Here is a 51,578-nt window from a genome sequence, read left to right as displayed (position 1 = left end):
GAAGTACCTTCCCATATCATTATTCATAACGATAAATCTTGAATACGTTATGCTAAGTGAAAAAGACAGACTCAAAGGCTACATACTGTATGATTCCATTTAAATGACAAAGAAGACAGACTCAAAAGGCTACATACTGTGTGGACAAGATGAAACTATAGAGACAAAAAAACAGATCAGTACCTGACAGGAGGAGTTGGCTACAAAAGGGTGCAAAAAAATCTGGGGGGTGATGAAAATGTTCTATATCTTGATTGTGTTGGTGGTTATATGACAGTAGGTGTTTGTCAAAACTTGTAAAACTGCACGAAAAAGGGTGAATTTTCCCATAACCAAAATTACATCAGTAACCATAACCAAAGATAGAAAAATGCCTTAAAGAGACAAAACTATCCAATGACTTCCTGTTACAGTTAGAATAAAACTAGACCCCCTAGTCTGGCCTCCTCAGTGCCTGACCAGTCCCCCCTTGCTCCTGTCCTCCCGCCACCCTGACCTACTTTTCCTTAAACACACCCATTTTGTTTCTGTCTGGAATGTTCTTCCCAACTTCAGATCTTTGTGTGGCTGGCTCCTTTGCCTCCTTCAGGTCTCCCCAAATGACACTGTTTCAAAGAGGCCTCTCTGACCACCTCTACCAAAGCAGGCCCCATCCAGTTGCCTCCCTGTCACTTCACCCTGTTTTATGTCATTTGCTTATCTTCTGCGTCTCTGACCTGGACATGTGAGCTCCGTGAAAGCAGAAACGTTTTCTGTCCTATTCTTGACTATGTCCCCAAGTCTTCAATAGTATCTGGCACTGTGTGGTCCTCAGCATTTGTTAAATACTTGACTAACTGAATGAATGAATGCATAAATGAGTGAAAGTGAATCACTGGAGTGAGGAGAAAGGTCTTTGAGGAAAGGCCATGCATTCTATTTCTTGTCCCTTTCCCTCCCCCTGCACTCCCATGATTCTGTCCTGGCTGCAATTCCCAGTTTAGAACTAACCATGTGCTGGTTAGTTCTGGGCTTGTGTGCTCTCAGTGGGCCACTGGGAGTTCCCCCTGCTCTCCTTTACACTTAGGTGAACTGGTGTGTAGAAGCTCCCAACTCTGTTCCTAAAGACAAGCAGTCAGCTGCGTGATCTTGCACAGGTTACTTAACGGGTAGGTGACTCAGATTCTTCAACCTTAAAAAATGAGAGCGTAATACCTGATAGGGTTGCTGTGAGAATTAAATGATCTGTGATGGGCAGTTTGGGGCAGACAGACCACACTCAGTACCCACTATAGTGGGCACAGCTCCAAGGGAGCACCGAGAAGGGAGTCAGAGCCTCCTTTCTTAGTTTTGAATTTTTAAGGCTTTATTCAGGATGATCGATGTTTGATAAACTGCACATATTTCAGATGTGCATTTGGATACGTTTTGATGCACGTATACATCCATGAAACCATCACCCCAATCAAGATAGCAAATACATCACCCCAACATTTTCTTTTGCTCCCCTTTTTGTAATCCCTCCCTTCTGCTCCTCCTCCCTGCCGTTCCCCCATCCCCAGGCAACCATCGTTCTGCTTTTTGTCGCTATAGATTTGCAATTTCTAGAGTTTTATATGAATGGAATCATACAATATATGCTCCTTTTCGTCTGGCTTCTTTCACTCAGCATACTTATTTTCAGATTCATCAGTGTTGTAGCATGTATCCATAATTCATTTCTTTTTATTGATGAGTAGTATATCCATTGTGCAGACATGCCACAATTTATTTACCCATCACCTGCTGGACATTTCCAATTTGGGGCTATTAAAAATAAAGCTGGTATGAATATTCATGTACAAATCCTTGTATGCTTTCTTTTCTCTTGAGTAAATACCTAAGAATGGCATGTCAGAGTCATAAGGCAAGTGAATGTTTAATGTTTTCTTTCTTTTTAAATAAACTTTTCATTTCAGAATAGTTTTAGATTTATAAAGTTGCAAAGATAGTATGGAGAGTTCCCAGCCTCCATCTGTCCATTCTCCCCCCAGTTTATCCTATTGCTAACATTTGTATAATCCAGTTATCACAATGAATGAACCAATATTGTTATTGATACATTATTAACTAAAGTCCATAGTTTATTCAGATTTCCTTACTTTTTACCTAGTGTCCTTTTTCTGTCCCAGGATTCTATTCAGGACACTGCATTACATTTAGTCATCACCACAAAGATGACTATTTAGAAATATACAATATAATATAATCAGTATAATGTAGTACAATATAATATGATATAATACAATACAATATTTAGAAATATACAATATAATACTATTAGCTGTGGTCAGCTTAGAACACCAGAATTTATCCTTCCTATCCACCTGTAGCTTCATACCTATTAATTCCTTTCTCCCCTGCTCATCTCGCTTCCTTTTCTAGCTTCTGGTAACCATTATTGTACTCTCCTTCTATGAGAATCACTTTTTTCTTTTTTTCACATTCCACATATGAGAGATATCATGCAGTATGTTTCTTTCTCTGCCTGGCTTACTTCCCTTAACATGATTGTCTCCAGTTGTATCTATATTGCTACAAGTGACAGGGTTCCATTTTTTAAAAATATAGCTGAATAGTATTCCATTGTGTATATATACCAAAGGCTTTTTTATCCATCTGTCCATTGATGGACATTTAGGTTATTCCATTTCTTGGCTGTTGTGAATAGTGCTGCAAAGAGCACTTAGCATATTTTTGACATTCATTCATGTTGCACCATCTATCAGTACCTTATTTCTTTTTATGATTGAGTAATATTCCATTGTATAGACATACCACAATTTGTTCATCCATTCATCGTTGATGGACATTTGGGCTGTTTTCAACTTTTGGCTACTGTGAATAATGCTGCTATGAACATTCGTGGACAAGTATTTGTTTAAATACCTGTTTTTCAGCTTTTTAATATATACCTAGGAGTGGAATTACTGGATCATATGGTAATTCTACGTTTAACTTGTTAAGGAACTGCCAAACTGTTTTCCATTGCATCTGCACCATCTTATATTCCTATGAGCAATGTATCAGGGTTCCAGTTTCCCCACATCCTCATCAACATACCATCTTCTGGTTTTTTGTTTTGTTTAGTTTTACTATAGCCATCTTTGTGGGTGTGAAGTGGTATCTCACTGTGGTTTTGATTTGCACTTCCCTGTTGACTAATTATGTTGAACATCTCTTCATGTATTTGTTTACCATTTGTATATTTTCTTTGGAGAAATGTCTATTCAAGCTCTTTGCCCATTTTAAAATTGGGTTGTATGTCTTTTTGTTGATGAGCTATAGTTCTTTTATATTCTGCATACGAGATCCTTATCAGATATACGATTTGCAAATATTGCCTCCCATTCCACAAGTTGTCTTTTCACTTCTTGATAGTATCTCTTGCAGCACAAAAGTTTTTAATTTAATTTTTTTAGCTGGCTGATACAGGAATAGAACCCTGGGCCTTGCTGTTATCAGCAGCATGCTCTAACCAACTGAACTAAGTGGCCAGCCCTACAATTTATCTTTTCTTTTCTTTTTTTTTTTTTTTTGGTGTCATATCCAAGAATCTATTACCAAATCTAAGATTTAACCCTATGTTTTCTTCTAGGAAGAGTTTTATAGTTTTAGTTCTTACATTTAGGTCTTTGGTAGATTCTGAGTTTTTTCATACATGGTATGAGGTAGGGGTTCAACTTTATTCTTTTGCATGTGGCTATCCAGTTGTCCCAGCACCATTTGTTGCAGAGACTATTGTTTCCTGCATTGAGTGGTCTTGACCTTGTCAAAATCAATTGACTGTAGATGTATGGGCTTATTTCTGGGCTCTCTATTCTATTCCATTTTTCTAGATGTCTATCCTTATGTCAGTTCAATGCTGTTTTGACTACTGTAGTTTTGTAGTAAGTTTTGAAATCAGGAATGTGAGTTCTCAAACTTTGTTTTCCTGTTTCAAGATTGATGTGGTTATTTGTGCTCCTTTGTAATTCCACATGAATTTTAGGATTAGCTTTTCCATTTCTGCCTGTGATGGTTAATTGCATGTGTCAACTTGACTGGGCCAAGGGGTGCCCAAATAGCTGGTAAGTCATTATTTCTGGGTGTGTCCTTGAGGGTGTTTCCAGGAGAAATTTGAATTGGTAAAGACTGAGTAAAGTAGGTTGCCTTCCCCAATGTGGTGGGCATCATACAATAAGTTGGAGGCCTAATTATAACAAAAAGGTGGAGGAAGAGTGAATTCATTCTCTCTTCTAAAGCTGGCACATCCATCTTCTCCTGATCTTGGACACTGGACTCCTGGTGCTTGGGCCTCCAGGACTTACACCAGCCATCACCCCACCCCAGTTCTCAGGCCTTCAGACTCACATGGAATCACACTACCGGCTTTCCTGGTTCTCCAGCTTGCCAGTGGCACATTTTGAGACTTCTTAGCCTCCATAATTGAATGAGTCAATTCCCCTAATAAATCTTCTCTTACATATCTGTATATAGCCTACTGATTCTGTTTCTCTGGAGAACCCAAATACACTGCCTATAGGCCATTGTGATTTTGATAAGGATTACATTGAATACTTTGGGGAGTATTGCCATCTTAACAATAGTGTCTTCAGTCCATGAACGTGGGATGTTTTCCCATTTGTTTAAGTCTTCTTTACATCCTCTCATCCTCTCAGCAATGGTTTTTTTTTTTTTAAAAAAAGACCAGTAAGAGGATCTTAACCCTTGACTTGGTGTTGTGAGCACCAGGCTCTCCCGAGTGAGCTAACCAGCCATCCCTACATAGGGATTCAAACCCTTGGCTTTGGTGTTATCAGCACCACACTCTCCCAAGTGAGCCACGGGCTGGCCCTTCACTTAACTTTTCTGTCTATTTTTCTTTAAGTTACCAGGTATTTTGTGGATCATACCAATTGTTTGTAAGGATGTGGAGGAACTGCATTCTCATATGCTGCTGGTGGAAATGTAAAATAGTACAACCACTTTGGAAAACAGTTCGGCAGTTTTTTAAAAAACTAAACATTCAATTTTTTCTATTCACATATGACATGATCTTGGATATAGGAAAAAACTAAAAAACCACACACACACACAAACTAATAGTGCTTAGAAAGTCAGCAAAGTCTCAGGATATAAGATCAACACACAAAAATTAGTTGTATTTCTATACACTAGCAAAGAGCAAAAAGAACAAAATAGGAATAAAATTAACCACAGAGGTGCAAGACTTAACACTGACTACTACAAGGGCCGGCCCGTGGCTCACTTGGGAGAGTGTGGTGCTGATAACACCAAAGCCAAGGGTTTGAATCCCTATGTAGGGATGGCTGGTTAGCTCACTCGGGAGAGCCTGGTGCTCACAACACCAAGTCAAGGGTTAAGATCCTCTTACTGGTCTTCGGATCCCTATATAGGGATGGCTGGTTAGCTCACTCGGGAGAGCGTGGTGCTGACAACCACCAAATGAAGGGTTAAGATCCCCTTACCGGCCATCTTTAAAAATAAATAAATAAAAAGTTAAGTGACTTGCTCAGTCACCCAAAACTACCTTCTCAGCATGTTCAAAGAACTGATCCAGTCCTTACCAGGTCTGTACCTGTTAATCCTTTCCCACGCACAGATGAGGAAGCTGAAGGCCCCAGAGGTCACCCAAGAGAGCAGCTCTCCAGCCTGCCAGGACTGAGTCTATTTTGTGTAGCCTGTCTCAAGCCAGTGACCAGGGACTTCTTTTGGAGTTCTGGTCCCTTCCCTTGCCCCCCTTCCACCCTACACCTGCCCTGGGTGGGCATCACCCTCCCCTAGCCTGGGGGATCCAGAAAGGCTGGGCATCTTCCCTGTGACATCATAAGAGCCGGTTGCTGTGGAGACCTGCAGCCCCACCCCTGAGGAAGGGGAGAGCGGGCCCCTGCTGCACATAGGTCTGGTCACTCCTCCCCACCACACTGGCCCTTCATGGAAGCCTTGGTCTGTGCATTCTCTGAGCTGCGCATAAGAGAAGGTGCTGGGCTGGGGGGAGGAGTGGCAGAAGGAAAGATGCCCTCCTGTCACCATCTGGGCCCAAAGCCACTGGGATGGCCTCAGGGAAATGCATGCTTGGTAGAGTGGAGTGGCCCCTCGTCCAGGCCAAGTGACCCTTGGCTGGTCACTCCCTCCTTGACCCTCTGTGCAATTTCTATGCTGGGACCAGAATACTCTTTCTAGGGTAGGGCGCACAAAGGGGTGGCAGAAAGGGCTTGAAGTCCTGAAGGAGATCTCAGAACCAAGGCCTGTGGCTACTTAGACCTCCCTGTTGTTGGGAGAGGGAAGAGGAGTAACACATTGTTGGGTGGCGGGCAGGGGAGGCAGGGGACTGAGCCCACTTGACAGATAAGCCGAGGCTGGGCAGACTGGGGGTGGGGCCCATCATGAATTGGTCTTAGTGGCATGTGACTGTGTCGTCCCCTTATGGCTGCTGCGGCTGGCTGGCCATCACCTTCCTGTTCTCCCCTCTGCAGATGCAGTGAGCTGGGTCCAAGGACACCCCAGCCACCCCGACACACTGCCCAACATCTATGAGGGGGGGTTGGGGGCCCAGCAGCAGCAGTGCCCCAGTGTCCAGGGAAGCAAGCCCAAGAACTTCCGGCTGCGCCACCTCCAAGGCCTGGCTCTCTACTTACCGAGCCACATGCAGCCTGCTGGCCAGTGTGAGAGCCACTGGCTGGGCCAGCTCATGGCTGGGGGCTGCCTGCCACAGCCTGAGGGCACAGCCTGGCCCCTGGACCTGCTGCAGGGGACTCTGGGTCCAGGTAATGGCCACTACTCAGCCCTTCTGGAAGCCCAACTGCCCAGGGACAGCCTGGGAAACACAGGTGAGCTCTGTCAAGGCAGGATTGGGAACGGAGGGGAAGACCTGGGAAAGGGATGGGTTAGGGACTCAGATGGACCCTTCTCCATTCCCAAGCCTCTTGGGGAGGGGACCTGGTGGTGACTAGGAAGGGACATAGTAGCAGGACACCCTCACAGTGACGTCATGCCCCAGGGAGCAAGATCTTGATGAATCTGTCCCCATCCCTGTTGGATTCAGACCATGAGTGTCCCCAGGTCATAAAACCCCATGGCCCCTTGGGTCTCAAAGGTGGCAGCCCACACTTGGGTGGGGGCTGGAGAGTCTGTCAGGGGCCATGGGGTGTGAGGGAAAGGGGTGGCTCTGGGACCGAGAGTTTTGGGTTCCAGTCCCAGCTCTGCACTTGAGGGAACTTGGACTACTTTTTTCCCTGGCTGGGCCTGTTTTCCCATTTGTAAAATGAGGGGTTCAGGTTAGATTAGGGTCCTTCCAGCTTGAACCATTCACTTCCCTCCTCCTCTCCCACCCCCAGGGCTCTCACAAGGGAAAAAGGGCTGCCCCCTTCCCTTCTGTTTCAGGTTCCTGGGACCACAGGGTGGGCTGCCAGCCTTCCCTCCAACCTCCCCTGGGGTCCCTCTGAGTGACTCCTCTTCCCTCTTTCCTCAGCTTCCAGTTCCAGCATGGACCCAGTCAAGGGTGCCCCCTCCCAGCCTGGCCCCCCTGAGGGCCTGAGGTTCAGGTCCAAGAGGTCCTGGGGGCTCTGGGAGGAGGCCTTGTGTCCCTTGTGCAAGAGAACCCGCTCTGAGGCCCTGGAGAGGCCATAGGGATCCCGAGTGCCAGGGCTGGGGACAGGAGGATGCAGGATGGCGGAGGAGGAGGCAGGCCCCAGGAGGATGGGGGGCTGAGCTCAGCCGCCACCAGGAGCGCTCCCTCATTGAGATGGCCCAGGCAACTGCCCAGCACGAGAACCTGGGCCAGTCTTGGAAAGTGTGAGGGGGCGGGAAGAGGTCCCGTGGGAGCGGCAGAAATGGAAGCATGACCATACCCTTGTAGCCTACTCAAACTCAAGTCAGCCACTTGCACTTGAGAGGCCAGGCCAAGTGGAGAATTGGGTTCCTGAGAGGCCAGGGAGCCCTCAGGTCTAATCTCAATAAAAGCCAAGGCCTGCATCTTCTTGTCTATCATCAACCCTTTATTGACCCGTTGTTGATCCCAGGGATGGGTCTGTGGTGCTCCAGCCCTTTTTGGGGGTGGGTACACCAGAGTCATGAGCCAGGGCGAGAGGCTGATGGAAGAGTGAGGAGAGTCTGGGAGGGCTTCCTGGATGAGGTGCTGCTGGGCTTCATTCTAGAGGGTGGGCAGGGTCTCAACAGGCCGAGACGCAGGGTATGGCAGACAGAGGAAGGTGGGCCTGGTTTAGGGATGGCACCAGGGAGGAGGATGAAGCAAAATGCTGGCCTGGACCCTGTGCTGGCCCCACCAAGAGTATGGTTAGGTTTACTGCTTCACGGACCCCAGCTCCTGTCTCTCCAGGCAGGATGGGCACAGCCCTTCTCCTCCCAGATGGCCTAGACTCCAGGTACCCAGGCATAGGCTTCCTCTATAGGAGGAACAGTGTCTCAACCTCGGTTCTGCTGACATTCGGGCCAGATCATTCTGTGGTGGGGGTTGTCCCGTGTCTTGCAGGATACTGAGCAGCATCCCCAGCTGCTACCCACTAGATGCCAGTAGTACCCTCCTCCCATTTGTAACAACCCAGTGTCTCCAGACATTGTCCAATGTCCCCTGGGGGCCACAGACATCAGGACTCAGTCCTGTGGGGAGATGGGAACAGCTGGGCTTGCTTGCCTCAGGGACCTTCATCTGTCTGGCTGACTTCCAGTCCAGGCAGCCAGGTCAGGCTAGGGCTGAGCACTGCCCCTCCCATGGGCTCCTGCCAGACCACATGTGACAGGTCAAGGACAGCCGGGCTCCTTCCCTGAGCCCCCTTCCCTCCCCCTGCACCCTGGCTCCACCCCTGGACATCTCCCAGGTCCTTTGCCCAGCAGATCCTGAGGATGTCAGTCCTTGGTCGCTTTCTGAGTTGTTCTAAGGAAGTGGGAGTGGCCCTGGTGGTGAGGTGGTGGCAGCAACAGCAGCCCCCAGGAAGAGCAGCAGAGACAGCAGGCTTTTGGACGCTCCTCCCAAGAGCAGCTGTGGCCAGACAGGTTTGGGAAGGATGCAGCTGCCCAGCAGACCACCAGATGAGTTGCCCGGGGTGATGGGAAGGCAGCTCTTTTCTCCCTCTCCCACAACACTCAGCCATGGCGTGCTGCAGACAGGGAGTTGACACGGAAGAGCATCCCATGGTCTGAACGAGCAGACACTTGTGAAAATGTGCACTGCTGGCCCCGGGACACTCTCCCCTGGGATTCCCTGAATGCCAACCAGGAGTTGTCTCAGCCCTTGCGGAGACTGTCTGAGGGACCCATCCCCAGGCCCCTGTGTAGACTGCTGAGAAGTCCTACATGCCCCGGCCCTGTAGGGGAGTCCTGGGTGGTGTGTGCAGGGACCAAGGAGACCCCACAGGGAGACAGTAGGCATCCGTGGGCTCTTGAAAAATCCCCCTCAGCCTCCATCCCAGAGTAGGCCTGGAGCAGAGCCACATCCCAACAGCCAGAGCATCCTGCTTCTCCCTGCAGTGTGGGTGGGGCTTAGGTGAGAGTCCTGGAGCTGCCGGCCCTGCTGTCTTCACCAAAGCAGGGAGGCCAGACTGGAGGAGCCGGCTACCTAGGGCAGGGCTCAGGGCCCAGCCGGATCCCCACCTGGGCACATTGATACTTGGTCATGCAATTGACCAAAGGCCCCAATGAGTCACCCCTGCATCCTGAAGTTACCCCAGCAGCAGAGGGGAAAACCATACTCACCTAAGCAGCCGGGCTGTGCCTCACCAGCAGGATGTGCCTGTGGGGGAAACCCAGCAGGTCCATCTGCTTCCACATGCCCTGTGGCCTCTGGGTGTCCAGCTGCCCTACCTCCCGGGGCTGTCAGGGCCTCCGCTCCATGCAGTGGCACTAGCCCACATACTAACCCTGCTTTGCAAGTGCCTCAGGCCCTGTCCCTGGGGAGGACCCTCACTGCAGGTCTCCATCCGGCTGAGATGTGAGACAGCAGCACACCCAGCACACAGGGGCCCACCACTCACAAACCCTGTGCTGGTGGGTAACTCCCTGGCCCCTGGGCCACTTTTCCTCATCTGTGTCATGGCGGCAGTAAACACAGCTCCTTTCCCAAGGGTGGCGAGAGGCCAGTGGAAACAGCTGGCCCCATGCTTGGCTGGCATCCACCTCAGGCTCCTATTGTGGGGTGCTCTAGCCCAGGGCCCTCCCACCCAGACCAAGCCCCAGCTCCAGGCCGAGCACCAGGGGGTTGCCTGATGGCTGCTGGGAGCCCTTCAGTTATAAAAAACCCAACTGTGCCTTTGCACTCTCTAGAACCTCTCCGCCAGGTCTACATTCTATCTTTGGGGCCTGACCATGACAGCTCCCAGCCCCACCCACAGTGCTGGAAACAGGATGTGACCATTAAAGTCTGTTTATCTGTTTGTAATGAGACAAAACACGACAATCTGTTCAACACTGGGCTGGACACTCAGTGACTGGGGGCGGGAGAGCAAGGCCTCTGAGCTCAACTATGAATGTCCAAGGCAGAACTTTCCAGAGGACTCTTCCCTTACCCCATGTAGGCAGAAATAAAAATCACATGATCACCCTTGATTCCAAGCAGAGAATACTGAGTGGCGGCCTCAGCACAGAGGTTTGGCCCAGTCAAGGCAACATGGCCCCTCCCACTGGCCAGCACCATCCAGGGAGAATGCTGTCCTGCCCGGGGGCTCACCTTCACTCTGAGACTCCCTCCCCTTGCCGCAGGCCAGGCAGAGGCCCCAGGCTGGGAAAATCTTGAGGGACTCAGGTCACTAGGCCTGTTGGCCAAGCGGCTCCTCCTCACCTCAGGCTGGCGCAGCATGGTGCTGCAAGGACCTTCTGTGACAACTCTCGTGACACTGCAGCAATGCTGGGTGGGACTCTGTCCACCCTCCCCTGCCTTGGAGGGGTGGGCAGGCAGCAAGCGGTGTTTGGGGGATACAGGAGGGTGAAGGGGCTGCTGGAAGCCTGCTCCAAGCCCAGCTCCCAGTGGTGCTGACACAGTTTTCCACCCACCCTCCAAGGCTGAGGGACCAACAAGCCAAGTGACTGCCCTGGGTGCCAAACCCCCCAGGCCAGGACCTGCAGAGACCTGTGGTAGCCGTGCAGCCCGACATGGAGCTCAGCTTCCTCCTGTTTGTGCCAGGCCTTGGGGCTGTGCTCACAGGAGGACAAGGCCCCGGGAAGCTTGCTGGTGCCTGTCTCAGCCCAGTTCCTGGTTGGGAGGTCAGGTCAACGGTACATTCTATGATCCAACAGGCAGCATGACTTCTCCAGGACTACAGGACGCGCGCAGTAGGGGGCCACAGAGGAGCAGGAGCCGTGCACCATCAGAGCCCCATGCCTGCCCCGCGCTGCCCACCCCTTGCCAGCCCCTCGTGGAGGGCAGAGGCCACCCCCACTGCCGCAGGCTTCCTCGGGCTGGCTCTGCACAAAGGCCTGGAACTCCCTCTATTGCACCCCCTGGTTGTAGGTTCCTGTCTTTAGGGTCCAGTGTGTCCACACATGTGCGTTCCTCCCTCCCAGCAGAAAGTTCATTCCGGCTTTGCAGGAAGGATCTGAAGGGACGGGCAGCGGAGCGGGGGAGGCAGGAGAGGCCTGGTGAGAGCGGTCCCTGCCCGGTGGATGCAGCCATACCCCAGCCAGCCCCTGTAGGGATGGCGCAGGTGCGTGGAGACCCAGGGCACCGGTGGAGGAGAGCCTGTGGGAAGAGAGAATAAGGGGAGGGTGAAGGCGCCACGGAGATGCTCTGTCCCACCCCTGCTGCCCGGCCTACAACTGGGCATGGGCGTCCCTGAAGCACAAGCCCCTCTCCGGGCCCACAGTTGCTGCCAGTGGCCTCCAGGTGCCCCTCAGTCCCAGCACAAATAAAGGCACCGATGACTCCAAACTCGGTACACAGCAGAGGTGGCGGTGGAGCCCGCTGTATGAGCTTGGCTCAAGTCACTCAACTGCTCTGGGTGCTGCTGGTGCATAAGGGGGCAGACTCGAGTCCACAGGACCCGTTCCAGCTCTGCTCTCTGAAAACCAGGAGAGACCAGCTGCCTGCAGCACTCATGGTGACCAGAGGCAGCTGCATCTGAGCAGAGCCCTCGCCTACCAGGTGCTTTGGTTTGAGCATGCCCCGTGGAGATGAGGGGGCGGTGGTGCTGGTGCTAAGGCTCATGTCCATGTAGAATTCCTGGAAACACACCCAAGACACAGGCACACTGGATGCCTCTCTCAAGAGGAAGCGGAGTGACTGGCAGACAGGGATAGGAGGGACTTGATCTTTTTGTACCTTTTCAGTTTTGAACTATGTGATTGCATTATTTTAACAACAAAGAAAAAGCCGTTCAGGAAGTAAAAAGATAAAAGTTCTGGCCAGGGGCTCCGGGCATCTCTGGTCACCTGCTTTCTGTCACGAAGTTTCTGTGAGTTGCTCAGGAAGTACCCCAGACCTTGGCTTTCCAACCTGCCTGCTCAAGCCTTCTGTTTTTGTTGCTGGAAGTGCTGGGCTCCCCATGTCTCACCGTCTGCTCTGGGGTTACCTGTAGAATATATTCTGCTCCGGAGCCCGCGTAGCACCGGGCCTGCAGTGGGCAGACCAACGGGCCCAGCAGGTGGCTGCCAGTACCTTTGCAAAAGACAGCCGAGGTCAGATGGACAGGAGGGCGGGCACCGCGGGGTGCCAAGGGGCGGGCATCACATGGTCCGGCTGTACTCGATGCTGCCCTTGGTGGAGATGCTCGACCACGGCAGGAAGCTGCAGAGCAGGCTGTGAGCCTGGCGGTAGAGCCTATGCGGGATGGAGCAGGGGCTCAAGTTGGCTAGTGCAGAGCCCAAGTGCTGGATGTAGTCCGTGGGGCTCTGTTAAGGAAGACTCTGAGCTGCCCTTGCCTGCCCATGCTTGCCTGGGCGCACTGTTGGCAGGGCCTGCATAATGACCCGCAGAACTGCGTGCAGATAGCACGCCACGCTCGACGGAGGCCAAGAGACTGCTAAGGCTCTACAGAGGCTGGAAAGGCTTGCTAGAGGAAGGGGCTTCCTCTGAGCAAACTAATAGGTGAGGCCTCAGGCATGCAGACCCTGCACAAAGGTGACAGACAGGGAGTGGGGCCTGCGGGGAGGGGGCTGGCAGAAGAGCAAGTGTTCCTGGTAATCCCCCAGATTCTAGCCTCAGAGCAGCAGGAGGGAAAGAGCTCTGTTAACAAGGGCTGGGGGGTGGGGGGGTGCAGGGCGGCCAACAGTGCTGACCCTTGGAGGCCCACGGGCGCATCTTCATGTGAGATAGGAGGTCTGTGGGGCTGTGAGTCACCTCTCTTTCCCATTTCCCTATGAAATGAGTAAATACTAGACTCACTCATTTAAAAACATACGCATATGCACAGTATTTTTTGGGCCACACTCTGACTGTCATGTCGTCTCCTGTTCTTCCTCCCACCTGTCAAGGGCAAAAGAGACTTAAGGAGGTGGCGGCAGGGCCACACCTCTGGGTCACGCACCCCCATAAGAAGGGTTTGACCCCCAGTGTTTGAACAAAGTAAAAGACTCATTCCACCTCACTTGTTTCCTCCCCTGCTAGCACGCAGGCTCCTTGAGGGCAGGGACTTTTGTCTGTTTTGTGCACCGTCGATCCTAGCGCACCTATGACAGGAGGCTCTCAATCAATATTTGTTGAATGGATGGATGATGGATGGCTCTTGGACCAAGAGGGTTAAAATCCATCCCTCATGCCAGGCTGAGGTCTGGGGAACACTGGGTGCCAGATTTACCCACAACATGATCTGGTCAGGGAAGGACGAACCAGTAAACTTGGCTGCAGAATGTTACCTGGAAGTGACCACAGCTCCAACTAGCTCACTGGCTTTGCCACCTGTATGGTTAGGAAGCCACGATCCCTCACCACCCAGAAGTAAAGGATATAAGATTGTCCAGGGAGGGTGGCCGCCATTGATGTAGAGCACGTAGGTGAAGCCATCCTTGAGGACCCCTCGGATGGAGTAGTAATAGGGGAGATAGTGATGCTGCTTAAAGTCTCTGTTTTCGTAGAAGTTTATCGCTGTGTTGTTGGTGGTGAGGACATGCAGGTAGATGGCTTTGCAGTGATCCTGCGCAGTGGTTGATATGTGATCCTTTAAACTTTCAAGTAAAAGTGAACCTTGGGGAGAAGAGGTGATGGTTAGCATGGCAGAGCAGTCAGAAAGGAAATGTGATGTGGAGAACGTGAGCTTTGCATAAGTCTCCTAGCAGATGATCTCTCTGCCTATCGTATCAGAGACTAGCCCTAACCATTCACTGTCCAAGTCCCTCAAATCTCATAGCCAAATAGAGCTGGTTAGCTGCAGACCATTGGGTGAGACCACAGATGCGGCCTGGCAGTGCCCTCCCGTGGGCTGGACCCACAGTGGGACTCACTCAACCTTCCAGACAACAAATAGTATAAACGAGCCCAGGAAAACACCAAACAGACAGGGCTAAATATTAAGACTCTGCCACTCCCTGGCTGCGTGGCCGAGTGGGACTGGATCTGATGACATGGGCATCTGATAAACAGTGGCAAGTCCTGTGTCTTCATTTGTTTTCTACTCTGAAAAAAGAACAACTTGCAAGCAGACACGAGCTGTGTGTGTGGTGGCAGGAGTGGGGACAGGGGTCTGTCCCATCATGAGGATGTTCCAGAGCTGCTGCTAATCTGATTATGTCAGATTTGGGAGACTACTGCAGAAAGGCCTGGCCATGTGTGGAAAAAGGATGGTCGAAGGCCGACAAGGTGGGGAGAAGTGTTGCGGGGAGGCATGAGGAAGGTCTGACCCTAGGCAGGGACAAGGACAAAGGAAGAGACTGAGTGGTACCTATGAACTCCAATCATCAGGATGAGGAAGTGGCTGGACATGGGGGTGGGGGGGTGCCAAACACCACACACTCCATTGCCCCTTACCTATGCCGTGCTTTCTGAATTCTTTCACTACTCCCAGACTTAGGATATATGCAACTTGTGTGTCCACAGAGAAGCTAGAGGCTAGAATATCTCCATCCTAAAAAAAAGTTAGAGATAGTCAGGTTAACACTGGAGGCTCATGGGCTCACTCTAGGGCACAGCCTGTGAGGTCTACGCACTGACTCCCTTGGACCCGGTACCTGGGGACACAGGGCAGGAAGGGGTAGGACAAAGAGGATAATGGAGAGTCACCCCCACCTCCCCCATGGAAATGAGAAGGTTTGGGCCCTTCTGGTGAAAAACTGCTAAAATAAGCACACACACGAAAAAGGAGCTTCTCTTGGGGATAGGTAGGTAGACCATCCAAAAACCGAAGAGACACTCCAAAGCCAGAACAAGCGAAAGTTCTGGCAGGTAAAAAGGAAATGACTACCCTGTGTGGGTACTTCATGGGTACATGTCAAATGACACACCGAGAGGCAAGCCAGCCAGACATGTGCAGTTTTAAAGGTTTAGTTAAAGAATCACATGTTGCCCCCAGTGGCCCCAGAGAAGGGGGAGTTTGGGTGGCCTGTCCACCACCCTCTGCTGCCCATGTCAGGCAGAGCGGCATGCTGCAACCTGCCCCAGAACGCCACTCCATCTGTATCTCTTGGTTCCAGAGGTAGAATTCTGGGTGGCCGAGTCCTGAATCTGACCACCATCAGGTTATGTTCTTCCAACTCATAAAGACCAAGAAGGATCTGCTGTGTGTAGGGTTTTTATCCCCCAAGAAGAGAATGCTGGGGGACTTGGATTTCTGCTCTGTGTCCACTGTCCGCCAAGTGGCTCCCATGTGCCAGGAGTGGAGTCGGCCCGTCCCTGTTCCCTGCACCACAGTTAACCTAGACATGCCAGTTTCAGGGAGGAGGTCATCCTCTTGTTACTCTAAGCTCATGAGAAGGGTGTTCACTCCTCAGCTGGCGTACTGAATTCACCCAGCCTCTTAGCAAGGTGTGGACGCTCTGACACTCCCTCCTTGAGAGGTGGGGAGCAGAAGCAAAAGGGCCCCATGTCTGCCTTGAGGGAAAACAAACACATTCAGAATAAGCACACAGATCTAGTCACCATGCATGGGTGCAGCTGGACAAGCACTCAGGAAAATATATACAGACAGGGTTTCGGGGAACACATCACAGGGTGGGAGTCAGGTGAGACAGTTTGTCCCATGCGAGAGGAAAGATCAAAAGTATATTGACACTTGCTTTCTTTCTGATATATCTTAGCATTAATAAAAGGAAGTAAAAATCTCAGGAGGAAGCTTGGATAGAAAAGGTATTCTTAAAAGAAACCAGCTGTGCTGGAATATAATTATGGGCAAAATGGGGTGGGCTTCAGTGGATCTGGGTCCTTAAAAGAGAGAGATGTCTCCTCTTCTTAAAGAAATCACCTCAAGCCACCAAACAGTAGAACAATTTGCCAGTTGTTGGTGAGTTTTTCCTGCTCCTCAGAGTAAATACCTGTGTGGTAAACCCTACTCATTTGCCAAGATGACCAAAATTATTAGGCAGAATCTTGACAAATGTTAACCACATGGAACAAGACATTTGTGGTCACGGCGTTAGGGTTTACATTTAGGGCAGGGTTTGCTAACCTGGGGGGTCGACAGATCCCCAAAGCATTCTTAGATAGACAGACCTTGGAGGGGTCCATGAAGTTGGATTAAAAAAGAATTGTGTTTGCATTTTCACTTCTAACTGAAACCTAGTATGTCCTTCAACAAACCATAGCAGCATCAGCAGTTCCTATGACACTGCCACCAGTGCAAATCACAGATACCTTCCTATCACATCACAACTGTGCTCATTCCTACTTCAGAGTGACAGTGGTTATGGAGCCTGCTGTTGGGTCTTGTTATTTAGCCCATGAATAAAGGCACAGGTGTTACCATGTCACACACACAGAGAAAGAAACCAACCGGGGGTGTGTCACACTCTCTGCTCTGGATTCTGCAGGTCATGGTTCCTAAGACAAAAGGCCATGGAGCGGGCAGCACAATTCTGCCACAGCCCTGTCCAGCAATAATATAGCCAGGTTATCGCTGCACGCACGTACCTCTTTATGTATCTTGGTCCTGCTTTTGATTTCAGCTACTATCATTCCCACGATGGCGCCTCTGTAGGTTGCAGCGAGGGAGAAGAACTTCTTGTTGGATGTGATATCACGATACCATGAGTCTGGGTACCTGAGAAAGAGAACACACGCAGGTGAACCTGCCAAAGGTCAAGTCCAACTAACATCATGCTCCATACACTAGAACCACACAGGGCTCCAGGCTGCTCCTGCTCACTGCTCCGAGGCTGAGGAGGAGTTTGCCCATCACTTAATTTCTACCTATCACAGTTGTCTTCCTAAAGAAGTGATCTGGTCAGACAGGATGGGGAATTTCTGATGTGAAAATGTTTTTTACCAGACATGAGATATGAAAGGGGGAAAAACCTCAATTAAACTGTCTCCACAAGAGCAGCTCACACAAGGCCAGTGAAAGGTGGCTGGTTCCTCAGCTGGGTGATTTAAGATTTTAGGCCCTAGGTAGCCCACAGACCCTTGGAAGATATCCTATAAGAATTAAGTGAGACTTCTTGACACTGAAGATTACAGGAAGCAGTTCAAAGAGCCAAGTTCACAGCTGAGTGGCATCTGGGTTTACAACACCGCCCTGGGCAGGAGTGGGGACCTGACCTCAAGGGCAACTTGTGGCCAGGGGTGCTAGGGAGACTGCTCACCACCAAGAATGAGGCAAAGACCCATCTGAGAGGGGCAGGGAAGAGAACACTTAGTGCAAAGGCCCTGGATGCCGTCATTAACAGGCAGATCTAGCCCCAGCCCCCGCGAGACATGGTCAGGAGGGCAGAGAACTTTGGGTTTTACGGGTAAACTTGGGAGAGACCTAACGGTCAGCCTAAGATGACTTTACTCAGACTAGTAGCTGGAGGTGGTGAAAGCGGAGAGGTGCTCTGCTCAGTTCTGCAGAGGCCGTTGACCACCCACCATGAGGTATGCCCCCAGAGCCCAGCATCGTCCACACTCCATCCCTGCTCCTGGGTCCTCCTCTAACCCCAGGAGTGCTTGGCTGGTCCTGCAGTTAGAACATGGTGCTACCACTTCCTGGCCCAGCGGAATCACAGTTCACTCTATCTCCTTGGGAACCCGTGGACTCAGGACCACAGAGCTCCAAGGAGAGGCAGGCAAGCCGGGTGCCTCAGGACACTCAGAGGCCACAGGCTGGTGCAGCTCTGCTTGTCCCAGCCAGCCCTCAGCAGGGTCTTATGTACATGCTAATCGTGCTATTGTTTCTCTGGATTACTTTCTGGCAGTGGGATTGCTGGGCTGAAGAACAGTTTATTTTTTAATTTATAAAGACACTGCTAGTCCACATGGCCAGGAGGCTGTGACAAGATATGTAGGTGCCATGCCTTTCCCTGCCTTCCTGCCCACAGCGTAAACAAGCCTGAGATCAAGGCATGTGGAAATGCGAAAGCCCTGCTTGCTACATTGGCTCTTCCTTGCTTGGCCCTCTGACCCAAATATTCACAGTAATTCTAGTTCTAATCCCAACTTTTCCTTGTCGTGTTCAGAAAAAAACATTCTCAGGGTTTTATCCTGGAAACAAACTGTGGCACATGGGGGTGGAGGGGATATAGCAGGCCCTGCTGCTCCAAGTCAGGTTTTCTGATAACTGTCACAATGATGCACACAGGCTCTTCTCTTTTTTATTTGTTGACAATGAACTCGGGGTTTCCTTCAGAAAATGTTCTTACCCTTGAAATAGCATCGAAGCGACTTTCTTCAGTTTGTGTTTTGGGTACAATTTCTCTACCATGTTTCTCTGCTAATCTGCTCCTATAAATGTTCTATTTTCCGAGAATTCCTCAAATGTTTGATCTGCTGCTTACGGCTCTTCTAGCTTTCTAGTGTCATTATGAATGGCTGCTTTTAAAACACCTTTCCTGACGTTCAAGAGGCATATGCCACAGGAAGGGAAGACATCGTTTGTGATTAGCATTATCATCTCAATCCCAACACACTTACTGACATTTTTAATCTCATTGCCTGGCACTTGTGGGCATCAGTGACACCAAAATGCTTGAGTTCTCAACACAGACGTGCACTGCTATGTCCTACTTCTGTGTCTTCTGTTTTCTCTTTCTCATTCAGCAGTCCAAAGGCCTCTGAACCAGGGAAGCTGATGGTGCCATTGATATAAATCCTGGATGCAGGATCTTGTTTAATTTTAATTTTAAAAAGTTTGTGCCTATTTTTCTCATTACAAAAGCTAGAGGTGCATATTACAGAAAAAATATATATGTAGGAAATATAGACAAGCAAAAACAGAAAATCGTAGACACTAATAATCTACCCACCTTAAATTACTGAACACACTGTTAAATGGAACATATCCTTGTAAGCTTTGACCTTGTGCATGTTTTTAAGTAAAAGTGAGATCATGGTACATACCTGTTTCCTAGTCTACTTTTTTTGGGTGGGCAGCTGGCCAGTACAGGGATGGAACCATTCTCTAACTGAGCTAGCCAGCCAGCCTCTTGTCTGTTTTGGTTTAGTATCTTGTAAAAAAACTTTCTGTTGACAAACATACCTCTTTGACAGATTTTTTTTTTCCTGGCTGACTAATGCTATATTTTTGTAAGCACACACTCTAATGTTTGTAACCAATTCCTTACTGTTCAGATACTTACGTTGCTTCTAAATTTTCTCGATTATAAACAGCACTGTAACTAAAATTTCTGAGCAGAGCCCTTCTGGGGACTCTTCAAAGGAGGAATGCTGTGAAGAGGAAAGAGTCCCAGTACAGACAGAAGCAGGTGCCCGGGGTCCACCGACAAGCTGTGTGCTCTGGCCACCCCGGCACCCGTCCTCGCCTTTGTGGCATGGTGACATAGCCCTGGGGGTCAGAAGGTCTCCTCCAGCTTCAGTGCCTGCATTCTCCCCCACCCCGCAATCTGCAGCTGGGCACTCGGGTGCCCCTCACTTACTCAATGGGGAACCAGTCGCCACACAGCTGCTTCACGGTGCCTATGTCATCGTGGCAGAGGAGGCGCAGGCTGACCTCGCTGACGGCGCTGGATGGCACCACCTCTGTCATTCACACCTGCAGGGAGAGGGAGGCAGCACCACCTCACGACCCATCCACCTGTTCCTCTTCCTCCTGCCACTTTGCAAGGCAGGCAAGATGGGAGGGCAGACAGCATCTCCTGAGGCTGGAGTGTCTTCCCAGCACCACACAGAGCGCTTCTGTCTTCACAAAAGCCCTGGGAACTAGGTGTTATGGTCACCTCTGCTTGGCAGAAGAGGAAACCGAGGTGCAGGAAGGCTGGAAGGATGAGGACCCAGGCTCCCGCAATGCCCAGCCCTGGCCGAGGGAAGCCCTGCCTCTGGCCTGGTTCTCCTTTCCCTCTCCCCATGTGAGCTGCCCCCGAGCTTCCCACAGCAGCCCCAGCTCCTCCCTGGCTGCTCTCATGGCAGCGGTTCCTCCACTGCAGAAAGCACAATGGCCCCGGCAAGCCCAACCCCTCTCAACCCTGGGACCAGTGGCTGTTAAAGACAGTAGGACTGCTTTGTTCTCCTTTGGAGTGGCCTAGCAGACCTCAGGGGTAGGAGCAGTGAACAGCTGGATTTCCAGAGAAGTGGCGCTGGTAAACGGGTGGGTCTGTGCCGGGTGGGTCATGCCTGATTTCCCCTCCCCTATCCAGCAGATGAAGACTCATGGGCAGAAAGAAAGAGACTTTGAGAAACACCAAAACAGAAAATCAGGGGTCACCAGTTGTCAATGACTCTTAAATCAGGAAAGGACAATCAATCTGGGTTGCTGATGGAGCAGCAGTGTCCTTTGTTTTATTAGAACGGAAGGAGGAAGAGAGGAATACAGGCCTAGAGTTGGGCTCTGACAAAGGGAAAGCAGAAGCCTTTTTCAACTTGAAAATTGGCAATTAAAAGGGAAAGAATTACACAGTTAGCCTGTCTTTTTAGGAGGAATTGTGTAGTTCATCCCCAATAGTTGAGAAGAAGTTGCTTTTTTTTCCGGTAGACAAATGACAGCCAATAAAAGTAGAAATAATGATAGAACCAGAAAGTCACCGTTTTGGAACCACTGATGGAAATAACTGAGTCAAGCAAGAAACATCAAAGGCTGCTAAGCTACAGTCGAGAGGAGGGAGAAGGGCTGAGGCAGGAGGTGCCTGGGACTCAGAGTGACAAGGGAAGACCTTCTCTCTCCAGCTCGAGACTCAGGGTCATCACTGTACCTCAGTGACCATGCCCAGCCTCTCCCACCTCATGTGCCTCTGGCTGTGATGGGCGGGAAATGCACGAAGTCCCTGGGAGTTCCTTTCTAAAATGTTGGGCCTGAACCGAATTGAGCCTTCAGACCTCACTTCACGATCACAGGTAACATTCAGCATGCAGGAATGTATAAGTTATCGGGCGGCTTGATAGCCAACAAATTCCAAATGTGACATTCCACAAGACAACTGGGCTGGTCTATTCAAAAAGCCAGTGTCACTGAAAGCACAAAAATGGATGAAAAGAGGCAAGGAGACCTACAACCAAACTAATGTGTAAACCCCTACCAGGAAAAATCAAGAGCTGAAACAATGTTTTGGGGAAATTTACACGTGGGCTGGCAATACATGATGTTATGAAATTGTGATTACTTTCTTAGATATGATAAGGTATAATGGTTATGTTATAGAAAGTCTTTCTTAGGAGATGCATGCTGAAATATTTTGGAGTGAAGCATCATGATGTCTATAACTAACTTTAAATGGTTCAGCGCAAAAAAAAAAAAAAAAAAAATTAATGAAGCAGATGCAATAAAATGCTGTTAACTATTGAATCTAGGTGGCAGGTAGGTATAATTATTGTCCTACACATTCAATTTTTCTCTATGTTTGAAATTTGTCATAATAAATGTTGGGTATGTGGGGACGACAGTCATTACTTGCCATAGACCACATGACGCCCAGAGACCTAAGGGACCTGGACACTTAGCCCTCACAGCTCATGAGCCTAAGTGTAGCACCTGCGGCAACTGCTTAGGTCACCTGTGCATGTTGCTGTGACCATGGTTCATGCCTGGTTTCTTCGAAACTTCAGGCACTCCCTTAAGAGTCCCCAGGAAGGGCGTGGAAGGTCTGGCCATTTTCCAACCTGCCAGCTGCCAAGGGCTGAGAACCAATCTGAGGCCTGACCACAGGGTAGGCCAGGGTGGGGGGGGTGGGCAGTGGGGAGGCAGGAGCAGCAGCTTATCCTCTGAGCCCTGGACAGGACCCCAGCATGCTCTGCTCAGCAGGCAGAAGGGCTCTGCGAGGGCTGGCCATGACTGCTTGAGGTGGGTCCAGTGCCTGATGGGCTGGTGGCTCTCCAGGACTGGGTGCTACTGGGCAGTCAGGTGAGGGCTGACCCAGGGCAGGAGACCCTTGGGCTGGGTAATGACAGGTCTGTGACTGTGTCCCCTTTCCCCTTCACAATACCAGCCAGCTTGGGAGACCAGCTGGGGGAGAGGCTTTAGAGGCCAGGTCTGCAGGGCTGGAAGCATCACCATGACCTTGGAACAGAAATATGGGGTGGGCAGGGAAACGGGAGGTGGTGGAGGTACTGCAGGAGCTCTGAGGTTTGATGGCCACACTGGGTTACCATTTTTCCAGCACACGCCAGGCTCTAAGGGGTGGGCACTGCACCACCTTGATGTCCATACATATCCCTCTAAATAGCACTGGCTCAAAAGCTGAAATGAGAGGGATGGACTTTCTCTTCCTTCCTCCATATTTTTCATCGGCACCTCCACACCGCCCATGTCATGTATACAGGGTGGGGACCCCGCCTGTGACACTCCTGGCAGCAGCAGGTGCCCTGTCTGGCCTGCCACACTGGGGTCACACCAGCTGGGGGCTTTAAGGGTGTGAAATGGAACGCTCCTCAAGATGAGAACCTGGGGACTGGCCCATGGCTCACCTGGGAGAGTGTGGTGCTGATAACACCAAGGCCAAAGGTTCAGATCCCTGTATGGGGATGGCCGGTTAGCTTACTTGGGAGAGCGTCGTACTGACAACACCAAGTCAAGGGGTTAAGATCCCCTTACTGGTCATCTTTTAAAAAAAGACAGGAACCTGGTGGCTCTTCCCTGAAGCCTGGTGCGTCCAGACAGGCTCTGGGCCAGAATGCTGCTGACTTATCACCAGCACCCTAGGGACGAGTGACATCCACTGCAGGCACCCTGCTAGACCAGTCGTTTGGGGGAGGGGCCATAGTCCAGAGCTGGATTCTGGATGCCGGGCCTTGGTGGGACCTCTGAGAGCTAAGCTGACCCAGACATAGGTGTCTCTCCTGGGACATGCCAGAGACAGCTGTCAACGTCTTTACTTTTAGATGACAAAATGGGAGACACAAGCCATCACAAAAGTTAATGCAAGAGGCCACCAGCTGCTGTGCTTGTTTGAATTCCCAGTTCCAGTCACAAAACAAAACCAACAGAGCAACAATAAAAAATACCCTCAGATGTGGCAAGTTTGACTTTCCCAAGTTGCTCAGGTTTTTCTTTTCACTGGGCTGCGCCTTCAGAGGTGAAGACCCTGCCTGGCCCAATCTCTTCATAAACAGTTTGAGTATCAGTTCCAATGTCACTCAGCCCCCACTTCCCGGGCCGCCTGGTCTGGCCTCCCTGCTCCTTGATGGCATCAGCCTTTTCAGGGATGGCTCCTAAGATGAGGGGCCCATGCACACGGCCCTCTGCTCCCTACTGCAGCCACGTGCATGTTGCCAGCAGGGGTGAAGTAACTGTCACCATGTCACCCTGCACAGAGAGGGCAGAGCCCCAGATGTCCCATCAGCTGAGCCCCACTGGCATCTGGGCTCCCGTGGGGCCAGCTGGCTCTGCACAGGGCATCACTGGCTTGGCTCTCACTAGAGTGGGCAGGATGAGCGCAGATGACTGCAAGACCAGCCACTGAGCCAGTGTCCGGGTGGCCACAGATGGACCCACCTGATCTGGGAGCCACTGTGGCCCAGGATGCAGAGGAAGCACAGCCTTGACCTCTGTGGTACTTGGGGCAGGGGACTGACTGAGAAGAGGCGGGAGTGGGGGAAGCGACTTCTTAAGGGGGTGGAAATGTTCTATGTCTTGACTGTGGTGGTGGTGGTCACACATGCACACGCGCACACACACACACACACACACACACACACACACACACACACACACACACTTGTCAAGACACTTAAACGGGGTGCTTTATATTGTGTGTATGTATATTAAGCTCCAATAAGGTTGATTTTAAAAGATTTTTAAAAATCTGTATATTGAGGCTTGACAGCAAAGGGAGAGAACCATAATAAATTAGCATCTCTTATGTCCTGGGATTTACACATTTTCTCCCTAATACCCCTGGGACGAGGCTCTTTACCAAAGAGGCAACATTTGTTCCCTGTCTGACTTTCAAGAAAAACAGTGGGCCCCGAGATACACAACTATTTGTGGATTCTCTAGTCTCTTCTAATAAAGTATTTCCATGTTTCCAAAGGCCAGTTCTTTAGACGCCTTGGTTTAAAAATAGAAACACACCACATTTAACAGAGGGAAAAATGCAACACATTACAAGGCCTGATCTGTCCCAGCTCAGATGAGAGATGGCGGAGAAGGGGCAGGAGGGCTTGCGGCCCATCAGCCTCCCTTTACAGTGGGGGTTGGTGGTGATTCAGAGGCAGAGACAATCCAAAGGCAGGACGGACGGCCCCTACCCTGACTCTGCCGCTCACCACCCACAGCTCTCCTCATTGTGCCCACGCCCTGTCGTGCCCAGGGAGACGGTAGGCCCGGCTGAGGAAGGGGCTGGCCACGAGGGCCACCCTGGGCCCTCTGTGGGGTGAAGACATGAGCTGGTGAAAGACGGACCTCCTGACCCACTGAGCAACTTCATTTCTGGGCCTGAGGGGCCTGAACATCCGTGAGGACTGTTGTGTCACCCAACCTGCTCTGCCAGGAGCTCTGTGCCCCAGGAACAGGTGAGCCAAGCCCCAAAGCACCTTCGTCTGGACAGGCCACTAAGAGACCAGCATGGTCTTCTCCAGAGAAGCAGCAACTCTGGGGGCCTGGCAGGAAGCTGCTCTTCTGACTGTGCTTGGGCCAGGTGGCCATGTCGTCTGCCGTTTCGTGAGCAGTACCAGCTACTGTGGTGCAGGGACACCTGTTTCCCAGCCTGGGATCCAACTTAGAGGCATCAACAGCTGATTCTGATGTGAAACCAAACTGTGTGAGTCACCCCTGGAGTGTGTGGGGGTCTCAAAAATGGCAGCGCCAAAGCCCCGGTAGATGGCAAAGAAGTTTCCAAACATGCCCACCTATGAGCCCTCCCCCAACACTGGACATGGGACTTGGTCAAAGAACTTTCCAGGTCTCATGGCAGCTGCTGCTGCTTTCCACCCATCTGATGGAGGCCTTTCCTCAGGCAATGGCCGCTGCAGTTGAGGACACTGAGGCCCAGAAGGAGGGAGTGTCTGAGGGCTCTCGGTCAGTTAAGGACAGAGCCAGGACTGAACCCTGCCCCTCAAGTGGGATGACTTTGTTGGCCACCCATGTGAACGATGCCCTGGTGCTGGTACCTGCGGGGACCCTCACCTGCTCACTCAGAACCTGCCACTAAGTACCATCTCTTGCTGCTCTACAGGCTACCCAGGGACACAGGAACAAGAATCTCAATGACTTGGCTACAGAAAAGAGGCCAGCAAGGTAAAACCAGTGCAGAGGACCCAAGAGAGAAATGCTCTGTTTGGGGCTCTCTAAATGGGATGGGTACCCCAGCCGTGATGGGGGCCTAGGGACACTGAAGTCACAGACACCCAAACCATCTTTCTGCACATTTTCCTAAAAAGGCACAGGACACATTATGACAAAAAGCACAACGTATTGTACAGAATGCAAAGTTCACTTGAATATTTAAGTTAGAACATTCGAAGGTTCACGCTTGCAGTGAGAATTCTTCCCTGGATGTCCTGGGTCTGCCTGTAAGGAGGGGCAAACACGGCATCTTCCAAGACCCACATGGGGACCACCACGCCCACCTGTCCCCAGCCTCCTCACCTCTCACGCCTTCCTTCTCTCCTTCCCCAACCACAACCTCTTGCACTAAAATGACCTCTTGGGTCCCAGTACTGAAGGCCGCTTTTCCCTGAAGACTTGCAGTGGTTGGAAGGGACTGGTGTCTGGGCTCATCACCTGTCTCCACTGGCAGAACATGGCTGGACACTCCCTCACGAATACCATGTACCCCCATGTGCTCAGCCCACAGAGGGACAGGGAGTGAAATTGGAAGAACGGCCACCAAGATGTCCCCGACATCCACAGGCATATCACCCCTTCCCTCACCCCACACCAAGTGCTGGAGAATTCAGAATCTGGGGGACATGGAAAGGAACGTGTTCCAGTTTCCAGAGAGTTTCCTGGAACCCTCATGGTGCCCATGCGGGCACTCTGCTGGTACCGTAAGCAAGAAAGCTGGACATGGTCCTATCTCCTGGAGCCTCTCCTCGGCAGACACTGCCCTGTGCCCTGAGCCCCAGGGCCCCTTCTCCAAAGGCACTGCTTCTGCTCACCACACAAGCCACGCCTAACTTTGCAAAACCACCCATTCTCTGCATGGCTAGAGAGGTGCTCTGGCCTCTACCCTCGACCTCAGGGAGCAGACTTTTCAAAGTAGACAGCCCTGCCTCCCCCTGTGCTCTCACACGGGGCCCTCAACTGCTCCCAGACCCTGCAGCAGTCTGGTTCTAGTGACCCTGAGCCAACTGCAGCTCCGATGTGCACGGAGATGACTCTCCTGCCGCGTGCTTTGGCCTCTCATCTGTGACTCAAAGAAGTGTCTACTACCTTCCTTTAGAGTCGCTGGGAGGATTAAATGAGATGGTTGCTTCCAAGAGGTCACCCAGTCCCTGGCCCAGTTCCACATCTCCTTCTCCTGGCCCAAGCACCCCTTCTCCAGCATTTTCAATCTTCTCTTTTGCACAAACTCCCCTCTGATGGGCTGCTGACAGGCAACGTGCTCCCCTGCTTGGAAAGTCCTCCCTGCTATCTCCTTTCCCTTCAACGTAACTGCACTCAACACCTGTTAACATCTTCCTGCTTCACTCCTGTCCTTCTCTCACTCACTGACACCTGGGGGAGAAGGTGTTCTTCTCCACACGCTGAGGAGAAGGCACCAGCAGTTACCCCTCTCCCCTCTCCGAAAGCCAGCCGCTCCCCCTCTGAAACCCTCCTGAGTCCCAGTCCATCTGTTTCTCAGACCCTTGTCTCGGATCTTCATCCTATGACAAAGCCCTGCTGGAGTCCTCCCCCCACCCCCCCACTGAACACAACAGGCTACTTCTCAAGCAAAGCACCAGGGAAGATTAACACATGCTTGTCCATGCTGCAAGAATTAAAGACCACGAGGCCGCTCAGGAATGCAATATTCAGCAGATACAAGGTTTACTGGCTTGAAAAATCCAACAATGAATTCCAGGCTCTTGCCTCTAGGGTGGATGGGGGGAAAAAGAAACAGTACACCAGAGATGGACACAGGACACTGCACTACACATCGGTGGAATTGGCTCAAGGGCTAAGAGCGGCGGGAGCAGGAAGCGAGGAACACTGCTCACAGCCTGTCTGTCCAGATGAGCAGCTGCCTGCGGAGAACAGGCCGGCAGCTCCACGGCAGTCTGGGCCTCTTCCAAAGTTTCAGCGTGGCAGGCAAATGAGTCATTTATAGGGTGACAAGAAACAAACACCCACCACTCTATTTCCCAACAGCCTTGCTCTGAAAATCCAAGGCACTGTGCTCTGAGGGGAGCCCATATACTGTCACAGACAATTTAAGACACATCTCTTCAAACACAAATGATGACACTGGAGGATTCCGTTTGTGTGAAATTCTAGTACTGGCTCAACGCACTGCTGGTACCAGCAATTGGAAAGTGGCCCTGGGGCAGGGGCTGAGAAGGGGCAAAGGCAGCACACCCCATCTCCTCCTGCAGGTGACAGAATGCAACAGCTGTGCATCTGGTGGCGTGGTAATCACACCTTAGTTAAAAGCAACAGCCACATGGGTGGTTCTGGCGAGGCCCCAGGTCCACATCCAGTCTTTCCTTTGGGTCAAACATTCTATAATCCCCTATATTTCATACTGAGAATACATTTGGTCATTAATTTATCAAAAGTGTATTGAAAGTTCAGGCCCTGCTCTGGGCACTGCGTTACAGCAATGAGCAGAGCCAGAAACCTCTGATTACACAAGGTGGGGCGGGGGGCCTTCCCGGGGTGCCAAGGTGCTTTCCTGCACCATTATCTACATACTCAGAAACTGCTTTTGCCAGAGGAATTCCATAGCAAACAGCACAGTAGCAAACAGGAAAAGTGCAGTCAACAAGGCTGAGCAGGGATGCTCCCTCCCCTCATAGGGGTCACATGGAAAAAGGCAGGGAATCCATCCCCTCACAATACCCCCTGGAACTGCACCTAAATTGCAAGCGTCCCACTAAGAGAAAGGAAGATGTCTGGATGTGGTTGGATTGGCCCCCCCTTTGCCCAGCCTGGCTGATGCACTTTTCCTGTTCACAGATGTGCTGGATCCCCTGGTTGGTTTAAGGATCTCCTCGGAGCGTTTGGGCAGTGGGATGAAAGGCTCAATCTCTGTGGCCCCAGTTGGTCAGTGTCAGAATGGAGAATGATTAAAGCAGGACCCAGGAGAAAGAAAGCATCAAATTGGGGGCTGAAGATGCGGAGCCAACATCAGACCCCATGGTTGCCTCGCTTGAAAGCTTCAGATGAGTCTCATTTTCCTGGAACAGAAAATGAGGTGCAAGGGCTGGCCAGTTAGCTCAGTTGGTTAGTGTGTGGTGTTGATAACACCAAGGTCAAGGGTTCAGATCCCTGCATCACCAGCTGCCAAAAACAAACCAAAAAAACCCAAAAACCAAAAAAAAAAAAAAAAAAAAAAAAAAACCCACAAAGAAAGAAAGAAAGAAAACGAGGTGCAAGATGAGCCTCTGCTCCCAGGTCTTCAGGTTCACACTGAAGAGCAGTCAGGTCCCAAAGTTGGAGACAAGTGGGACAGCCCAATATGAAGCACCTCTGCCCTAGTGGCTCCTGAAGCTGGGATCCTGACAAGGCTGCCTGACAGAGTGTGTCCATCTAATTCAGATGGAGTGAATGGGTGTCAATCAATTTGGTTTAAAAACAAAACAAAACAAACAACAACAAAATCATCTGCAAATAATACTCGATTTTAGGTGTTGTGAGGGTGGCAATCAAAAGATTGCAAAATGAGGACCGCCCGTGGCTCACCTGGGAGAGTGCGGTGCTGATAACACCAAGGCCACGGGTTCGGATCCCTATATAGGGATGGCCAGTTAGCTCACTTGGGAGAGCATGGTGCTGACAACACCAAGTCGAGGGTTGAGATCCCCTTACCAGTCATCTTTAAAAAAAAAAAAAAAAATCATAAAATGTATTAACTTAATCAGCATTTTGACTAACAACCAAGACTGGACCCTGTCTAGTGCTCAGACCCAACCAAAGGCTTGCCTGTTCTTGTACAGACAACTTCATGGCCTGGCACTGCCTCGGGGGCAGTGGGTGAAATGGAAACGTCAGCTACTCATTTTAAAAGGAAAAAGTCCAGTAATAAGGGACTCGGGTTTCAGAGAACCTCCCGTGCCCTGCTGTCCTTCCAGCAAGCCAGCCCTCCTCTGCTTCCTCACTCTTCCCAACTTGTTCTGCTGGGCTGTGCCATTTTTTTTTGTTCTTTAATCTCTGCTTCTCTGGGTTTGCATTTAAGATCCTTCAGAATCAAATAAATGTTAAATATGAAAGTGGATCAAATTTGGTATAGATTACCACTTGATCATGAGGTTAACTTTTATTTTACTTTTTGGCGGCTGGCTAATAGGGGATCTGAACCTTTGACCTTGGTATTATAACACCACGCTCTAACCAAGTGAGCTAATTGATCAGCCCTAGGTAAACTTTTATAACTAAAATAATTTATAAAAAGTAATTCAGGGCCGAGCCCGTGGCGCACTTGGTAGAGTGCGGCGCTGGGAGCGCTGCGGCGCTCCCGCCGCGGGTTCGGATCCTATATAGAACTGGCCGGAGCACTCACTGGCTGAGTGCTGGTCACGAAAAGGACAAAAAAAAAAAAAAGTAATTCAAACTCCTGTCTGAAAGTGCCTCTGAAATTATGGCTGATGTCTGCATTCTCCACATCACTCATTTCCATATTATTTGAGCTTGTTGCAATGAACTTAGGTTGTTTTCTTATCAGAAGAAACTGAAGACTTTTAAGGGGTACATGAAAATGATGAAGATTTTTTATATTAGTCTCATGGGCTGTTTTTAATTACTAACAACATGGAAATTTTACAGTGTCTCTTCCAATTATGAGTAGATTACCCATTTTGCACTAAAATAGACTGAGCACTGACTTTTAAACCCCATACCCTTGGAATATTACGGCATTTTGTATGGCATTTGATGCCAGAAATAAACATTCTAAACACAGATTCAAAGCTGCAAAAAAGCAAAGAGAGGGCTGGCCGGTTAGCTCACCTGGTTAGAGTATGGTGTTGTAACACCAAGGCTAGGGGTGCCACCAAAACCAAAAAAACAAAGCAAAGAGGACATGGTTGTGGACAGGGACACCACCAAGCAGACCCAAGAAAATAATTTAAAGGGTTCCTGTGTAACCATTAAAGAACAATTTTAGCGGCTATACAAAATCTAATTTTAAAAAATATTTAGAAGTTTTAAGACAACCATTTTAAAAAAAAGGGTCTATAAAGAGAATTCTCCTTTTCTTGAGGGAGGGAAATGCTTTTTTTCTTTTTAAAACTTTTCGCTTTTAAATTGTAAAAGTAACTCATGTTCTTTAGAATTCATGTGCAACATAAAGCAAAACTTAATAATCCTGTACTCACCCTATCCCCAATACAATGACTGTTACTGGCTTCTTGTGTTTCCTATCACCTCAACATTTTTTTAAACAGGAGAGGGCTTGCCTAGGAAGGGGCCCACATCTGCTGTGCTGGGGGTGTTCAGGCACGTCTACGCTGTGCTGGTTTGGCAAGCAGTGTGCTCTTCTGTATGCACGTTCTGGGGAAAAGGTTAAAACTAAGAGTGGAAAGATAAGCAGCAAATATCTGGCTAGCGTGACATTCTGAACAGAACAAAAACTATGGAAAGAATAAGCTCTTGGCAATTTACAACCAGAGTCAGATAAGCCATCTCTCAAAAAGAAACAAGTCTGGAAAAAGTATCCAACGGCCCTCCCATAAACGCTGAGGGAATGATGGAAATCTGGCATTAACATTTTCCAGAAAAGAATCTTTTTCAGTACCCAAGGGAAAATTACCCACCTATTATTTGATGAAACAAAATTGCTTTCTTCTAACAGTTATTTTCAAGATGGGCTCAAATTTCAATACTTTAGTGCCCAAATCTATCCTATTTCAGGATACAGTACACAAAAAAGGAAAACATTTGATTTCCAATAGTAACTATACCACAAAAAATAAAACTGGAAGAATTTTTTTTTAACATGGTCTGTTAAAGATAACAAAGTATCTTTCTTTTGTCTTCCTGTGGAAGCAAAGGGAACAAAGAGTTTCTTAAACATTTGTTCTATGTCCCTGTCCATAGCCACCTCCTCTTTACTTCACTGCAACCTTAAACCTGTGTTTACGCTTATTTCCAGTATCAGTAAACAAAATGCTACAGGACTCCAAGTACACAAGGCTTAAAAGTGAGTGCTAAGAGAGTCTATTTTAGGGCAAAATGGGTAATAATTCTACTTAGAACTTGAAGAGACATTTCAAAATCTCTAAGGTGTCACACTTATAGCTGGTTCTTACCACTGAGTTTTGGAGTGTTTGGCCCCTCTCAGCCATGTGCGCCCTGAGAAAGGGAAAGAGATGTGAGAATAAGGACTGATCCTCATTTGCTGTTACTCCCCCTCTACCTGATCATCTCAGCTTGGAGCTGTGGCCACCTTGGAGTGATTGTCACATTTCTGCCAACCTCCACACTGGGACATTTCAGCTCCACTGAGCACTGTTCAACTGTTGACACGGATCCCAAACTGTTTCCCGCAGAAAGCCCTAGCTCACTGTGCAGATCCCTTTCCTATGACCCCACGAGTACTGAGCAAATGCCTTAATGTTCACAGCAGAATAGTAACCCTATTATGTGCTCATTTGGTTTTTAAATATAAGTCTCTCTAATCAGCAGTGTAAACTATGTGGGCTTCAGATAAACCCTGACCTGTCCTAACAGAGGTCATTCTAAAAAGAATGGCAAGTAGGGAAGGAGGTCTGACAAAGAGTTAACAAATGTACTTACAACTATTTGGTGAATCAAATTTGGCATTTGAACTTAGCCGGAAAGAGCCCCAGAACCCCCAGCATCATTTTGCAGAACAGCTTCAATGCAGGGCCCACACCCAGCCTTGCTTTCTGTAAATGAGGAACTGAGGTGTGAAAACCATGAGGGTTTTGTGGATTTCTTTCAGAAAGAGATGAGGAGGAGAAATGATGGAGATAAGATGTAGATTTGGAGGAGCCACCATTTAAGAAAAGAAACTGTCTGATAAGCAGCCAGCTTTCTTTTCAGGCGGGAGAGCTGTCACCAAGTAAGTGGGACCTCTGGGCTATTTCAACAGAGCAAAGACATGCATTGCCCTGAACTCAGAGTTCTGAAGACTCTTCTCTACTTCTGTCTAGTTCCTGTGGCTGCAATGTAACAATTTTTTTGTTTGGGCCAGCTGACTGGTACAAGGATCGGAACCCTTGACCTTGGTGTTACAAAACCAGTGCCCAAACCAACTGAGGTAACCGGCCAGCCCTAATGTAACAATTCTGTATTCTCCTGATCTAAACACATCTCAAGCTTCTAGAAGTCAAACTGCCACTAACAAGTACACTGAGGCACAGACAGCTCCAGGTCATGAGCACCTAGTCAGCAATGACACAGCATTACCCCTCTTGATCTCTTTTCAAGTCTAAGTATTTTCTATCCCTCAAACCTCCTAACATCCAGGAATTTTCTTCCATTCCATCAGAAGCATGCTGTTGCTAAGCAACTTGGACAAGTCACATCTAAGGATACTCTCCACATTCTCTGCGAGTGGGTGCGGTTAAGACAAACATGGTGACAAAGTCACTTCAAGTTACAACTGGGAGAGTATAAAGATACGACACACACAGACCTTTCAAAAAAAATCATCTGTATGTTTTACTCTGGCATGTTGACAGCAAGACCATGCCTTGAATTTGTTTTCTATTTTTGTTTTTCGTTTTTTACTTTTTTTTGTTTGCTTGTTTTGTGGCTGGCCAGTACAGGGATCCTATGACCTTGGTTTTATCAGTACCACACCCTAACCATGTAAGCTAACCAGCCAGCCCTCTTGACTTTGTTACTTACAGGTTTTAACCATCCTCACAGAAACTCCATTCTCAAAGGGTGTTAATTTGTACATTAATTCTGATGGGTACAAAATCCTGGAAGAGGGGAAATAAAGACCTACGTTCACTGCCATGATGGATCCGTATGTCTGGAAAGATGACTGGGACTTATACTGCAGCCACCTTTGACCTTCCTCTAGTCTTCAATTCCATCTTTAACTGAGTTTAAAGCAATTCACGGTGTGGTGTGGTGTGGTGTGGTGTGGTGTGGGTGTGTGTGTTTTGCTCCAGATCCCTTTTAACTCAGTAATGTTTGAGACTCCCCCTCTTCCTACCTTGCTGGACAGTACTACAGCCAAAAAACTTCCAACATTCGTCTCTTCATCACATGGACTGCAGTGTTTCTACAGATGACCTTTGCAGTCACATAATTTCCCCTGCTTGGTCAGTTAAGCATTAACTAGGAGTTTTATGCCTTCAGTGCTCTGGTGGAAAGAAAACATGTATAACTGGCAATGTTCTCTCCATTTCTGACACTCTGATTAAAAGGCCACTCCAGATGCCACAGAGAACTACTCTGTTGTCCTTTCAGGACAAAAAAGTGACACAAAAGTGTATGGCTCAAGACTTGGCAGAGTGAAGACAGCTCAACGAAGCAGCCCAGGTCCACGTTTACTTCAGAGTACCTACTTGCCTGATCTCCAGGCCCTGGGCTCTGTCAATGGCCGGGCACACAGATACTTGTCAGTTGTGCCCAGAGAAGGCCCACAATCTTCTCCCAAAATTTTCCTAAAGGGACAAAGCACAGAAGCTACAGATGCCCTCTACTCCTCAGGAAGTGCCCAACTCGGAAGAAATAATCAGAGCTGGTGCTGCAGGGGCTACATGGCCAGTCTATGAGTTACCAGACATGTAAGGCATGGACGTGTCTTAACACCAGAACGTACAGCGAAGGGGGTAAGACGCAGAGGAGACCAAGACAGAGAGCCTGGCTTTCAGGAGTTCACAGGGGGGCAACTACAACCGTTGCAACAAGTGCCAGAACAGAGGCCGGGGGCAGGCGAGGCGGGGGCAGGGAGGCGGCGGCAAATCACTCAAGTGATGCGAAAAGGCCAGGCCCTTGACCACAAGAGAGACCCCCGCGGGTACCAGATGGGTAGAGTACCCTTTAGTTTCAAATTTCAACACCCCCGAGGCAAAAGGGTCGACTCCCACGTAGCACTAAAACCCCCAACCCTCCTCACCCACCTCCCGGAGGTCACAAAAACGGATGTGGAGAGCGCAGGCCCCGCCCGGCCTTGCCCGCCCCCCCCAGCTGCCCCTCCCCCGCACCCCGCCGGCCCGGGCCCCGACGCTGCATAGCAGACCCGAGCCCAGCGGGACCCGGCAGCTGCGGTCGCCTCACCTCGGGCGGGAGCCGGCGGCAGAGGACGGTGGCGTGGGGCTCAGCACATCCTGGGGCTGCCGGGAACCGGGGTCGCGAGGAGCCCGCAATGAGCTATGGTAACCGGCAGGGGCCGCAACCGGTACGGTGGCTGATGCCGGCGGCACTTCCGCCTCCCGCGCCCGGCCGGTGGCGCAGACCGGAAGCCCGCCGCCCCCACGGCGCTGCCCCCGACGCTGACGCCGCCATCTTGGGAGCGGACGGGGGGGGGGGGGGGGGGGCGGGGGACAAGGATCGCGGCCTACCGGCACTCTGGGTGGGGTGCCCCGGCCTGGCGTGCTTAGATGCCGGCGGTGCGGCTCCGGGGTTGGGAGCCCGAGGCCCTTCCCAGCCCTCATGTGCAGTAGCGGGCAGGCTCCCCGGCGTGAACATCGCGGAGCCCTCCGGTCATCGCCCACACTCCCTTCGCTCACACTCTTGTGCACGGACGGTTACAGCCCCAGCGCCTGTCCGGCGTCGACACTCGACTGGACGAAGCTGCACAAAGCTGGCTCCCGGCCTGACCACCACCCTCGACAGCTCCAGGCGCTGTTGGGGACAGCCCAAGTCCTCGACAGAAAGGCAGTTCTAGGCTGTCACTGTGTAATACAAATAGGCAAGTGCCAGTTGTCCTAAAGAATTGGTGGGTGCATAAAATCCATGCTATGAAGTCCCACATACTTTCTAGAGATGGGCTGCAAATTTAGCTTCCAGCTTTCCAGAATCCAGTTCAAAGAGAACAAGTGGTTATACGATTCAGGAGTGCATCCGAGGTGTCCGAGAGTAATTGTTCCCTACTATCCACTGTCCCATACCTCCTTCCCCCATCCTTCTCTTCTTCATTTTAAAAACAATTGCTTTACTATATCTTCTTGTAGTAATAGAATCCCACCCCTTACAGCAGGACAAATTGCTGTCAAGCTAGGCTTATATTTCTTAGCCTGTCCTGCAGCAAGGTTGAGGCTATGTGCTAAAGTTTTTACCAGTGGGACAAGAGTGATAGTGATGTATGAAACTTATATGTCATGTCCTTAAAAGGAAATTGCTAAAACGTTAATAATTGGTGAATATAGGTGTTTACTGCATTATTCTTTCACAAGTATTCAGGAGGTCTGAAATTTTCAAAATAAAAAGAAGAGGTTAAGAAAAGGAAATTGCTTGCTCTGCACCTCCTTTCTCCCCTTTCCTGCTGGTTGGAACATGATGCAGCGGCAAGCCCCTTCAGTCATACAGGAGAGGCAAAACCCTGCCTAGGTCCTTGCTACTCAGTGTCATCTGGGGACCAGCAGCATCAGCATCACCTGGGAGCTTGTTAAAAATGCAGAACCTCAGGCCCCACCCAGATCACTGAATTAGAATTTGCATTTAATTCAGAATCTGCATTCAATGGGATCCCCAAGTGAATTTACTAAACACACTGAAGTTTGAGAAGCACTCCCTAGGTGATGGCAAACAAGATTCTGCTGTTTCCAGGGTTCTGTGTACAGTATTATGAGATGAACTGGCAAAACTGAGAAGGGCATATATGTATCCATTCAAACTTTAAAAACATTTTTTAAAAAACATATATGAGACTATAATAACTATTTCACCAGAGCTTACTATGTGCCAGGCACTGTGTTGAGCATTTAATACAAGATCTCATTTATCCTCACAACAATTCTGTTAGGCACCATCCACCATGAATATCACATACAAGGGATAATGAAGGTAGCTCTCCCCTAAAAAAACATCCCACCATCTCCCCCGTTCCAAAGTGGTCTCTAACTGGTCTAACCAATTAAGGTCATCCTGTTCTCCCTTGGCTTAGTGATTAGTTCAGGAATACTCTAATCAGCTCTCAGAACAGCACTGATGGGACCTCCAGGTCTTTGCCTTCCTGGTTTCTCTCTCTCTCTCACTGTGCTTTGAGATATTTCTTCCACTTGATCTAACAGGCTACTAGCTTTATAATGACCATCCTCTCCTTCAGTTTATCTACTGTGTGGGGTACTGAATAAGCAAGCCGACAAACTCCTTGCTTTTCTGGGGAAGCCAGCAGAGCCGACATCCCTTTTGCCTACTTCCCCGCTTCTCTCTCCCTTTGAGGTGTGACCTTTGATTGAACCCAGGACCTTGGAAGCTTTGTAAACGAGAAACTTATGTTCTTATTTTGTTGATAAGTAGATAGCTATCAATCTGCAAGCGCCATGGCAGCTGAAAACGTTCTGTTCTATAAATAGCTTGGTAGCAGATATCATTGATTTATTCAATACGATTTGTTATTTTCACTGGCTTATAAAAAGGAACTTAAAATAAACTAAGATGCTTTCTTTGCAGGTCAGCAGCCTGGAAAAGTCCTCCTGATTTCATAAAATAGATCGTGTCTTTCTTCATTTCCCATTGTCTCCCCTCGGGATACTGGTTGACAACATACTGAACTTATAAAAAAAAAAAAAAAGTTTTTTTTTTTTCCAGTTCCAGGAAGTTTTGCTATAATTGAATCTCTTCCAGTGAATTTGGGTAAAACTGTCATTTCTCCCACAAGTTCTGTCTCACTGGGAGCCCCCTATTCTGAGAGTTCTGTCTGTTCCTTCTCCCTCTGGCTCCAAGGTCCCTTCAGTTGTATTATTATTTTTCTCTTGCCTACTCATGGCACCTTTCACCCTCTGGCCATAGGTCAAGCAGAGAAATACCTAAAGGCACTACAAGCGGTGGAGGGCCGGCAGTCTCCTGTAGTCTAGCCACATACCAAGCTGCCAAGCAGTGGCACTTGCTTGGAGGCACTTGAACAAAGGTCTTCAATTCCTGTCTCCCCAGCTGTACAGCCCTCTCCTAGCCTTGGAGATAGGGAGGTAATCAGGCTCCTCTGGTCCAGAGAGAGCAGCAAGCTACCATATACAAGGGCAGGCTCTGCCCTTCCTCTCTGAAGTCCCATGAATCTCCAAGGCCAAGATCTCTCCAGAAATTAAGGAATTTTAATTCTCACTCCAGGCCTCTTCCCCATGGTCTCCAGGCCCTTATGTGGTCCACAGAAGAACAAAGTCTAGTACTGCTGTCTTACTCTAACCCTGGGTGATCCAAAAACCTTCCCCTTCTGGGTCCAAGCAACTTGTGACACTGCACATACTCTATTGGGGAAAGGTAGTCAGCAGATGGACTGGGGTTGGGAGGAAGAAAGAACAGTAGGGACTGGGAATCAAGTGTCCTCACCAATACCCAGACATTCAGGTCATAAACAATATTGCAACTCAAAACCTTGTAACAAACCTGAACACTTTTCTGATCATTTCCTTATGGAAAATTCCTAGAATATTGGTTAAAATGATTTTAAATTAACCATATTTTAATTTTGAAAACAAACCCCAGACTGCATGCAAGAGAGGTTTTACCCCATTCATTCTCATACCAAGAGTTGGGAAGGGGCCGGCCCCGTGGCTCACTTGGGTGAGTGCGGTGCTGTTAGTGCCGAGGCCGTGGGTTCGGATCCTAAATAGGGATGGCCGGTGTGCTCACTGGCTGAGTGTGGTGTGGACGACACCAAGCTGAGGGTTGCGACCCCCTTACTGGTCAAAAAAAAAGAAAAAAAAAAGTTGGGAAGACTCCACACCCCTTACAGCAGGGCAAGTGGCCCACACTGTCACCAACATGGGGTATTATTCTTTACTTCTCTGCAATCTAAGTGAAAAAAAGTCATTGTTTTAATGTGCATTTCTTAGTAAGTTTGATCGTTTTTCTATTTTTATGAACCATTTATATTTTATCTTTACATAATGATTTTTACAGATGTGTCCAACATGATATTTTGGTTTACCTTGGGGAGCATTTGCTAACATTAAACATTGTTTTAGAAATAATGTATGCTGGGCTGGCCCGTGGCTCACTTGGGAGAGTGTGGTGCTGATAACACCAAGGCCATGGATTCGGATCCCTATATAGGGACGGCTGGTTAGCTCACTTAGGAGAGTGTGGTGTTCACAACACCAAGTCAAGGGTTAAGATCACCTTACCGGTCATCTTTAAAAAAAAAAAAAAAAAAAAGAAAGAAAGAAATAATGCATGCTTGTGGTAAGTTTTTAAAAAGCATAACAAAAGGCTATATGGCAAAACATAAGTTTCCCTCCCTCCGACTCTGACTGTCAGAGTTCACCAGGTAACCATTGCTACCAGTTTCCTGGTATCTTTCAGAGACACTGTCTACACAGACAATTACTGATATTTTCATAAATAAAAAGCAAGTGTCAGCAAGATGGGAGCCAAGCTTGGATACGGAATTATTTTCCTTCTTTCCTCACTTAAAGAGAGCCAACCACTCTGGATAGAAATGGCGACTGAGACGCACTCTTTGCCTTTGAGGCTATGTGTGATTGCAGATGGTTTGATAAGGATTTCAACAGAGGTGTTTGCTGTACAAACGAGAATGGAACTTCTAGAATGGAATGAGTAAATGCCTATTTGCTAAGCGTCTGCCATGTGCTAAACGCTGCTGATATTCCCTTTCTGTACTTATTTACTTCCCCAATGACCCTGAAAGATATGTACTCTCCATTTTACAAAAGATGAAACACCTCCCCAAAGTCACTATAGCATGCAGAATGATGCTCTTCTGCCCAGGGGCAGCCCTGAGCACCCCCCATGAAGGATGAAAGCTATGAAACGAATGAACTGGTCCATCAGAAAGGCCATGATGCCTTCCCTTGGATCACAATGTTTCTGACTTAACCAGGAGGAAAGCCATACATTCCCCAAAACAACCTTTCCAGGCAGACCCCTGAAAACATTTTCCCTACGGTGCCAGAAACAAATCACGAACAAGCCACTTGATGGAAAGCCATCTAGACAGCTTGTTGACCAGCATCTTCTCTGCCTGAGAGGACTCTTGACCACCCTGGGAGCACTAGTGGAAGAGCAGAAAGGCTCCATGAGACTGGCATGAGGTGGAGTGGATTATTCCAACTCGTAGTTCTGGAGGGTTTGGCATGGATCAAAACCAGTACAACCAGGAACCAAATATTTTGCTTCCAAAGAAATTCTCCTTTGGTGTAAAATGTTACAAGTGTGTAAGATGGAACACCAAAGATCATACTGCTTCCTGCAATCAGAACCAAGACAGAGGTGGCAGAGAACGACCATGTGGCCACATAGCCCAGTCTCAGAGGATCAGTGTGGTACAATGGGAGGGTCTGGTTCTCCATTAATATTGTCAGCGTACCCTAAGACTGGGCTTACCAATCAGACTCACGAGTGACTGATGCTTAAACCAAATGCTTGTTTGCTTGTTCATAGTTAGAGTGTCAGGAATACTCATATCCCTGTTTTACTTATCAAAAAAATATACTCATTTACGCAAATGAAAGCGTTTGTTTTACCAAAACCCCTCTATTATTCAGTACTAACAATTAAAAAAATTTTTTTGACAGGTCAAAAATGGGTTTCATTTAAGTAGATTTCCTCTGACTATGAAGACATCATTCAAGCAGGACCCAGAAGGCTTCGACTCACTCCCTGGAACTCTTCTCCCCATTCAGGCTGGCTCTGTGTCTCTTTCCTACAGGCACAGCCTTTCTGTATGCTGCAGGGGAGAAAGAGGCAAGGCTATCACTTTACTGGTGGCCATCCCATCTCTGTAACTCTTAGACCAGTGAGTCTCAGACAATTAAACCCCTGATCTCAGATGTCTCAATCATATGGGCACTTTGTGGGAAAAATTGGTTATATAAGCATGCAGTCCTCTAACCTACTATCCGACTCATCATGTTCTCTCTGTCCTCATTGTGTCAACCCTGCATTTGCTACAGATCTCATTCCCCTCTGAGAGTCTCTGGCTGCAGCTTCCATTCACAAAAACTAATCAGTACTAGTAGGTCCAGAATCTTTCTCTGGAAGCATCTCTGACCTCGGTGACTGAAAAAGAATTCTGCTGGAGTTGACATAGAGAAAAGCCAGTTTCTGGGAATGGAACTGATGTGTTGGAGGTACGTTTTAGAGCTCTGAGCCCTTTTCTGATGAAGAGACTTCTTCAACATATATATTCCGGATTGGTCTAGCCTGTGGGAAAGTTTGTACTTATCCTTCTTCCACATGTGTTTGAAGCACCTTTCTCCTTGTCCTGGGATTCCCACGTGTTTCTTTTGGGACTCATTCCAATAAGGCCTATCTCTTAACTAGTTGTCAACAGATGTCAATTGTGGCATCTGTTAGTTACCTATCTGACATCTTTTCTATTTCCCCTTTTTTATTTTCCAACACGGCCCTGATGTTGTGCAGGTAGATGGTCAGGGGAGGCTGGTCCTTCCCTCAGTGTCAGGATGGGCACATGACACAATACATGCTTGCATGTATTTTTTGGATTCCACTGTCACTTTCGCCAACATGCTAAGGATGCCAGAGGAAAAACATGGAAGCATTGGTACCTTGGTGGTGTCACTGAGCCACTGAATTAACTGACTTGTAACTGCCTTATCTTTGAACATTGCTTTGTTGGGTTTTCTGTTACACCTGAAACTATCCTATTTGATATTGCACCAAATCACACTACTTAAGTCGTCAACTCATAATGCTGTTTTAATAACCATGCAACCCATTCACTGAATAACCTTACAGGTACAGGCAGGTGCCTAGCACTAGAATAAGAAAATATGTCGAGACTTAGACTTTTCTACCAAGGATAACTTATCTTTTTCTCCCCTCCCCCCCAACCAAAAACCTTTGTAAACCAACAATTTCTTAAACTTACATTATCTTATAATCTTTTAAATTACTCTCTGAGGTAGCCAGGCACTCTGAGCTCTTTGCAGCTGAGGAAAGCATAGATGTAAAATGGCCAAGATCACCCAAGCAATTAGTGGCAGAGTTTGGGAAGGAGCCCAATTTTGTGATTCCAAAACTCTACACCACTGCACCCAGTGTCAGTGTACACAAAAAATGTCTGGCACTAGGGCAGGTCAAACGTGAGGTATTAAGAGGCAAACAACGTCCCGCGAAGTCAACCAACGGTTCTACTCCCGCTGGAGACCCGCTGCAGCCGCGGGGGACAATCACAATGCCCTTAGAACACCTTGGGTCGAAGACTAGCAACCCGGCCTACACCAGTCTAAACCCTGTAACGCAGAAGACACCCCTACGCATGCCACGGCCCCGCAATGCGCTTAAGACACAGAGGACTACTCAGGCCAAGGCTAGGCCCAAGATCCCAGGCCTCTCGTTCCCCTCACCCCGGCCAGACTCAAATCTCAGGCCCACAGGGCACTGCCAGCCGAACCCACATTTTGTTACCGACTATCTTTCGAATTCCGGAGTCTCCCTGTCTTCTGGCTTTCCTTTTTCTGGGAAGCATAACGTCCCTCAGGGGTCACCCGAACACTTTACTCCAGCCGGTCAGCAGGCCCAGAGCTCACCAGGGAGACCCCTCCAGCGGAACCGGAAACACTTGCTTGGATCCTCGGCTAAGGTGCTCGATTGGCCAACACAAAAGAAGCCCTGCCCCCTCGAAGCACGCTGGCCAATCAAAGGACAGGCTGGCTGATGCGGCGGGGGCGGGCCGCTTCCGGCAGTTTCCCCTCAGCCCCTGCGTAGGGGAGCATGGGAGCGTGGGCGTTTTTCGTTGGTGGCAACCTCGGTGGTCTCAGCTTCAGTGGTTGCGTCACAGTCTGGAGTCGCCTTCTGCTGCTTTTACCCGGGTAGCGTGAGGCTTTCGTTAGTCCTGGAGCGGTAAGTGGGCCTTTTTCGAGGCTGGGCCGGAGAGAGGAACAGTCGCCTTAGGTTCTTAAAGGGGATTGGGGGAATAGAGAGAGAGAGACTGGGGGTACGTGGACGGGCTTTGCAGCCCGATTCGCCCCTGCAAGGACTATTTACTCTCCTCGCAGCTTTGTCCTGAAGTCCCTGTGGCGTCTTGAAGAAAGCATCCCCTCCCACACTCCCCTACATGGAGTCCACGCTCCCGACAACCGAGTCCCAGGTAAGACAAGGTACATTTTTCCCGTCCGGATTCGGTACCTACTTTCAGGCCTCTGCCGACCTCGCCCTTTGCAGGAGGGTTTGGCATGGCTGTCGTGATGGGAGTGAGCCTGAACCCCAGGTAGCCCTTTGCCCAGTAGTCCTTTTCCTTCGTCTTGGTCCCTAGATGAGGCACATAGAAGAAGTGGTTTACCGGCTTCTTCCTTTCAGAACCACCAACTGGGAGCAGAGCCCTCTGGAGGAGTCTGTAATAGAGTTTCTCAAAGTGTCTTTGTGGAATGCTTCTCAAGCTTGCAGTAGGCTTCATTCCACTGTTTAATAATAATAATGCCCAGGTGATTCTGTATCACACCAAAGTTCCATTGACTTACAGGACCAGTAAATGTAGGGAAGGAGGAGTAGGCCTGGTTGAACTGCGGAAGAGCTTAGTAATCAGTGAACTTGGGAAGAAAGAGAGGAAATAGCAAAGGGAAGGATGTTGGGAGAACCCTAGAACCTCTGTCTCGTTAATGATTCTTCCTGGGCTGCCTAGTCTTCTCCTTTCTCTTAGAGCATCTTTTTTTTTTTTTTTTTTTTTTTTTTGTGGCTGTCCTGTGTAGGGATCTGAACCCATGACCTTGGTGTTTTAAAGATGAGCATAGAACATCCTTACTTAATGGTTTCCCTCCCCCAAGAGATGTTCCCTCATCTTTTCCTGGAGAGACTACATTTTCACAGTGTACTATCTTTATCTTTATAGCACTGCCTCAAAAATTTATGTCCATGTTTTACTCTCTCCTTCCTAACCCCTACTCCACCCCTTAGAATCCATTTATACCCTATCCCAACACTGGGGAGCCTTTTACACAAAGCCCTTTTTTCCCTTGCATCTGCTGTTTTTAGCTCTTCCCAGCCTTCCTAGATTGAGTGAGAGGCTGACTTTCCAGCCTCTTGTACTGAGATGGGCTCTCATGTTGTTTCAGGGACCAATGCTGTTTGAGGATCTGGCTGTGTATTTTTCTCAAGAGGAATGTGTGAGTCTGGACCCTGCCCAGAGGCCCCTCAGCAGAGATGGAACACAGGAGTGTTTTGAGGATGTGCCCTTGATGGGTAAGGCAATTGTCTTTCCTGCATTTTGGAACTTTTGTCAGCTTAAGGATGAAAATTTTATGCCTTGTCCACATGTTGGTATAGTGGAATGGGAACTGTCCCTGGGCAATTGATGTGGATATGATAAGTTGCATGAGAGAACAAGTTTGATAGTATGAGATTATTTCTACAAGATAAAAATCCAGTATAGTACAGTGACAGTGGTTTCACATAAGCAGTGGCAAACCTGGTAATCTTCCCAAATATTTGTTACAGTTAATTTACAGTTTTCCTTGGGAAACCCCATTAATACAGATTATTATCATTTGCTAATATGAGAAATCAATTTACTTTTATGTGGATGTTATGCCTTTCTCACTTAAGGGGAACTGTATGTAGAGGTATTCCTATGCCTGAGTAGATTTTATCTCTGGGTAGGGTTGAGTATCTAACCTATTCCATGACTCATATTTTCTGCTTCTCTGTTCCTCATGTTCATGTTTTCCTCTGTTTTCTTGAACATATGGAGGATTTTCATAATAGGTATTTTAACATTTATTTCTTTATTTTTGATTGTACATTATGGGGTGCAGAGTTGACTATTAGCATTTCTTTACAGTAGTGATGATCAAATCAGTGTATTTTAACATTTTTATGCTAGTTTTATCATTTCTGTCATTTCTGTGTTTCTATTGATTGATTTTTTTCTCCTAGTTATGGGTCATATTTCCCTGCTTCTTTACATGTCTGGTAATTTTTGATTGGATGTTGGACATTGTGAGTTTTATGATGTTGGATGATGGATTTCGTTTCATTTAAAAAAATGTTTTTGGACTTTGTCGTGGGATGCAGTTAAGTTACTTGGGATCAGTTCAGTCCTTTCAAGGTTTACTTTTTTGCTTTCTTAGGGTTCTGATCAGTTATTAGGGATGATTTGGCTTACTGCTAAAGCAGTGTTTTTGTAAACACTTCCACTTTGGGTGGTAAGAACATGAACTATTGTGTGAACTCTGGGTATTGTTCTGTATATTTCTTTTTGGTGGTTCTTCCCATGTCCTTGGGTAGTTTCCCAATGCACTGGTAGTCAGCCAAAGTCTTAAGGGGACCCATGAGCTCTTTCTGGGCAGTTGATTTTTCTGTGTTACTTTGCTCTCAAATTTTAGCCGTCTTGGCTTCCCTGATCCCTGAACTCATTCTCCTCAAATCAGCAAAACCACTGGGTACTATGTGGATTTCCATGTACTATACTGCGGCCCAGAAACCTTTTCCAGTCAGTGAGTTGGGACAATTATAGGACTTTGTTTCTTTGAAAGGAAAAGCCCTTTTTGTATTGGTATATTGGCTTTATAAGTGAAGAATATTTGTAAAAATATTAAAAAGGAATGCTTTTGGCAGGCCCAAGTTTTGTCAGCCAGTCTTGCATTAACACTGGCTATTATTTGCCTGCTGTACACACAGAAGCTCTACCTTGATCTTTCCTCAGTGAGGAGTAAAGAAATTTTTGGGACCTCTCCTGGTGATGATAAAACTATTTCTGGTAACTTGTGTGTTTCTCTGTTGAGGTAGATAAAGATTCACTTGACCTTTTCTTGATAAATATGAATCTCAATCTTTATTCCAATTAGGATTGCTCACCTGTCACTTGAGATAGCTTAAGTGATGAAAAGCTAACAGTGATGAGACCCAAACAGACTAAACAATGCGATCTAATCAGACTAACTGGAAAACTCCACCTCTAGACAATGTCTATCAAGATTGTCCTTAGTGCCTATGCTGTTGGACTCTGACGTAATTATAACTATTCTGTGCTCCTTCCCCTTGCAGATTCACCTGGAACTGGATCTTCTGGGAAGCCAGGAACCTGATGGCTCCTGATTTTGTATATTTGTTAGTGTCTGGGTTATAGGATAACCCATCTATAGCTTCCTGGTCCTCTGTGTAACTACGTTAGCATTTCTTTCCCCAGTATCACATGAAGGTGTTGTCTATATTTTTCTTTGTTTTGTTTTTACCAACAGGAGAGGAAGGCAAGACTGAGATTAACCAGCAGTTAAGTCTAGAGTCTATGGAACTTGAAGAGCTTGCCTTAGAAAAGTACTCCATTGCTGCGCCCCTTGACCATTACCTAGAAAAATCCTCTGAGGATGAAGTTGGAAACCCTGAAAGGAAAATATCAGGTGGAACTTCCATCTGCAAGAAAAAGTTCATAAGCCTTTCAGTTACCATTGAAAACCACACCCCGTTAGTAGAACTATCTCAATGTTTAGGAATCAGAACACTTTCTGAAATTCTTGAAATTCCCTGGGAAGAAGCCAAAAAGGTGTACAAATGTTCTGAATGTGACCAAAGTTTCACTGATAATTCATACTTTGTTTTGCATCAGAAAATTCATTCGGGAGGGAAAAAATATAAATGTGGTGACTGTGGGAAGATTTTCAATCATAGAGCCAACCTGCGGACACATAGGAGAATTCATACTGGTGAGAAGCCTTATAAGTGTGCCGAGTGCGGTACCAGCTTCCGCCAGCCCTCACATCTGTCCCGGCACATGAATAGCCATGTAAAGGAGAAACGCTATACATGTGGCATATGTGGGAGAGGTTTTATGTGGCTTCCAGGATTGGCACAGCATCAGAAAAGCCATACTCCCGTAAAAGCCTATGAGTGTGCTAAAGGTGGTAAATATTTTGGTGAGAAAACACATCTTGCTTTGCATGAGAAAACACACAAATCAGCCACTCAGTACCAGCACACTCAGTGTGTGAAGAGCTTCAAGCAGCCCTCACACCCTGCCCTCTCCGAGAAAGGCCAGGAGGATGACTCTGAACGCTGCAGCGATGATTGTGAAAATTTTTTCTCGTTTGCAAAGTTCAAACCCTTACAATGTTCTGACTGTGATATGACTTTTCCTTCTTTCTCTGAGCTTGTTTCTCATCAGAACATTCATACAGAGGAAAAGCCCCATACATGCAAAACATGCACAAGAAGTTTTACTTCAGACTCAGAACTTGCACGCCACCAGAGGAGCCACACAGGAGAGGAACCTTTTAAATGTACCGTGTGTGGGAAAAGTTTCAAGGTGAATGTGCATCTCATTACTCACAAGCGAACCCATATGAAAAACACCGTGTAAATATAACAAGTTTCTGTTAAAGCTTGGGCTTTTCAGTATCTATACGTTGGAAAATAGTTCCTGTTTACGCGCTGTGATAAGCACTTTATCCACATTCCATGTAATCTTCTCACTACAACCTTGATTTAGGCAGCATTATTTCCATTTTATAGCTGAAGAAGCATACTCAATGTCATAAAGCTAATGAGTGAAACCAGGATTCAAACTTAGTTACTGTTCAAATACCATTTGTATGAGCCAGAGAAAGAGAACTTTAAAAATTTTTTTAGTTTTCATTAAGACCAAGGCTTTTGCTAGAGTTCTTTTAATTTTGTTTATGTGGTTTTTAAGTAAGCTTTAGAAGGAGGAGAGTTTATTTATTTTTTACCAGTACTGCAGAGATAGTATCTAGGAAAGTAAATACTTATATATCTGTTTTATACTTCTTTTTTTTACTATAATTATTTGAATGTAATTTTTGTATGAGACGATTATTGTTTTACATGTGAATTTCTAGAGTTCAGAAGCTTTTCCCCATCACCCTGTAAAAAGTTCCCAAATGAGTGGACTAGTTGATAACTTGATGGCTATTAGTATCCATGGAGTTCTCATTTTCAGATTTGATGCCAGGGGTAGGTACGGGCATTTATGACCCAAATGTTTGCAATGAGTTTTGGCAGTCTAACTACAACCCTTTTCTAGAGGCTGGGCTTGACTTGGGGGAGGGGCAGAAGGAGGGGGTGAGAATTACTCGCTCCTTTCTAAGGTGATTTGCCTCCAAATCTCTACTGAAGCACATTACCTGTTTTGCTGTAAATAATCATGATTTTTTTTTAGTGAGCATGCTAGGTACTTTAGGTATGTTACCTAATTTATTCTTTATAATAAATCTGTGACAGAGAAGACTGTCCTTGTGTCCTAGTAAGGAAACTGAAGCCCTCAGAGGGTAAAGTGGCTACTTTGCCCAGCTCAAAAAAATCGCATTGTGGTGAAGCTGGCATTTAAACTTGGGTTTCTGTGACTCCAAAGGCCATGCATTCTGCAACGCTGCGTTATTTGTTGTCACTCACGCCGTGCATCAGCACTGCAGACAGCCAGGAAGGCCAAGATAGGTGCGTGAGAACAGTCTTCACAGAGGCCACCCTGTGTAATTGCCTCTTGGCATTTTATCTTCACTTTCTTTGCACTTTATCTAAAGCCTGACTTGCGTGTACAATTATAAAGCAACAGAAGACTCCCCAGGACTTCGAGTGCAAACTCCCATCTTTATAAGATCAGAGATGGCAAACTACAGAGTACAGTCCTGAAGGTTTGGCTTAAAAAAAACTAGCCATAACATTTCCTTTCCATCTCCAAAGAAAAATACATATAGAAAATTGTTAGATTTTAACCAAATAGTTGATAATATATAGGTCTTTAGATATTGCTATTACAGATAAATATTGTAGCAAAACATTGTTAAATAGTAAACTTATTGATGTTAAAGAACAAGAGAATGTTGTAAATATACATTTATATAGAATTTCTCTTTAAAGAAAAATTGTATACCTATCAGCAAAACAATATTTATATGGGATTTTGATTGGGATGTAAGAATGGTCTTATTCTATTTATATAGACAGTATAAAAGTACAGTATTTGCTAACATGGAATTACTGCCAGGAAATTTCATGAGCAAAAATAAAGGCCTCTTGAGGACTAATTGGATGGAGATTAGTACCTGGAAAGTGTCTTACAGAACAGCAGATTGAGAATTGAATATGCCAAAAGATGCTGGCTACTGCACACCTAAGTGCTTAACACTGACCATAGGCAGAAAGATAGCTGTTGGTGAGTAAGCAAACTGAAACTAACAGCCCTAACCCAGCTTGCCTACTCTTTTTTTTTTCTTTTTGTCATTCTTGTATTTTGTTTGCAGATTCACAGGTGAGACCATGTGCTCTGTGTGTCAAGGTCAGACTTGGCCCTTTGTTTCTGATGTCTCTCCTCTTAGGATAATGGATGCCAGTAAAGTGTTTTAAATTTCAGCATCTTAAATTTAAAAACAAGGCCTTCTGTACTCTTCAACAGGTCTTTTGTCTAGGTGCTTCGAATTGTGTAGAAAGATGGTCTCCGATTAAATTTTTGATTAGCCATCTCTGGGATATAATGATCTTTGTTAAATATCAACAAGAGCACCACCTCCCTGCTCTGCTTTTGCCCACAGTGTGAGAAACTGGCATCGTGCCTCATTAGCACAGGTAAGGGGTTCTAATATTTCAGTTGAAGACTGAAGAGTTGCAGGGTGGGGAATGAAAGTGGGAAAGAGGCTCCTACTAACAGTTTCTGGAGAAACAGAGAGGAATCTTAGAAGGTACTTGAACAGAATGGGGCTGTTATAATAAATGGAAGCTGTCATCCTTTCCTTTGCTCCTAAGAAAGTATAGGAGAAGGTGAGAATTTATGCTCTAAGTTCTGTTCTGCACCTCAATATGGAAATTCGCCTTTCCAAATGAGGCTTCCTTCACAATTAACCTCTCAGTTTTTGCAGTTTTCTTTATTTCCAGATTCTGGAAGATAATTCCCAAGCTCCATAAAAGATTAGAAAAATAGCACTTTTACAGAAACATTAACATATACATGGGTATAATTAAAATGGCTTTTTGGTGTAATATTGTTAATGATTGGTATACAGAACAAAATGAGAAAAAAAGACAAAACTTGAGGGCCGACCCCGTGGCGCACTCGGGAGAGTGCGGCGCTGGGAGCACAGCAGTGCTCCCGCCGCGGGTTCGGATCCTATATAAGGATGGCCAGTGCGGTGACGTGTGGCCGGTCACAAAAAAAAAAAAAAAAAAAAAGACAAAACTTGAGTGTTAGTTACTGTGAAATAGGCATATTTTCAGTTGTTGCCTTATTGTGCACATGTACCTAAAACATTTGCTGGATGTAATTCTAGCTGGTCTGTCCCCAGGGAGTTGAAGGAAGATGTGTGTTTGCCGGTGAGATTCAGGCTGTTTCTATGATGATGGCTTTTTCACCCTTCTATTTACAATGCCAACTTATGGAGACAGATTCCATAAGATTGTCATGAACTCAGAGATATCATTAGCCTACTATGTTAGGTGCTCTTAAATACTGGATAAAAGTTAATATAGGGATGAAAAACTAAATGCAAGAGTTTGTTGCTATGAATGGTTGGTTAACTACATTTTGCAGTGTGGACACTGACACACTATGCAGAGTGAAAACTTAGTGCTGAAGATATGGACTCTTGAACAAACTCCTTAGTTTTTGTTTTTGGTGCGGTGATGAAATCTGTACTCGAGAGTTCCTTAACATGATTGCTGGAATGTCAGGTTCTGTTAAACAGTCATCATTGATGAAAACAGCATCTTTCCAATAGAATTCAGATGTCAAAAGTTTACATTTTGTAATTTAAGAAATTGTAGAATTTAGTTGTTCTTGAAGGAGTTATACTCAAAATAGTTTTGTTTAGAGCTCTGTTGATACAGGTAATAGTCTATTCACATCTCCCCATTTAACACAGAAAGTGACTAACCCAGTAATTCAAGGAGTTTAAACTAAAAACAAAGGACATTTCACAGTAAGAGTTATTTTGATTCTGACTCCTGAGATTCGATATAATTAAGTGACAGTGGTCTGGTGACTACAGCATAAGATGTCACAGCATAAGATGTCATACAATCTGAAACTGCAGATTTTGCTCAAAATAATCTGCAATTTACTGCATATGTGTACAAAGGGAAACAGCAGGTTATAGTTTATCTGAATAAAGACTGTTTTGAATGTTAAATTTGTTATCCTTGTGGGATCTCAGTAAGAAAGTGTTTTTGCTTTGACTGTGTTAAAAAAGTAACTAAATGATCTTTGTTAGAAATGTGTATATTCATCTGCTTTAGTTTTGTAGATTAGGAGAGCTATTTATCTGATATAAAAGTGACCATCACCCATCTTTCCAAGGCCCATCTGACTACAGGTGTTTTGTCTTTTATTTTTAAGTTGACATCCCTCCTTGCATGAACAGGCTAGGGAGGAGGGGGATGTGACATAAGTATTCATTTATATAAACCTAAGAATATGCTGTAATCTCTAGTTCCTTTGAATACCTCAGAAGTATGTTTGTTGTATTGCACTTCTACTGTTTATTTGTTTAATGTTTTAATATTACTGTTTTTGGTGCATTCTCATCAGTCTTAACTCTAGATTGCAAGCTCTCAAAAGGCGGTGATCGTCTATCTGACGTGCAATTTGGCATCTAATAAATACAATTTTATGATGGCAAGGAGGTAAACTTTTTTTTATACTTCAGTGATTTCAGATGGTGAATTCTGAAGACTGGAGGGATTGTGGTTTGGAGAGGGTGAATAAATAACTTCGTGCCGCTTAATAAAGGAAGTAAAATCGCTTGCTCCCCGGAACTCAGCGGAAAATTCCAGCATCATTCCGAGACGCAGCACTAGAGGTTGTTCTCCCAGTCTTCGCTGCACAGCAGGAGTACAGGGCCAGGTACCCGCGGCTCCACAGGGCAGCGACTGCCCGGCGTGTGTTGCCACTTAAAAGCTGGGAGTTAGGGCTAGGGGACCTAGGGAGTAGGACTCCCAGAAGGCTTCACGGGGCCTCGGGAAGAT

At 47.6% G+C, this 51,578-nt stretch overlaps 3 protein-coding genes across 9 annotated transcripts; 2 read left to right on the top strand and 1 right to left on the bottom strand.

Moving 5' to 3' along the window:
- The first annotated feature begins 5,955 nt into the window (after positions 1-5,955).
- On the top strand, positions 5,956-7,917 carry C6H16orf90 (chromosome 6 C16orf90 homolog). Of its 2 annotated transcripts, none has more exons than XM_063101320.1 (3): positions 5,956-5,971; positions 6,498-6,851; positions 7,493-7,917. In XM_063101320.1, the coding sequence occupies exons 1-3, from the start codon at positions 5,956-5,958 to the stop codon at positions 7,648-7,650; spliced, it is 528 nt and encodes a 175-aa protein (XP_062957390.1). In that variant the 3' UTR covers positions 7,651-7,917. The 2 variants fall into 2 exon arrangements, with proteins under 2 accessions (XP_062957390.1, XP_062957389.1); XM_063101319.1 differs by having other exon boundaries at positions 5,956-6,001.
- Positions 7,918-7,997: 80 nt separating this feature from the next.
- Positions 7,998-42,212, bottom strand: NAA60 (N-alpha-acetyltransferase 60, NatF catalytic subunit). Of its 6 annotated transcripts, none has more exons than XM_063100421.1 (7): positions 42,077-42,212; positions 19,963-20,078; positions 17,024-17,153; positions 14,930-15,026; positions 13,915-14,149; positions 12,400-12,850; positions 7,998-11,710 (listed from the first exon to the last, which is right to left on the bottom strand). In XM_063100421.1, exons 2-6 carry the CDS (start codon positions 20,070-20,072, stop codon positions 12,694-12,696), a joined length of 729 nt encoding a protein of 242 aa, XP_062956491.1. In that variant the 5' UTR covers positions 20,073-20,078; positions 42,077-42,212; the 3' UTR covers positions 7,998-11,710; positions 12,400-12,693. The 6 variants fall into 6 exon arrangements, with proteins under 6 accessions (XP_062956491.1, XP_062956492.1, XP_062956494.1 ...); XM_063100422.1 differs by having other exon boundaries at positions 12,626-12,850; XM_063100424.1 differs by having other exon boundaries at positions 42,087-42,212.
- A 523-nt stretch (positions 42,213-42,735) lies between these two features.
- Positions 42,736-47,221, top strand: ZNF597 (zinc finger protein 597). Its single transcript, XM_063101269.1, has 3 exons — positions 42,736-42,768; positions 43,730-43,856; positions 45,854-47,221. Exons 1-3 carry the CDS (start codon positions 42,736-42,738, stop codon positions 46,966-46,968), a joined length of 1,275 nt encoding a protein of 424 aa, XP_062957339.1. The 3' UTR covers positions 46,969-47,221.
- Positions 47,222-51,578: the final 4,357 nt, after the last annotated feature.

Source organism: Cynocephalus volans, chromosome 6, assembly GCF_027409185.1.
Source record: "Cynocephalus volans isolate mCynVol1 chromosome 6, mCynVol1.pri, whole genome shotgun sequence".
NCBI classification, from domain to species: domain Eukaryota; kingdom Metazoa; phylum Chordata; class Mammalia; order Dermoptera; family Cynocephalidae; genus Cynocephalus; species Cynocephalus volans.
The sequence above is the reverse complement of the archived record's forward strand: the minus strand, read 5'-3'. Positions and strand labels throughout refer to the sequence as shown.

Excerpts from the sequence above, each read along its gene's own strand:
- C6H16orf90 (XM_063101319.1), top strand. The coding sequence starts at position 5,956 with ATGGAAGCCTTGGTCTGTGCATTCTCTGAGCTGCGCATAAGAGAAG. Across the intron at positions 6,002-6,497 it reads TGAGCTGCGCATAAGAGAAG|ATGCAGTGAGCTGGGTCCAA; the intron begins GTGCTGGGCTGG and ends TCCCCTCTGCAG. Across the intron at positions 6,852-7,492 it reads GGACAGCCTGGGAAACACAG|CTTCCAGTTCCAGCATGGAC; the intron begins GTGAGCTCTGTC and ends CTCTTTCCTCAG.
- NAA60 (XM_063100421.1), bottom strand. The coding sequence starts at position 20,072 with ATGACAGAGGTGGTGCCATCCAGCGCCGTCAGCGAGGTCAGCCTGCGC. Across the intron at positions 15,027-17,023 it reads GGACCAAGATACATAAAGAG|GATGGAGATATTCTAGCCTC; the intron begins GTACGTGCGTGC and ends ACTTTTTTTTAG. Across the intron at positions 14,150-14,929 it reads ATTCAGAAAGCACGGCATAG|GTTCACTTTTACTTGAAAGT; the intron begins GTAAGGGGCAAT and ends CTTCTCCCCAAG.
- ZNF597 (XM_063101269.1), top strand. The coding sequence starts at position 42,736 with ATGGAGTCCACGCTCCCGACAACCGAGTCCCAG. Across the intron at positions 42,769-43,729 it reads TCCCGACAACCGAGTCCCAG|GGACCAATGCTGTTTGAGGA; the intron begins GTAAGACAAGGT and ends ATGTTGTTTCAG. Across the intron at positions 43,857-45,853 it reads TGAGGATGTGCCCTTGATGG|GAGAGGAAGGCAAGACTGAG; the intron begins GTAAGGCAATTG and ends TTTTACCAACAG.